This window comes from Bos indicus x Bos taurus, chromosome 6, assembly GCF_003369695.1.
Source record: "Bos indicus x Bos taurus breed Angus x Brahman F1 hybrid chromosome 6, Bos_hybrid_MaternalHap_v2.0, whole genome shotgun sequence".
NCBI lineage: Eukaryota > Metazoa > Chordata > Mammalia > Artiodactyla > Bovidae > Bos > Bos indicus x Bos taurus.
The window spans coordinates 70,675,645-70,747,432 of record NC_040081.1 but is presented as its reverse complement, the minus strand read 5'-3'; the positions used below and the strand labels follow the sequence as shown (position 1 = coordinate 70,747,432).

Here is a 71,788-nt window from a genome sequence, read left to right as displayed (position 1 = left end):
TCTATTATTGCTATACTGTACTACAGCTACTAATCCTATTATGATGCCAGCCATCACTACTCCAGTCTTTCATCTTTTTCTGTCCACCTTTTCTCCTTTAATTCACAAAGATTGTCAATAATTTAATGTAACCATAAAATTCCACTGAAATTTGTGAAATATTTCCTAAATATCAGATCAGATGAGATCAGTCACTCAGTCGTGTCCGACTCTTTGTGACCCCATGAATCGCAGCACGCCAGGCCTCCCTGTCCATCACCAACTCCCGGAGTTCACTCAGACTCACGTCCATCGAGTCAGTGATGCCATCCAGCCATCTCATCCTCTGTCGTCCCCTTCTCCTCTTGCCCCCAATGCCTCCCAGCATCAGAGTCTTTTCCAATGAGTCAACTCTTCGCATGAGGTGGCCAAAGTACTGGAGTTTCAGCCTTAGCATCAGTCCTTCCAAAGAAATCCCAGGGCTGATCTCTTTCAGAATGGACTGGTTGGATCTCCTTGCAGTCCAAGGGACTCAAGAGTCTTCTCCAACACCACAGTTCAAAAGCATCAATTCTTTGGTGCTCAGCTTTCTTCACAGTCCAACTCTCACATCCATACATGACCACTGGAAAAACCATAGCCTTGACTAGACAGACCTTTGTTAGCAAAGTAATGTCTCTGCTTTTGAATATGCTATCTAGGTTGGTCATAACTTTCCTTCCAAGGAGTAAGTGTCTTTTAATTTCATGGCTGCAGTCACCAGGAATCTATAATTTTCCTTGATTTTGGAATTTAAATCATGAGGCTAGATGTCTTGGGAAGGTCACCATGTTTGGAGTCCAATGCCTTGGATTTTCTAGTTCTATCACTTACTAGCTTAGTGACCTTGGGAAAGTTGCCACATTTTTCTGGACTTTCTGTTTCTTCAGCTGTGAAATGGAGGTGGTGAATGAATGAGATGATTTCTAAGTTTTCTTCTGGAAGAAGCTTGGGAAGACTTAGACCCTGAAACCAAGATATATGAAAAAAACACTGTAATTTTTATACTATCAGTTGAACTTAACTGTTAATTTACCAAGACAAATTTAAAAATAATCTACTATAAATGAAAAGCTTAGGTAACAATTGAACAAAATAGTCTATATAAAATTTATAAACAGGATTAAAGATAAGGATCAGTCAGTTCAGTCACTCAGTTGTGTCTGACTTTTTGCGATCCCATGAATCACAGCTTGCCAGGCTTCCCTGTCCATCACCAACTCCTAGAGTTTACCCAAACTCATGTCCAGGGTCGGTGATGCCATCCAACCATCTTATCCTCTGTCGTCCCCTTCTCCTACTGCCCCCAATCCCTCCCAGCATCAGGGTCTTTTCCAATGAGTCAACTCTTTGCATGAGGTGGCCAAAGTATTGGAGTTTCAGCTTCAGCATCAGTCCTTCCAATGAACACCCAGGACTGATCTCCTTTAGGATGGACTGGTTGGATCTCCTTGCAGTCCAAGGGACTCTCAAGAGTCTTCTCCAACACCACAGTTCAAAAGCATCAATTCTTTGGTGCTCAGCTTTCTTCACAGTCCAACTTTCACATCCATACATGACCACAGGAAAAACCACAGCCTTGACTATACGGACCTTTGTTGGCAAAGTAATGTCTCTGCTTTTTAATATGCTATCTAGGTTGGTCATGACTTTCCTTCCAAGGAGTAAGCGTCTTTTAATTTCATGGCTGCAGTCACCATCTGCAATGATTTTGGAGCCCAGAAAAATAAAGTCTGACACTGTTTCCATTGTTTCCCCATCTCTTTCCCATGAAGTGATGGGACCTGATGCCATGATCTTCGTTTTCTGAATGTTGAGCTTTAAGCCAACTTTTTCACTCTCCTCTTTCACTTTCATCAAGAGGCTTTTGAGTTCTTCTTCACTTTCTGCCATAAGGGTGGTGTCATCCGCATGTCTGAGGTTATTGATATTTCTCCCAGCAATCTTTATTCCAGCTTATGCTTCATCCAGTCCAGCATGTCTCACTATGTACTCTGCATATAAGTTAAATAAGCAGGGTGACAATATACAGCCTTGATGTACTTCTTTTTCTATTTGGAACCAGTCTATTGTTCCATGTCCAGTTCTAACTGTTGCTTCCTGATCGCATACAGATTTCTCAAGAGGCAGATCAGGTGATCTGGTATTCCCATCTCTTTCAGAATTTTCCACAGTTTATTCTGATCCACCCAGTCTTTGGCATAGTCAATAAAGCAGAAATAGATGTTTTTCTGGAACTCTCTTGCTTTTTCCATGATCCAGCGGATGTTGGCAATTTGATCTCTGGTTCCTCTGCCTTTTCTAAAACCAGCTTGAACATCTGGAAGTTCACGGTTCATGTATTGCTGAAGCCTGGCTTGGAGAATTTTGAGCATTACTTTACTAGCATGTAAGATCAGTGCAACTGTGTGGTAGTTTGAGCATTCTTTGGTATTGCCTTTCTTTGGGATTGGAATGAAAACTGATCTTTCCCAGTTCTGTGGCCACTGCTGAGTTTTCCAAATTTGCTGGCATATTGAGTGCAGCACTTTCACAGCATCATCTTTTAGGATTTGAAACAGCTCCACTGGAATTCCATCACCTCCACTAGCTTTGTTCATAGTGAGGCTTTCTAAGGCCCACTTGACTTCACATTCCAGGATACTGGACTATAAAATTTCAATGGCAAGGCCAATGCATTAATATGTATCCTTGTATCTCCAGAGGCTAGCAAAAGACCTGGTACATGGTTAATATTCAAAGTTTGCCAAAACAGAACAAACAAAATTTAGAGTCATTGAAGCTTTGATCTAAATAATATTCTACTTGGATTGGACTCAGGGTTTAAACTGTGAGAAAATTGGAATTGCTTAAATCTGAGGCTTTATATTAAAGGAGAAGTTCTTTTGTGGTTGTTGGGTCAACATCATCATTATCACCCGGGAACTTGTTAGAAATGTAGATTTGGGGGCTCTCCCCCACATCTATTGCATGAAAAGTTCTGAGGATAGAGTCTAACCACCTGTGTTTTTGTTGTTGGTTTTTAATTAGACTCTAAGATTCACCACAAAATTGGGCAGAAAATACAGAGAGTTGCTATAAAGAGTTGGACACAACTGAGCGACTGATCTGATCTGATCTGATCCAGCCTACTCCCCTATCAATAGCCCCCACCAGAGTGGTACATGAATTATAGTCAATGAAACTGCATTGACACATCATTACCACCCAAGGTCCCTAGTTTACATTAGTCTCATTCTTGGTGCTGTACAGTCCATGGTTTTTGACAAATGTATGACATGGATCCACCATGCCAGTATCACAAGAATAGTTTCACTGCCTTAAACAATCTGTGTTTTAAGAAGCCCTCTAGGTGATTCTCATGTACATTAGATTTTGAAACCATTGAGTTACAGAATAGAATTTTTCAAAGCTAAATGGGAGAAACAGCCAAGAAATTAAGACTTTTAAATCCTACGTCTAAACTGAAGCTGTAATTGATTTATCCTACTCTCCTCTTAGTGCACATTTGGGTGTTCATGATCAGTGCAGTCTTTAAAAGGACCTGGAAACTCTCAGTGTCTGAGCTTCTGCTTCACTTTTTGCTGAAACTGTGGGGCACCCTTTTGTCTAGCATAGTCATTGGAAAGTAGGGGAGAGCTGTGGAAAGGACACATTTATTTCTAAGAGAAAATATTTTATTATCGAAAATTTCAAACATATACAGAGGAGCAAAGTTTAGTAAATCCTTACATACCCATTGCTAAGCTTCAGTAATTATCAACTCCTGGCCTACCTTACTTCATCCATATTCACATTCATCCCTCCCTTCCTTCCAAATTACTTTTAAGCAAATCCAAGATAATGGTATCATTTCACCTGTAAATATATATGGTCCAGGAAAATAGAAGAGAAGGGAACACTTTTCAACTAATTTTATGAAGCTACTATTACCATGATTAAAAAAACAAAAAAAAATACTCAGAAACTGTCATTACAAGCAAAGTAAATTATAGACAAATATCCCTCCTAAAATTGGGTTTTAAGCATCCTTATTATCAAACCAAATCTAGCAAAATATGGAAAAGGTAACACATCATGTCCAAGTGAATGCAAGGAACTGCATTTTTATCCAAGGAATGCAAGTTTGGGTCAACATTCAAAAAAATCCATAAATGCGATTTACCAGAATAACCATAGGATTGTCTCAACAGATTCAGAAAAAGCATTTGACAGCATTCAGCATTCATATTAACTTCTAATAAATTAGGACTAGAAGGAAACGTCTTCAGCCTGATGAAAGGAATCTATGCAAAACTTACAATTTCACAGTAATGTGACTGTGCTTTCTGCTTGCTTTCTTCTCAAGCATGGACTTGAGGCAAGGATGTCTACCCTCATCACTTCTATTTGACAGTATATTGGAGATTCTAGCCTATATGAGAAGCCAACAAATTAAAAGCATACAGATTAAAAAGGAAAAAAACAAAATTGTTTTTACTCACAGAAATATTATCTACTAGGAAAAAGAAAATCCCAAAGAATCTACCAAAAAGCTACTTAGAACTTCTGTGTGAGTCTAGCAAGGGCAGAGTTTACTAGGACAATACAATTAATTGTATTTTTATATAATGGTGAAAACCGATTGGAAGTTAGAACTTAAAATGGCATCAGTGAACATGAAAAGCTTTGGGGAAAATCTGTTAAAATATGGTCAAGATTTGAATGCTGAAAACGATGCAACACTAATAGAAATTATAGCCAAATCCTTAATGATCCCCAGTGACCCCTGTCTACTGTATTTAATCCCTGTATTAATGGCCTCAGACTGTGAATAGGGTTGAACTGCTTAATAGAATATTGTGGACGTGATCATGTATGACTTTCAGTTCCAGGTCACGGTAGACTCTGGGGCTTCCACCTTGCTATCTTGGATCACTTGCTCTAGGAAAGCCAGCCTCCTTGTCTGAGGACACAAGTAGCCCTATGGAGACTCCCAACTTTCAGTGAGGATCTGACTCCTTCGCTGTAGTCATGTGAGTTTTTTTTTATCCCCAGTCAAGCCTTCACATGACTGCATCCCAGGCCGACATCTTGCCTGTAACCTTATGAGCGACCTGAAACTGGAACAACTGAGCTAAATTGCTCCCACGCTCCAGAACCACAGAAACTCTGCAACAATAAATGCCTATTGTTTGAAGCCATTAGCCTTTGGAATAATTGGTTATGTGGTAACAGAAAACTAGCATAGCTTTTGGTACCTGGAAGTGAGGTGTTGCCACAACAAACATTTAAAAATGTGGGAGTGGCTTTCAAATGCGGCAGCTGGAAGAGGCTGTCAGGATTTTGAGAAGCTTGTTAGTGAAAACCTAAGGGATATTGAAGAGATGATCTTGTGATTTTCATCCTTCATTCTGTCAATATGGTGTATCACATTAATTGATTTTCATATGTTGAGCCATCCATGCATCTGAGGGATAAATCCCACTTGGTTCTGGTGTATGATCCTTTTGATGTGCTGTTGAGTTGAGTTTCCTAGTATTTTGTTGAGGATTTGTGTATCAATGTTCATCAGGGATATGGTCCTTCAGTTTTCTTTTTTTTGTCTGACTTTGGTATCAGGGTTAGGCTGACTTCACAAAAGAAGTTTGGAAATGTTCCCTCCTCTACATCTTTTGGGGAAAAGTTTAGTGTTAATGCTGCTGTAAGTGTTTGGCAGAATTAAGTTTAAGTTATGCAAGATGAATAAATTCTAGAGATCTGCGGTACAACATGGTGCCTGTAGATAATAGTACTATATTTTATTATGAAGAGGATAGAGCTCATGTTAAGTGTTCTTACCACAATAACATTTTTAAAGTAGAATAAAATTTAAAAAAGAAAACTGGGGTTGAGCACAGTTAAAATTGCTCACGTAGCAGAGCTGAGATTATAATCTTGGTTCATCTGGCGCCAAAGCTCCCACTCCTCCACTACATCATTGTACTTCCCCTTCAAACAAATATGGGAAACTGCAAGAGGGAAATATCTTTAGAACAAGCCCTTTGAAACTAAATACAGTATGTTACTCCATAGGAAATCGATGAAAAGAAACAATGGCAGCCTTTACACATAAGGTATTATTATATATATTATATATATGTTCATGAAAAATCACCTATTGTATTTTAAGGAGTCTCCCCCCTTCACAGTTATGGGAGATGTATTTTGAAGGATTTCCCCCTTTTCAGTCATGAGGATCATTATTTAGGAGCTTATTATGAGGAAAGGACCTAGGCTGAAGAATTGAACAGGGATCAAAACTTGCAATCAGTCAATGTAAAAGTTTTAAAAAGTAATATGGACCAAACCTAGTATCTTGAAACTTCTCTACAAAAAAAATTTTTTAACTGTTACAATATGTATGTGTGGGAGGAATTATATATGTAAAAAATAATATTGAAGTTGCTAGCAAAAGCATGATGACATTTGAGAAGCCTGCTGGTGAGGGCTAGAAGGAAAATATCACTGAACACTGGAGGCAGCAAGTTTAGCAGAAAGACCGAAGGTATTCGGGATTATTCAGTCAAACAGTTGAGTTTCTAAGAAACTTGGGGCCGTTGTCCCCCAGCCTTGTCAGCAGAAGCCCAAGGTAGAGAGACACTTGCCTCAAAGAGATTTATGGTTGTGGACTTTGACTCATGGAGTCAAGAAGAGTTGTAGGAGAACTACAAAGTTTTAAGGAGGGTTATAGTAACAGAAATGTTACCAACTTAGGCAGATATCCATTTACTGTTCAAATTTCCTCATTGTCTCACAATTCTAATTTCTCTCTATTTTAGGACACTGGTTTGTGAAGCCAGAAAGATGTAGATGTATACTTTTTATTTATTTATTCACTTTATTATTATTATTTTTGGCTGCACTGGGTCTCTGTTGCTGCACAGGCTTTTCTGTAGTTGTGAACAGCAGGGGCTACTCTCCAGTTGCAGTGCATGGGTTTCTCATTGCGGTGGCTTCTCTTGTTGCGGAGCATGGACTCTAGGGTGCGTGGGCTTTAGCAGTTGTGGTTCTCAGGCTCTAGAGCACAGGTTTAATAGTTGTGGTGCATGGGCTTAGTTGCTCCGCAGCATGTGGGATCTTCCCGGACGAGGGATCAAACTCATGTCTCTTGCATTGGCAGGAAGATTCTTTACCACTGAGCTACCAGGAAGGCCCATAAAGATAGAGATTTAAATCCTGGCTCTTCCATTTACTATTGGTGTGGGCTGTCAAAGATACCTAAAATTTCTGAGTCTCATAGGATTGTTTTGAAGAGAAAATGAGATAATGTGTAAGAAACATTTTGTATAGCAGGTACTTAATACATTTGAGCTCTTAATTATTATCGATAAGTTAGGGCTTTTCTGAGATCAAGCTCCTGCTTTGGCACCTCCATGAAACCCACGAGGAAGCAGGGAGTATTCCAGGAGAATTGCTCCATGCTCTCTAAGCAGGAGAGAGAAGTGCAAGCACTTCTGTTCACATCCTCTTATCCACATGGGCAAATGAGATGCTAACAAAGACACTTATAAATTACAGAGGATGAGGATTGCCTTTAAGAGCTTTCTGAGAACTCAACACTTGTTGTGTTTATTGTTATTTAAATTATGATTCTAAATTATCAATGAAAATACTAAAAAACACAAAAGAGGATAGAGTAATACATGTAACTGCTTCTATCTACCATTCCCATCCTTGTCCTCAGGAGTTATTATTTTTAAGTTTCATATGTGTCCTTCATCAGTTTTCTTTTCTGCATATATGAGTAAAAAGTACTCTGTGATTCCTGAAGATCATTTAAGTTCTCCATATTTTTTATTGAATAACCTCTGTTAAACTCAGAGGTTATTCAAGTTTTCAGTCTGTTTTCTGTATGCAAACACACACATACATTTTCCAACTTTTTGAGTTTGTTAAGAATAATTTTGTTCTCCTAAAGCACAAGCTGGAATCAAGATTGCAGGGAAAATTATCAATAACCTCAGATATGGAGATAACACCTCCCTTATGGCAGAAAGGGAAGAGGAACTAAAGAGGCTTTTGATCAAAGTGAAAGAGGCGAGTGAAAAAGCTGGCTTAAAACTCAACATTCAAAAACCTAAGACCATGGCATCTGGTCCCATCATTTCATGACAAATAGATGGGGAAACAATGGAAACAGTGGCTGACTTTATTTTGGGGGGCTCCAAAATCACTGCAGATGGTGACTGCAGCCATGAAATTAAAAGATGCTTGCTCCTTGGAAGAAAAGCCATGACCAACCTAGATAGCATATTAAAAAGCAGAGACATTACTTTGCCAACAAAGATCCATATAGTCAAAGCTATGGTTTTTCCAGTAGTCATGTATGGATGTGAGAGTTGGACTATAAAGAAAGCTGAGTGCCGAAGAATTGATGCTTTTGAACTGTGGTGTTGGAGAAGACTCTTGAGAATCCCTTGGACTGCAAGGAGATCCAACCAGTCCATTCTAAAGGAGATCAGTCCTGAATATTCATTGGAAGGATTGATGTTGCAGCTGAAACTCCAATACTTTGGCCACCTGATGCGAAGAGCTGACTCATTGGAAAAGACCCTGATGCTGGGAAAGATTGAAGGCGGGAGAAGAAGGGGATGACAGAGAATGAGATGGTTGGATGGCATCACCGACTTGATGGACATGAGTTTGAGCAAGCTCTGGGAGTTGGTGATGGACAGGGAACCCTGGTGTGCTGCAGTCCATGGGGTCGCAAAGAGTCAGACACAACTGAGTGAGTGAACTGAACTGAACTGAAAGCTCCTGAAGAATCTGAGAGATGTTTGTAGTCCAGTGCCCTCATTTTAGACCCTGAAGAATTCTTGTAACTGGTTATCAGAGCTAGTGCTCCATAGTACTCCAGTTCTTTGGAATCTAACTTTTGATTTTAGGAGTTAAAGAAGAGTGAAAAATGACATCACAAACTGCATTGTGTTCAACAGTGTTTCTAGATCAGAGAAAGTGATTTAGATAATTCATCTTTCTTGAAACTCCATTTTGGTGTCTTCCTCCTTTACAACCTCCCCCAAGCAGTTCTTTGTCTCAGAATACCACTTATCAAAAAACATAACTCAGAAAGAATGGAAGAATTGCCTCAATAAACATAAAAATCTTATCTTCTGTTTAAAGCTATTATTCTTTGTATCAAAATGAATGGTGGTTACCATACTGTTGACTTCAGACTCTTTTACTTCCTTGATATTTTCTTCAGCAGTAGATAAGAACATTTCAAGCTCTAAATACTGAATTCTAATTTGAAATACTCTATTAAGGAGGATTTAAGGTCTCTTTATGTTGTAAATGCTCTTACTTTTGGAAGATGCACCAAATCTGGAATCATGGCAAATACATTCAAAGGTACTGCCATCTCACATTAGATTTTTTTGGTTGAAAAATATTTAAAAGTCTTAATAATTTTGAGTTTGCTAAGAATAATTTCATTCTTATGAGTTATACTGTTAAAATTTCTCACAAATTTTTGTACCCTTTGGAAAGCTCACTATGACTGTAGTATCCAGTGCATGAAATAGTCCTGGAGCTATAATGTGCTAATTTCAAAGTTTTGGGGTCTTTTCTGTTCTCATGAACAAGAGTTTAACATGATGTTTCTCTACTCTGGTTACATATTAGAATCACATTAAAACATACAAAAAATCGGTTGGTCAGGTTTTATTCCCAGAGATTCTGACTGAACTGATGTAAGATGATTCTAGGTACTGGTAGTTTTTCAAAGCTCCCCAGACCCAGGATATTCTAATGTGTAGTCAGGATTGAGAACCACTGTTTTGTTGTTAATAAATGAATTTTCTAATAAATAAAAATGTAATTTAAATAATGTAATTTAAAAACAAATGTAAGAACTATACAATAAAGCCTCTAATAAAAAACATGAACTGTATATGTAGTTCAATTACTTTTAAAAAGTCTAAAATTCTGGTGTTTACATATATATGTCATAATTCCCTTGCTATGAAAAAGGAAATGAATAATTTGCTGAATGAATAGGGATTGCCCAGAAGTCTGCCATCTGTACTCAAGGAGCAGACCTCTGGTACTAAAGTGGGTTTCTGGGTACAGAGTGTGAGGTGAGACCTTATGGTGTTGACATCTTGGGAAGACTCTGTCGCTGTCACATGATAGAGAAGGTTCTGTGCTGCTGAGTGTGGTGATAGAGAATCTTTTCAATACTTCTTCAAGAGGGAACTAATCAAGACCTGTCTTGAGTGGCTAATGGCTGTTGACTGAAGACAGGAGACTGAGTTAAGTAATCTAATAAGGGCCCCTATAATTCTGAGTTCCATTTCATGGGAGGGACAGCATCAAGGAGTTAGTTGATAGGCAGTCTCATAAGAATTATTGTCAGAAGCAACTCCAAATATAACCCAACATCAGTTCCTTACGCTACATGATTATGAGGTAGCATGCTACCTACATGATTATGAGGTAGCACTACATGCTACATGATAATGAGAAAAATATTCGCTATTTGATATTGGAGATCAAGTCAGAAAGAAGAGTGTAAAGACTAGGAGGATAGTTTGGGGTCAACATACGAGATTGATTTTCAAATATATTATTCTAAAAGTTGAGGCAAGATATGGTTAGAACTTGATGGTCAGCTTAATATAAGAGTAAGTTACAAAGAACCAATATGTTAGGAAAGAAGAATTGGCAATATTGAGTGATGCTTGGAATGGGAGGGCTGAAAGACAAGAAATAGCTTTTTAGTGACTGTTTTATCAAGAGGTGTATTTTACTGAGAGATGAACTAGCACAAATCTGCGTTATTAACTTTTGAAAAAATATTTATTTATTTGGCAGCGTCAGGTCTGAGTTGCGTCTTGTGCAGTCTTTCCTTGCAGCGCACGGGTTCTCTAGTTGTGGCTTGCAGCCTTGGTAGTTACAGCCTGCTCCAGCTTAGTTGCTCCATGGCTTAGTTCTCCAGGTTCTTAGTTCTCAGTTCTCCAAACAGTGATCGAACTCAATTCCACTGCATTGCAAAGTAGATTCTTAACCACTGGACCATCCCATGAATCTGCTTTAGAGTACAGCTTTAGATTCATCCTGCCTTGGCTCATATCCTGGCTCCACCACATGCAAACTACGTGGCAATGGGCAAGTTACTTAACCTCTCTGAGTCTTAGTTTCCACATCTATGAAGTGAAGATAATAATAGTACCTACTTTGTAAGACACTAGTGACGATTAAGGGAGTCAACACATATAAAGTGTACACAAGAAGACCTGATTTAATAAATTTTAATTAGTTATATTTATGATGCATTTTGATGATAACATTGGAAGACAGTGGAATATTTCAGAGGAAGACTAAAAAAGCTTGTGTTCAATTAATTGGAAGGTTAGAGAAAATAGCTATGAAAACTACATTAAACTTGTCCTCAGTCTCACAATTAAATGAAAACAAATACGGACCCAATAAATATGATATAAAGCAGAGTATCATATGTGCTACAACAGATATAGAATAATGGAGTATGGAAAATATAATAATAATATATTATTATAAATAATAATTGGAGTATGGAGAATATAGTAGTTCTTGGTTGGTTGTCCCCTTAACATTCATATCCCCTTACTTTCTACAAAAACCTTTAGATTTTTCTTTGAGAAATAGTCCCTACCCCATTTCAGAGTTGTGGTTTTGATGTTATCAACCCCACTCTTAATTGCATGGGCTTCCCTGGTGTCTCAGATGGTAAAGAATCTGCCTGCAATGCAGGAGACCCAGGTTTGATTCCTGGATTGGGAAGATCCCCTGGAGAAGGGAATGGTTACCCAATCCAGTATTCTTGTCTGGAAAATTTCATAGACAGAGGAGCTTGGTGGGCTACAGTCCTTGGGGTTGCAAAGAATCAGACATGACCGAGTGACTAACACACTACCACTACCAGGCTCTGATTAACCTCACCCTATTGGCATCCTTCCTGGTCTGAATGTTTGTGACCTCCCCAAAGGGATTAATATTAAATGATTAATATTTTGAAGTCATAACCCCCAAAGATGATGTATGAGTAGATGGAGCCTTTGATAGGTGCTTAGGTCATGAGAGTAGAGCCCTCATGAATGGGATTGAAAGTGAAAGTGAAGTCGCTCAGTCGTGTCCGACTCTTTGCGACCCCGTAGACTGTAGCCTACCAGGGATTTTCCAGGCAAGACTACTGGAGTGGTTGCCATTTCCCTCTCCAAGAGATCTTCCCAACCCAGGGACTGAACCCAGGTCTCCCACATTGTAGGCAGAGGCTTTACCATCTGAGCCACCAGGCAAATCTAGTGTTCTTTTAAAAGAAACCTCACAGAACCCCCCAGCCTTTTCTGCCCTGTGAGGACACAGTGAGAAACCCCCAAAAGGGTCCTCACCCTTATCTCAGACCTCTAGCCTCCAGAATTGTAAGAAACAAATTTCTGTTGTTGGAATGCTCCCCAGCCTTTGGTGTCTTATTATAGAAATCCAAATGGACTAAGACACTGCCTCCTTGTAAGTGCTATAGGGATGAGCAAATGAGATGCAAAAGATTTTTGCTGAAGACAAAGAGTCTTTCTCATTTTTTTTTTCTCAAGAGATCCTGGCAAAGAATTTTTTGTGTATACTGTGGTATGGAGATGTACAGCTATTTTCTTTTAACAGTAAGGAGAGCCTGATGACAGAATTGAGCAAATTATACAGAAAAATAGCAGGATGACACACTGAGATTCTAGATAAAATTATCTGAAGTCAGCCCATAACTTATAGCAACATGATCTGATACATTTAATCCAGATTGAGTTGGTTTATTTCTTTTTTTTTTAATTTTATTTTTAAACTTTACGTAATTGTATTAGTTTTGCCAAATATCAAAATGAATCCATCACAGGTATACATGTGCTATTGCTCACAATCCAAGGGGGCTTCCCTGGTGGCTCAGCCATAAAGAACCCGCCTGCTAGAGAAGACATGGGTTCGATCCCTGGGTGAAGAAGATCCCCTGGAGGAGGAAAAGGCAACTGACTCTAGTATCATTGCCTGGGAAATCTCAGGGACAGAGGGACCCGGTAGACTACATCCACGGGGATGCAAAGAGTTGGACACGACTTAGCGACTCATCAACAATGTACATACAATCCAAGGACTTCTGACTATTGCAGGTAGGGATCGAATAATTTAGTTGGATGGGGGTGCAGCAGTAGGAGTTGAGGAGACTTCTTAGTGCCTGGTTTTGAAGGGAGGCCAGCCTCCTATAGGCAGACTTTGAAACAAAGTATATTCTAAGCAAAGAGAACTAACATTGGGCAAAAGCCTGGAGACCAGAGAGTATATTGCATTTCTTTGTAAGTGATCAGTGGACTCTGTATTGCTGGATATAGAGTATGTCTATGGTATACTAGAAGATAAGCTGGAAAAACAGGAAGCAGACAAAGAATGAAGCTTTGAGCACCAGGCTTAGTATTTGGGACTTTATGTTGAATGCAAGTGCCAACAGTCAAAGATAAAGGACAGATGAACCTGGTGTTTTAGGAAGATAACTTTGGCAGCAGAGTGATGGATGGATTGGAAAATTCCAGAACAAAGGCAAATGGTCATGAATCAGGGCAGTTTGTGAAGCAAAATAGGGGTTAGATATGAGAGATATAAAGAAAGTAGACAAGATTGGTTTGGGTGGAAGAAAAAAGGCAGGGGGGTAGCAAGGCTGAAGGTATGGAGTACAAGCATTTAGATGGACTCTGCGCTTGAGAAGCCTGCACGAGGCAGTGCAGGAGTGCAGAGACAAGTGTTCAGTTTTGTATACTTTGAATTTAAAAGACTGGTGGGACATACACGTGGATATATCCAGGACAGATTGGAATTAGAGTCTGGAGCTAGAGTAGATGTCAGAGTTGGAAAGCACAACTTTGCATGTTATCCCCATAAAGAAGAGAGTTGAAAGCACAAGGGAAAATGAGATTCCTGAGAAATTCACGGGAGAGGAAAAGGGATGACAGCCAAGAATGATTTGGGGATTCCCTATGTCTAGAGTCGGAGAAGGCAATGGCACCCCACTCCAGTACTCTTGCCTGGAAAATCCCATGGACGGAGGAGCCTGGTGGGCTGCAGTCCATTGGGTCACTAAGAGTCGGACACGACTGAGCAACTTCATTTTCACTTTTCATTTTACTGCATTGGAGAAAGAAATGGCAACCCACTCCAGTGTTCTTGCCTGGAGAATCCCAGGGACGGGGGAGCCTGGTGGGCTGCCGTCTATGGGGTCGCACAGAGTCGGACACGACTGAAGCGACTTAGCAGCAGCAGCAGTAGCAGTATGTCTAGAGTTGAGCAAGGGCTTCCCTCGTATCTCAGTCGGTAAAGAATCTGCCAGCAGTGCAGGAGACCCGGATTCAATCCCTGGTTTGGGAAGATCCCCTGAAGAAGGAAATGGCAACCCACCCCAGTAACCTTGCCTAAAAAATCCCATGGACAAAGGAGCCAGCTGGGCTGCAGTCCATGGGGTCGCAAAGAGTCAGGCATGACTGAGCAACTAACACTTCACTTCAGAGTTGAGCAAAGGAGCTTAAGCTGATGAAAGGCATGGGCTGGAGAGGTAGGCACATACAGTGTAATGAGGCTCAAGCAAACACAGAGCTTCAAGATGGGCTTGACAATGAATAGATGTGCTCGAGGTGCTGCTGCTGCTGCTAAGTTGCTTCAGTCGTGTCCGACTCTGTGCGACCCCAGAGATGGCAGCCCATCAGGCTCCCCCATCCCTGGGAATCTCCAGGCAAGAATATTGGAGTGGGTCACCATTTCCTTCTCCAATGCATGATAGTGAAAAGTGAAAGTGAAGTCGCTCAGTTGTGTCCGACTCTTTGCGCCCCATGGACTGTAGCCTACCAGGCAGCTGGGCAGAGTCAAGTCTGAGAAGAAGCTACTGTGTTTGAGAAGAGAAGATGAGGGGTGGCCTTTCTCTTTCCAGAAGTTTTAGATGAGGAAAGGTTAAAGTAACCAACAACCAAGTAGCCTTAGGGAGACTCAAGGTCACAGTCCTTATTCCTTAGGATAAGGAAATGTAAGTGTTTTTGTATACAATCCAAAGATCATTTTGTCTAATATTTTCGATGTGTTGCTTTGTTACTAGACTCATTTTCTCCACATCTGGAACTTCTATTTATATTATGTGGTCAGATGCGTGAAATGACTCCCTTATGGCCTTTCATCTGCCTATAACCAGCCTGACCAATTTGGGGATGATTATCAGTTAGATCTGAAGTTATACTTTTTATTTTATTTAAAACTTTCCCTCTGTGTGAGGTGTTCCTTGCTGAGTTGTTCCACTTGGTTTTATTACGTATACCAAACAGTGACATGTGAGAAATGAATGTTCAGAAACACACGGAAAGAAAATTTTTATTTGTGCCTCAAGGGATTCCTCACCAGTGTTTTGGAAACTCTGGGGACTAAATTTATATACAAAGAACGTAAAACTTTTCTGCTTTCATTGATTAGCTCTCATTGCTGGTGAAGCAACATTACTGGGAAACGCTGTCTTTATTCTGTAGAAATGTGAAAAGCACTGAAAACTAATACAACTAACCTGGAAGTGGGTATATTCTTCCTGTGAGGGATGAGTGACTTATAATTATTCTCTAGGAGACAAAGCAATTGTTTTTGCGCTATTTAGTTCTTTGAAAGCTTGATAAGCTTTTAAGGGGAGATGGCATTAATTCACTGGAAAATGGTTACAATCTGCAAAGGGCACAGACATGAGATTTGGGGCACACATTTTTTGTATAGCACATGCAAATCTTATAATGCTTTTTTTGTTACTCAAAAAACAAAACTCCAATATTCACTGATTAATAAATTGAGAACTTTTTCACTCTGTGTCTGTTGATGTTGTGTAGTTCTATTTATTCCAGGAAGTTGCTTTCTGTAAAGGTAATTGTGATGGATACCCAAGAGACACATAATTCTGAGGAGGGAAAAAAGTGAAGAAACAAAGAAGAGCAGAAAACAAAATAATAAAAATAGTTTGAGCTTCATCAGTGTATTAAGGAAGGATACACAGAGATTGTGCTAGGCATCGAAAATGCAAAATAGATTTGACTTGATTCCTGCTTTTGAGGGAGAAACATTCACATGAACATAGTCATATTATCATACATTGTGTAAGTGCTATGTGTATATAAGAAAAAGAAAGTAATTTCTTAGCTCTGTGCATAACAAAATAGTCCAAACTAACTTGTTCTAGGGTAAAGTATAAATTCAGTATAGCTTTGGATATATTTATATTTTTATATGACTATTTTATAAATGTGAATTTAAGAATGATTTGTAAGGTACATTTTATATAGCTAGCACATATAATTTGAACCCCACAGTATTTTTGACAATAGCTCTATTTAATCGGACATAACATGATAAGTATGTAATGTACAGGGTACATTTTATTAAATAAGCATCAACATCATGCATTTCATCATCCTTATTATTCCTTAATAACCATCCTGCTAAACTCAGCTACCTGCTCAGGTAAGATTTAATCTCCGCCTATTTCTTTGGGGAAGATCTCAGTTGAAGAAGGCAGTTGAATAAAGAACTAAACCATTACTTGGGAAGGTCATTTGAACTGGGTATTGAAGGACAAATAGAAGTCCTGGAGACTAAAGAAGCCCTCCAAAACCATGGTAGAGAACAAATGCTCCAAATGCACAAGTAATTATGTATACAGGAGTACCTGCTTTTACCTGAAGGGTAAAGTGAAGATCCAGTTGGGATGGGGTTTCTGGAATGGGAGGTGGAGAGATCTAGTGATGTGTCCTTATTCTGCCTTGACCGTTCACCCAGAGTGATTCTCCTAGTCACCCTTGGCCTTCCATCCACCCAGCAAAACGGAAACCATCATAATGGAGAGGCTGAGGAAGCCAATGACACCTACTGACTCAGCCTCATCCCCTGAAGGAGACCAGTCCTTCAAGAAACTGTATGTATTTGGAAGAGTGCTTCTTGTATATTTACTGCCTCTCTGCTTTGAAGTCCTGATTCTACCACTTATAGTTGTGGGACTTTGGAAAATTTCTTAAACATGCAAATCTCTTGCCCCTACTCCCATATGAAAATAATTATCGTATCTTCTCCACTGAGTTATTGTAAACATTACAATAAGATAATTCAAGGAAAATACCTAGCACATATAAAGTGCTCCAAAAATTCACTTACTGTTATTATTTTTATTTTTAAAAAGCAACGAGTCTCTTGGCCTTTAGCCAATCATTAACTAATTGTAAGAAAACTATGCATGGATTGTTTGCAGAGAGATGAAACAACTTCTTTTCTGTTTTGGAAAACTTTGAGGAAGGCAAAGGAACATTTATTTAAGGATGGTGATTTTTTGTCACTTCTTCACTGAGAATTGCTAACAGTGCCTGCTGCCTTCATGGGATGTTGCAGCAATGAAGTGAGAGATGCAGTGAAGCATTCACAACAGTACCTGCTCACAGAGTGTACTCAGTGAATGTTGGCTGCTATTATTATTTTCTAACATCCTCTGGTGCCATGTGGATTTTCAGTTGATTATTTAAATTCTCTGCATGCTTTCCACTTTTTAAAATTGTTACATTGATCCTTGTGTGATATAACAAGAAACTATATGGGTGAGCTTGGGGAAGGCACATAGGCGTGCATATTTATAGTAATTGAGATTTTTCCTATGCAGGTGGCAAGTAGTGAAGTCTGTTTCATAAATATATTGCAAACTCCCCAAAAGGATAGGGGACTTTATGAATGAAACCAAACACTGATAGAAATATCCAAGGCAAGCCTGGCTTTGTGGTGAAAATCTTCTTTTTCTTGAACATACAAATATGTTTTAAATTTAAGTTAAAAATAAGTCACACAGAGAGTAAAATACACATGGGTGTGTAAGGAAGATGGATAAGGAGAGATAAAGGGTGCTCGTGATCTCCCAGTGCATAAGTGTCATGAGTACAATGGGCTGTGAAGTGCAGCCAACATCTGGCAAGGTAGTCAGGGCTCTGGTAGGTTAGAGCAAAAACAAATATTGGAAACAAATTAAGTGAAGTAAACAGGGGAAAGTGACATGCAAATATGTAATCAACAAATGGCGATAGCTGAAAAATATAACAGCTGCTAGAAGAGAGAGCTGATCTTGATTTATATATTTTATTTGTACAAGTCACACGTTCTCATTTTGACAAAATGTTGTAGAAATATATGAATTAAAAAGTGCAAGTTCCCATCCATCTGCTTCTCTGCTCCAACCTTTTCCCAGAGGTAAAGTCAAGATAACTGACTGTGGAAAAGTCAGTGGTATTATACAAGACCAGGCAGCACTTTGATTATAGTTAATTAAAACATTTTTTTTTAATCGTGGGAAATTTAAAATGTGTAAATGTAGAGAGAATAGTAAAATGAACCCTTTTTTACTCATCATCCAGCTTCCACAGTTATTAATCTTTTGCTAGCCTTCATACTTTTTAAGACATCAAGTCCAAAATACTGGTGGTGATGGAACCAACGTTGGCCCCATGGAATGTAACTGATGCATTATGCTTTGGTGATATGAACCATTTATATTCTTTGTGCACAAAGCCCAGTGAAACAGCTGGACATGCAGAGCACACTGTGATTAAGTTAAATTTGGGTGGAGCTAGTGTGAGGACTGCTCATTTCTGTTCATGTTGTCTATATTTTTACCTTCTATACCCTAGTTCCTCATGTAGTATCTGGCACATAGTAGGGGATGAGAAATTGTTGTTGAAGAAATGAGCCTGATTTGCCATTCAGATCTTAGCAACATGAAAGAAACTGGGCATTGTAGTGTAATTAATCTTTGCAGAATGCTTTCTAATGGGCATTGGTGCTTATTATGTGCTAGGTGCTTGTACCTACCAGTTGTTAAGTCATGCTTTATGTACAGTAACTTATTCAATTCCTGCAAAAACCCTTGGCAAAAGATACTATTATCATCTTTTAGTTTCTGATATGCAACCAGTAAGTTGGTCAAGATCATGTGGATAGTAAGAGGTAGACCTGGGAGGTAAGCCGGTAGCCTGTGTGTACTTAGCACCACTCTTGGTTCCTAAAGATGTCTGAATACCATTTATGGGAAGCTGAACACACTTGCATACTTGGAAAGGTAGTGATCTTACCTGTACTGCCTGATTAACTCACAAATCACTCCTTTGCAGCGGTGCCAGATAATGGGAGGGTATTGCACGTGGAACAGACTTAAAAAAGAAAAAAACACACTTTGTCATTTTTCATGAACACAAGGCACTTCTTTGTGCTGTGTGGGAGGGAATGTGGTAGACTGATTTCATTGAGATCCTGCCAAATTCTGGTCTTGTGGCCATCAAAGACGCATCATTTCCTCTAAGACTTCTAAGGGGGCTATTACCACGGGCCTGCAGGTTCTGGTTTGCATTCAGAGGAGACACTATCTTCTTAAGTGAGACGTGGAAAAGGAAGTGTCACGAATTGTAAATAAAGTTGAGAGAGAAGAATTGTTTGGAGATGGAGAAAAATTGCCTGCTCCAAACCAGGTTCCATCTCCCTCCCCCTTATCCAACTTTGCCAGAGTGCATCCTGTTTTCCTTGCTAAGTTTACTTGCAGGAAGAGAAGAGTTTCTTTTAAGTATACCCCTGGCCCTGACAAATAGCTCCTAGATTAAATATTAGTGTATTTATATAGTGCAACACCATGCCACTATTAAAAAGAACAAGATGGAGCCCTAAGACTTGATGTAGAATGATCTCCAAGTGTTTTTTTTTTTTTTTAAGTGAAAAAAGCCAACACTCAAATGGTATTTATACCAAGGCTACCCTTTGGAAGGAGGATCATGATATACCTTTATTTGCTTGGAAAAATAGGAAAGGTAAAAATGTTTGCCTCTGGGACTTCCCTGGTGGCTCTGTGGTAATGAGTCCGCCTACCAATGCAGGAGACAAGGGTTCAATCCTTGGGCCAAGAAGATCCCACATGCCTGGAGCAACTAAGCCTGTATGCCACAACTTCTGATCCTGTGTTCTAGAGCCAGGGAGCCACAGCTGCTGAGCCCGCATGCCACAGCTACTGCAACCTTTGTGTCCTAGAGCCTGTGCTCTGCAACAAGGGAAGCCACTGCAATGAGGAACCTGCACACTGCAACTAGAGAGCAGTCTTTCTACGCTCTGCTCACCGCAACTAGAGGAAGCCCACACTCAGTAGCCAAGATCCAGTGCTGCCAAAAATAAATAAATAAATATTTTAAAAATATGCTTGCCTCTGCTGGAGGAAAGACTTTTCATTCTAAAACTTTCCATACGGTTTCCATATGGTTAAAAAATAATTTTAACCATATACATGCATTACATTTCGAAGTTAAAGTATTTCAATTGTCAACCTGGCAAAGTAGAAGAGTAGATACAGTAAGGGCTTCCCTGGTGGCTCAGACAGTTGGATCCCTGGGTTGGAAGATCCCATGGAGGAGGGCATGGCAACCCACTCCAGTATTCTTGCCTGGAGAATCCCATGGACTGAGGAGCCTGGAGGGCTACAGTCCCTGGTGTCGCAAAGAGTGGGACATGACTGAGCAACTAAGCACAACACAGCACAGATATAGTCAGCTTAAAAAAAAAAAGAAGAAAAGGAAGACTTTACATTGATTGTGTATTTCAAGGAGGAGGAGTTTGGATTAGATGTAGAAATGAAATATTTCTAGCTCTCCATCTTCCTGAAAGATGGTCCTTTAAGTTTTCATTTAAAAGCACCAGGGAAGTGAGAAGTTGCTGTGCAGCACTGGGAGCCCAGTCTAGCTCTCTTTGATGACCTGGAGGGATGTGATGGGGGGAGGGGAGGGAGACTAGGGAGGGAGGCAATGTATGTATATTCACCACTGATTTGCACTGTTGTATGGCAGAAACCAACACAATATTGTAAAAAAAAATTTTTTAATAGAAAAAATAGGAAAAATAAAAAAGCTCCTGGAAAGTAAGAGATGGATCTAGAAGATCCTACTTAATGAAGTTAGAGGACATGTGCTGTCACTTCCCAGGTTTGGGGAGAAATGGAGAGAAAATAATACATGTGGTTAGAAAGGAATCCGAGTTCTCCTCTAACAGAGCCACCAAGAGTCTACACCTGCCGAGAAAGTCGAGAGGTTTGGCACAGACCGTTCCGGGTGCCCAGGGTCGGGAGCTTTGCTTCATTGCCCCTCCAGTGAAGCCCGCCGCTGCAGGCCTCCTTCCCCTCCGCCTAAGGGGATCCTGTCTGGAAGCTGTGCTCTTGAGAAGGCCCAGGAAGCGTCACGCTAGGGACTCCTGGTCAGGCCACACGGTGGACAAAAGCTCCTTTTCAAGGAGACACTCACACACGAACAAGGTACGCCAGAGCCCTGGGTACCTCCAGCTCCTGGGAGGCCCGAGATAGGTTTTCGGTGAAAGGTAGGTACAGGGGGAGGGTCTCAGATTTAAATGCTTTAGGGGGCGAGACAGGTAACTTGAGAACGTTCGAAGCCATCAGGTATAAGAGGAAACAGTGGGAACTTTGGAGAACTGGGCAAGTGAATATTCGGACTAAAGGCATTCAGATTCAGATTTTTAAACTACAACTGTGCTGGCCAAGCAAAACACTCGAGTCTGGCTGGAGTCACCTCCAGGTTGCGATCCTGCGTTCGCTTCGGCTCAGTATCCGATTCTCCCGGGTTGCTTCAACCTGCCGCTGAGCCTCGGCCCGTCCCCCAGTCACTTCGGGCGCGCGCGGAGCCAAGACTGTCCCAAACTTTGGCGCGCCTCCTGACGGCGCAGTGTCCCTCGCCGGTCTCCCGGTGTTGCTCCCCAATATCTCGGGGGTTTGGAGGAGGCAGTGACCAACTAAATCTTGGAGTACCTCAGAACCCGTTGCGGGCTACATTTTCTTTCTGCCAGATATGGGGTTGTTGCACCCGGGACGTTCTCCCTTGGGCCACTCTGGGCCAGACGCAGTTGTGGGCAAGTGGGGGAGATGCAGAGATGGAGTGGGCGTGGGAAAGCACCGGATCCACGCACCGAACCCGGCTGAGAGGCGGGGCTGGTCTCGAAGGGAAGCCCCGCCCTGCATAGCCCCGCCCCCGCGCTCTAGAGTTTCGGCTCTGGCTCTCACCCAGCACTGAGTCCCAGGACTCCGAGAAAGCCGGAGGTGTATGGTTGCGTTTCCTCTGCCCGCGCGAGGCATCACTTGCGCGCCACGGAAAGCCAGGAGCTGTCCGGCAGCCGGGATCATTCTTTCCCACTGGCACCGCAGGCGCTCCTGCAGCCGCGGCCGGAGCTGGGGCACCCTCGCCCTGAGCGCCCCGAAGCCCTGCGCGGCTGCGCACGGTCCATCTCCGCGCCTTTTTGGCGGAGCAGGACCAGAAAGAGAACGGGCGCCTGATTTCTGGGCTTTGCGCCCGGCGCGAGGTGCGGGATGGAGAGCAAGGCGCTGCTGGCCCTTGCTCTGTGGCTCTGCGTGGAGACCCGGGCTGCCTCTGTGGGTAAGGAGCCCACTCCCTAGAGAGAAAACGGAGAGATCGGGTGCGGGCGGAGAGATAGGGATGAGGAGAAGACCTGGAAGCTGGACCTAATCGGGACTGATAAAGCTGGAGAGGTGAAAGTGACTTGACACTTTGTGTTCTTTCTTTTACCAAAGAGGGAACTGAACTAGCCCAAGTTTACCCAGAAAGTTGGTAGTCTCTTGAGCCTAGTTCCATTTCCACGACTCTGTTTTCCGACGGGGACCTGGGCTGGAGAGTGTCCTGCAGAAGCCGATACACCCTCCGGCTCTTGGGAGGCGGGAGTGGGAAGGCGCCCCGGGCTGGCAGGCAGGAGGTGCCCCCGCAGGCGGGAACAGGCGGTGAAACCTTGTCCGGTTGCGCGCATCCTTGCCCGAGCGCGGGGAAGGAAGCCCTCTGGGAGCCGGGAGCCAGCTTGGCCGGAGGGCACCGTGCGCTCAGCTCTGCCTCTGTAGTAGTCGAAGCGGGACCCCTGTCTGATGGTCGGATATTCCTTTTTGGTTCGAGCTCATCTATATACACCCACTGTATGAAGTGGGGTCCAGAGGAGAGCGAAACGTTTTCTTCTTCCTGGTGCAGGACAGCACTCTCTTCGAGGAGAGAAAGGGGAATGGGGCCTTGGACCCGAGGCTGTGACAGCTTCCGAAAGTGTCTCCAAGTAATAGACACCTTATTGTAAAACAGTTTTAGTTTAACATCTTTCAGAACGCTTTGGTCTTTTGGGTAAGCACACGGTCAGAAGTTCACGTTCTGAAAACTCTGAGCGATTTGGTACCTAGATTGGGTGCCACTCGTCACTCTCCTTGCCGTCTAAAATTTCTGTCCTTCAAGATTAGGAACACACATGCCCTTGTTGCAAGAAATTTCCTTTCTCTCTCTCCCTTCTCCCCCTTTCCCTCTACCCCGCCTTTCTCTCTCATCTCTCTGTAGCCAGTTTGCTGGTTTCCAGATTTCCACTCTTCCGAGGGCCAGAAGGAAGAGGGTGAAAAAGCAAAAAAAAAAAAAGGCATAATTCAGGGGAAACTTCTTATAAAATTAAAATTCCTTATAAATTAAAGAATCACCTGTCTTTTTTTTTTTTTTTTTTTAAGGACACTCACATGCATATACAGTAACAGGGTTATCTGTCTGTAGTTACTGAATTTTCCTAATAATGACTTGGTTCATCCATGCCAGCTCTACCAGGGACACTCATTTGTCCCTGACAAGATCTCTCTCTGTCTCCCTTTAGGGGTAGAGAGTGAAGTTCTGGAACTTGCGGTTTGTTCTGTATTTCCCAAAGATGTGAGTTGCTTTTAAGCCCAGGGTGTTCCATAGCACAGCAGTAGGAACTGTAATCTGGTTGCCCTGAATATGATGATGAGGTTGCCCTTTTGGAGTGTGTGACATGCTTAATTGGATCGGGCTATAATTGATGCCATCAGATTTTAGAGACAGAGGCACTGTTGTTTCTCCTTCCTGTCTTTGAGCTGGAAGGGTAATAGTGCACAAATGAATTAATTTTGGTTATGGGATTTGAACATAGAAGAGCTTTTTATTGAGTAGCAGTGTATGTACTTCTTAGAGTTATTTCTTGAGAACTTTCTGAAAAGCAGAACTCAAACTTGCCAATGAAAATGAATGAAGCTTATTGGAGCAAAAAGAAATTGAGCGTTGGTCTACATGTATGAATTTGAAGTTATCATTATTGATAGCCTTGTAGAATAGTTTTTTGTTGGAGATACATCTCTAGAGTAGTATGATGTTGTTTTCGTTCCCTATGAATGGATAACTTTTTTTTTTTTTTTAACATAGGAAAGAGTGTCCAAAGTGTGTGATAATCTGTGGAGGTGATTTACCAGAGATTTTCAGGAATGTTTTATTTTGGTGATGGTGGGAGCATAGCTTATTTAGAGCTTAGTCTTTACTACCATTTTTTTCTCTTGTGAATATGCACAAATAATGGATTGTTTCTCATTTGGGTCATCATGTGAATTGTATTAAGTTACTGTTTTTGACACGTTTCTCAACTGAGCATGTCTCAGTCACACTTGATATCTGTGCTCATCCAAATGAATTGTTTTCGTTTTCCTTTCCTTAAATGCAGGAGGGCTCGATTATTGGAAGACTTTTCTTTAGCTTCTAAACATTTTGCTTTACTGTTTGTCTACTTTGAGGGTGGTTATTTCCTTCATGTTGAAAAGTGCTCTGCTGAATAACTGAGCATTACCCCCCAGACCACAGCTATCCAAGAGTGGCCCATCAACCATTTTTGCCTGCCTCACCTGAAATGCTTGTTAAAAGGCAGATTTGTAGGCCTAGTCATATTGTGATACATGCTAAGGTTTAAGACTGCTGTCCCCGAAACATGTCAGGTCCAATGCCTATTAGCTTCTGAGATTTATTGATAGAACAATTTCCAGTTTTTAAAATAAAATTTGATATTAAGCAACAAATCTACTAACAATGTATTTTGCACATCTGAATGAGTGTGTGAGAACACGTGTGATCAGTTGTTTGTTTTGCCTGCAGATGTTCACGCTGGGGTCCACAGAGTCAGTGCTCTGCACATTTACACTAAATATTTGCTCATACTTGTTTATTCATACATTTTCATATTTGCTAATACTCTTTTATTTGCTCAACAATGTGAATCCCAGTTTAGGCCTATAGAGTCATTTGTTCTTAGTGGATGTGAGTTAAGGGTCTTATGAAACTTGGGTGCTTACCTAGCATCAATCACTTTTTAAGGTGGTGTTTTGAAAATCTGGATATCAATTAAGACCCTAGCATGGTGGACAGTTTTTCTTTCTCTGATGGTTTTTTAACACCTGGTAGCTCTTTGCATTTAGTTGGCAGAGATCTCAGTTTTCTTGCTGTGGAGTGACCCATGGCAAGGAAACTGTGTGGTATATTTAGGTAGACACTTTTCCTGTGTTCCACGCTTGGTGTCAGAACAAGCTCAACACTTTGATCAATAAGTTGAGATTCCCCACTTGCAATTCATTAGCATTATCCTTTTTAAAGTCCTGTTCTCTGAGGAAAAGCACATGCATATTATATGACATTGGAAAATGTTTCTTTTCTCAATTCCTCTCACCTAGTTTTAATGTACGATCGTTCAACCTTGGCAGTTCAGTTACCAGAGTAAGTGCATTAGAAAATTGATAAAGGAAAATAAGGTCATGGACATTTCCCACCAAAGTACATCGATGAACTATGTAGAAGTTGCTCTACGTAGTACTCAGTAATCAGCGGTTTGATCAACTAATGTGCGTCCTATGTTTTATAAAAAATGTCAGCGGGTCCTTTCCCAAAGGAGTGAGGTCATCAGATGAAGGTTCATTTGGTTTCAATGTCCCATATCCTTTTGTAAGACCTTGAAGTTGGCAGTGCAGGAAAACAGGAACTCCACCCTCGCTCCATGAATTGCAGAACTGTTGTGTTGGTTTATGACCATCTGCCCATTCTTCCTGTTATGACACAGTTTATGAACTTTTACTGGGAATGGTGAAAAGTAAATTCACAAGTTTTACACAATGAACTGCTGAAGAGGACTTTTAAAGTATAGAGTGTGTAATGTTTATGGAAGGTGTTTCCTATTGGCCCTGACTCAGTGGTAATTGCATTCATTTATTTAATTTGTTTCTAGGTTTTTCTAGTGTTTCCCTTGATCCCCCCAGGCTCAGCATCCAAAAAGACATACTTAGAGTTATGGCTAACACAACGCTTCAGATTACTTGCAGGTAAGGATTCCTTTTAGATTCAGATTTCCTGTGTCAAATATCTTATTGTTTATTAAAGAAAAAATAATTTTCATACAGCAGAATTATAATAGAATCATTGTAATTGTTTATAAGTAGTGAGGTTTCTAAGAACTAAGGTAATAATGAAAACATGAGAAAGGTCTTCTCCCCGAAATTCTGTGCAATTTTACTGATATTTTTTTCCCCTACAGTCCTTTACCAGCACACATACAACCTGCTAACCATTATTGGTAGCACCTAGCATGTGGTATGTTATATATACTCTATCAATGTTGAATAAATAAATGTTATCAAGGATGTACCCCAAGAGTTAAAGAAGTTTGGGGACATATTTGTTATTCTCAGCATGGCTTTTGGACATCTGTTTAACATTTTTCAAGAACTTTATTTTATGATAAAATTCTGACTGTAGTAGCAATTTAATATTCAGTCATTAATATTACTGAGTGAATCTCATGCTCTGGCTTGAGGTTCTGACATGTCTGTCACTCACCAGCTAGCAAGAAGTCATGCTCTTGATTCTTGCTCACTGGGGAAATAGGTCGTCTTGACAAGAAAAAGAGGCTTTAAAATTTTGCCTTCCAGCCCCTACCGCAGGAAGAAAAGGAAGAGACCTTAGGGTTTAATGTAGTGATTATGCTTGTCAGACCCAGAGGCTTCTTGGGACCAGTGTGGCTTTGGTATGAAATGATGGGTGGAGGCAACCTTGCCCTCTGAGAAGAGTGCTGAGGGTCCACAAAGAACCTTGGGGCGCTTGTTGCCATTGTTTCTGCGTGATGAATGCGAAGTGTTCAGCACAGTGACACCTATCTATTTTAGCTTGCCGAGTGTAAAGGATACTCTAGTCCCCTTATCAAGGGTAGGTCACCAATACCCAGCCCTTGGGGAAGAAACATAGGAAGAGGTGCTGTTGGCTTAGCTTTCCTATTTCAAGATGCATTTCTCCATAGATTTTCCTCTTAACCACCCTTGACAAGATAGGTTATTTAAACCCCCTGAGATTCTGTACTCCTTTTATGTCGTGAAAAAAATGATAGAGTATGTTAAAAGTAACTTCATTAATGTCGCTGCAACTTGATGTCAAGTTCGCTGAAGAAGGGTCAGTAATGTTACATTTGTCTTCACGTTGACCGTCTTCTTTGGGGCTTTGCAGAGAAATTCTTCAGTGAAAGCAGTCTGTGTTTTAATGCTGTCCTTTCAACGTCCTGTGAGGCCCTTAGACAGTTGCATTGCCTTCTACCCTAACCTCACCTCTTACTCTCCCGACTGCCCATTCTTCTGTAGCTACTCTGGATTCCTTGCCATTCTCCTAACACTCCAGATAGGAATCCACCCCAGGGCCTTGATATCGCTGTTCCCTTTGCCTGAAGCTCTGTCCCCCTCAATATACATACGGCCCACTTCACCAAGTTGCCTCCCTCCAGAACTAGCTCTTCACTTGTTTCTTTGCATCTTCTAAATTTTCTTCATAGGACTTATCACTACCTTTTATACAATATATTTTATTCACTTTTTGAACACTTCACCTTCATTGAAGTTTATTTACTTTTTTTTTTTGCCTGTGTCTTCCAGTTAGACTGAGGTTCCATGAAGGCATTGATTTTAGTTTGGTTTGTTCGCTGCTGTATTCTCAGTCTTTACCAATGTTTGGCACATAGCACATGCTTAATAAATATTTGTTGAATGAATGAATGAGTTAATTTCTGAAATTAAGACTCTGCCTTTTTGTCATATTGTCCATAATATCCTGTAATCACAGGTAAAAAGGCTGTGAATCTGTCTGTTGAGGAGTTTGTATAATTTGGAGAACTAAACCTTCTATTTTCTTAGAAACAGCCTCATAGGCATTTCACTTAAATACTTGCTTGGAATGAATTTTTCAGGGGTCAGAGGGACTTGCAGTGGCTCTGGCCCAACAATCAGAGCAGCTCTGAGAAAAGAGTGGAGGTCACAGACTGCAGTGATGGCGTCTTCTGTAAGATGCTCACAATTTCAGAAGTGATTGGAAATGATACTGGAGCCTACAAGTGCTTCTACCAGGACACTGACATGGGCTCCGTTCTTTATGTGTATGTTCAAGGTGAGTGGTTAAATGCAGTTCGCTTCTCCTGTTGGTTTACCAGTTACAAAGCACAATAGGTGCACAGAAGAATTGAGGACAACAAAGGCTCGCTCTGAAGGCTGTCGGCCAACAGGAATCCACAGAATTCCTCACTCCTAAGCCCTCCTCTGAGGACAAGATTCAGTGATTTGTTCTGCAGCTTGGGCCCTGTTACACCTCTTTTACCCAATTAGTTCGGTTCTGATCTTTGTTTCTAAGGGAAGTCTGTGTTTGCAGCTGGCAATGGAGATTTATAAGAAGCCTTCTGATGTTTGAGGAAAAAAACCCTGAAATCCTTGAAAAGGAAGATTCAGGAATGAATTATGGAGCAGTTTCTGTGGGGAGATAGGTTATCTACAGCAGATTCAGAGATTTCCCCAAGAATGCACAGGGAATCAGCCAAGGGCTCTGGAGCTTTTTTGTTCATAAGAGCTTTTTTCCCCCCCTCTTACACTTTATGAAAAACAAGTTTCCATACACTCACGCAAATGAAGACACTGACTCAAAGAGCCTTTTGAAGACAGGATTTCTTTCCTTTGCTTGTGTGGTCTGAGATATTGGATGATGTGCCCTGTTATCCTAGAGCTTGCAATTTGGAATTTACACTGTGGAGGCCAGCTTACCATCCACATAGGGTGCAATACATGTCACGTGTATTTAGTATTTATTTATTTATTTATATAAATTTATGTTTTTTAATTGGAGGTTATTTACTTTACAATATTGTATTTGTTTTGCCATACATCAACACAAATCCACCACAGGTATACACATGTATTTAGTATTTATAATCTGAATTATTCTTTCCTTTGTGTTTCAAAAGTCTTATATTAACTTAATTTTCCTAGGAAAACTGACTTAACTAGTGAGATACCAATCATGTAACTTTGGTGGGTGTTAACTGGATAGTATAGTATTTTGCTTAGATATACTGAATATTTTTCTTTTCAGTAAAGATGAGCTAAATTTTGTTTATACATTTGTATACCTCTATACATCCCAGAGAATCTGAGGCAGATGAGGATGGCTTAGACTTTTTTCCAGAAGCATCTTTTACAGATCAGGGATTTCATCAGCTTTGGGAAGCACGCTTGCATATTGCCATCTACATTTCAGTAATGCAATATGGTCAGTGCAGTGGAGGACCGTCAAATAATGTATGTCACTCCTGGATTGCACAATATTTGAGAATTACTTTTGTGCAGGGTAAGCACAACCCAGGATAGATTCTGTGTCCTCCTCCCTTCTGCAGAAGTTGAAAGAGACAAGGCTCAGATCTTTGAGAATTTCTGGCTCCTTTTGATCTGGCAGTCTTGGGAGATCAGGCTTTCTCAGAAGATTGCAAGGATTTCCTGCTTTCGGGCTGTCTGGAAATACTACTGGGATGAACCTCTCCCATAATATCTCGTTATTTCCTTCTTCCCAAGTCAGGAAACCTGGAGACATGCGAAAATTCATTTCATGATTTCCAGTAAATATTTTATTTTGAGAGGATGGGTGGTTGTTTGGGTTTCTTTTGTTTATTTCCTTTTTGGGGGGTACTGAAATAGAATTGATTTACTGAATAGCTTTAGTCTTACGTCAAGGGGTTAATTTAGCTTCCAAACACTTGCTCTATAAGCAAGCTATGTAATATTTCATAGCATGTAGCTGAAAGATAGGTAATACTAAGAAGTAGCCATCTCCTGCACTGTTTATTTGTACACTGCCTGTCTTTGAGAATACCATCAAATTCTACTTCCTGTCTAAGCCTAGTGTTCTAGGAGGTGAGTTGTCCAAGATTTTGGTCATGAAGTTTAACAATGGAAAAGAAAACATTGAAGTATTCCCTGTGGATAGTCCTTTAATATCCCCTCTGGTCCCCACCTTACTTCCTTAGTCTTCTGACCCCATTCCCTCCAGCAATGATGGAGCCAGGAAGTGGGTCTTGGCCTCGTAAGATAATGGCTGTGGCATGTGGTGGCCTGGATTGGCTGCCTTTCTGTGTTTTCCAGCTGGGAAGGAAATCAAACTTCTGCTGTTGCAGGGAATTAGCTGCTTTTACCCTTTTGGTTTAATTAACTCTTTCTTCACTTGGACCAGTGACCTTGAAGAGCTGTGAAAATGCTTGGTCAGGTGTGTTGGGGGTATTGGTATGACCCATTATCTCTCAGAGATTTCAAGCATGATTTTACCCCAACTCTGTCTCTGGGGAAAGGAGTGGTTTCCCAGCACCATATTAACATCATATGATCAATGTTTGAACAGCATTAAAATCTCTTTTGTTTTTTTCTCAGTCTTTGCCATGATGTTTTTTCATGTTTTGGTCACTGAAAATATTAATGACTACCGAATCTTAAGCTAAATGCAGTGACTATTAAACATTACTTTATACAGAATCTTATATTTACTCTTCACAATTTTAAAATACATAAGCTTTCTCTTGAATTGAATTAAAAATGGTCAGTTATTTCTTTATTTTAAAGATCCTTTGCAAGCCATTAATCTGCTTTCATGACACATTATTTGCTTAAAGAGAAAGAATGTGAATTTTAAAAAATATTAATAAAATTCGATAGGCAAACTATACAGATTTAACTTTAAATTTACTTTAAAATTTATGTATATGAGAGATGTATAATGTATATGAAAATGTTTATGAAAATAAAGACATGCGCTCTTTCACTTTGAGAACTATAGTGATCAATCTGCCAGATTTCTACCAGATGACCTACCTCCAGATTCCCTTGCCTAGTGAGAAATATCTTTCCCAGTCATTCACTTCTCTGGTTAGGGTTTATGAACCTGAAAGATGACCAGCTTTTCTAGTAAATGCCATTAATGAATGAAATTACATTCTCATCTAGATTACAGGTCTCCGTTTATTGCTTCTGTTAGCGACCAGCATGAAGTTGTGTACATCACTGAGAACAAAAACAAAACTGTGGTGATTCCGTGTTTGGGGACTGTTTCAGACCTCAATGTGTCACTCTGTGCAGTAAGTTACATCTTCTTCCATCATCTCTTACCTTTAATTTTTAGCTAATATTAAGATGGTTAGCCTGTTTATATTGTAATTATATATATTATATATTGTATATATTATATAACATTAAAATCAACATGAATTTTAAAGGAAACTTTAGAAAGGGTCAATATGACAATAAATAAAACCAATTTGTAATCTTAAGATGAATTCTTTAGTGTTCATGGTTTTCACTTTTGGATAACGCAATTAAATATTTGATATTTCTTTTTCTACCCAGAGGTATCCAGAAAAAAGATTTGTTCCTGATGGTAACAGAATTTCCTGGGACAGCCAGAAAGGCTTCAGTATTCCCAGCTATATGATCAGTTATGCTGGCGTGGTCTTCTGCGAAGCAAAAATCAATGATGAAAGTTACCAGTCTATTATGTACATAATTGTGGTTATAGGTAAGAGGACAATTCCTTTTTAATCTTTAATATTAGATAATAAAAACTGGCTTTTATATTAAGATCCTGGAAGACAAAAGATATTGAGAAATATATTAATTCAAGATTTAGTGTTAAGCAGTTCATTACATCCCCTCTTTCTCCATCCAATAAACCTATGTGCTGCTGCTGCTAAGTCGCTTCAGTCGTGTTCGACTCTGTGTGACCCCATGGACGGCTGCCCACCAGGCTCCCCGGTCCCTGGGATTCTCCAGGCAAGAACACTGGAGTGGGTTGCCATTTCCTTCTCCAAACCTGTGTGCAATTGAGGTTTTTCTCCTTTCTTATCAGGAGCAAGGATAAATAAGAGTTCTATTATAGGAGTATATTTTATGAAAAATTCAATGTTCCAAGCATTGCTTGGCATCAGTTCTTTTAAGTATACCTATTTTATGGGAAGTTCAGTAACTTTCTAAAGCTGGCCCCAGTGACTACTGACTTCTCATATTTTACTGCTTTTCTGTCCACTGGGCTACAACACATTGGAAATCCCTTTAGAGCTGCTTTGTGAATCTCTGTAGGCCATTTTTCCTGGGAGTTCCCAAGGTTTGGGGAGGCCCTCAGGGGAAAATGATGTGATAAATTTTGAAGTTGCTTCATTTCTGAAAAATGTGAGCCAAGTTATAGATTTGGTTTCCCTCTCACTTTCTCTTTTTCCAATTTACTTGCTCCAGGGTACAAGATTTATGATGTGGTTCTGAGCCCCCCTCACGGAGTCGAGCTGTCTGTTGGAGAGAAGCTCATCTTAAACTGTACGGCAAGAACTGAGCTAAATGTGGGGATCGACTTCCACTGGGAATACCCTTCTTTGAAGGTAACACTAACAACTCAAAGCCAGACCTCCAAATACTTTGATAATAAGCTCCACCGAAGTTTGATTGAGAGAGACAGGGACCTCTTTAGCCAGATAAAGTTGAAGGGCCTTAGCTCACACTAACACACACACGCATATACATACATTTTAAAAGAACTACAGGACATATAGCACCCATAGAAAGAAAGAGGCAAAATCAAGAACTCTGTCCAAACTGTGAAGATTAGTTTTCTTTTGGTGATTACGTCTTTCCAGTTTGCATTACTCCTCCATTCTCCAAAGTCCTTGATCTATTTTCCCTTTAAGGAAATTTTTTGCAAGAAGTGGCATGAGACATTGTTCTCCATAGACTGTGGTCATATTTCCTTGTGTTTCTGCAGTTTATATTTCTCTCATTCCTGTTATGTGAGGTTTTAAAATTCCTAATTCAGTTGATTCTATTTATTTCTCCTGAAACCAAATGTAATTGTCATCTGCATAATGTTAAAAGTTCAGAAGTCTCTACTATTAGCATTAAATAGTGTTCACCAAGGGCCAAGACTTTTGTCCATATCTAGAAGCTATTGGGGAATGTTATGCTGGCCTTTGAAAGTTCAGTAACCTCTTTTTCAGCATCAGCATAAAAAACTTATAAACCGGGACCTAAAAACCCAGTCTGGGACTGAAATGAAGAAGTTTTTGAGCACCTTGACTATAGATGGTGTAACCCGGAGTGACCAGGGGTGGTATATCTGTGCAGCTTCCAGTGGGCTGATGACCAAGAAGAACAGCACGTTTGTCCGGGTACATGGTAAGCGAAGATTGCCTTCGGAATTATGCTCTGCCTTGAAAAGTGAGATAATTCAAATACGTTTAGGTCAGCTAGTGAATCCTATTTTGTTCATTCAGAAGATGTTTTTGAGCTCTTTTTGGGACCTCAGGGTCAAGAACATAGCTTAGGTTCAGAGCCCAGCTTTAGAGCTGAAATGAGCTGATGTAGTTAGTGCTCACTAAATATTACTTGTTGTTGCTGCTATTCTTATTATCACTATAATAAGCAGAGGGCTTTTATCTAAGATCATTTTACAAGTTTTGCTCAATTACAAGCCTGAGAGGCTTCCTTGAATTGCAAGCATAAGCCTTGCAATTGATGAAAGCTATATTTAGTTAGTTTCTGTGGGACTTTGAGAAAATAACTTAATTTCCCATTTATTCTCTTTCACTCACATAAATGTCTCAGTTTAGATGATAATTTATATGGCATCTAACTTACAGGCCTTCATAAGAGTTTGGATTTTATAGTATGGGAATGCAAGATGGGTTTTGAGCAGAGAGAGACATGCTCTGGCTTATGTTTTTTATAGGATTACTATATAAGTTTTTTTTCCTAATGTGAAATACTTTAGAGAAGTAAGGGCAGAAGTAGAGATGGGCTAATTGCAGTCATCCAGGTGAGAGATGGATGGGTGGCCTGGACAAGGTTGGTGGAAGTAGAGGTGGTGAGAAGTGAACTGATTCTGAATATAACTTTGAAGATAGAGCCAATAGCATCTGCCTGTTGATTCCCTGCCTGTGGAATGTACAGAAAAGAATTAGAAGATGACCTCTGAGTTTTTAGTGTGAGCAACTGAGTGAATGATAGTTTTCTTAACCGAGATAAAGAAGGTAAGGAGGGGAGTAAGATTTGGGTACCCAGGGTTTGGTGGCTTCATTTGGTGGCTTCATTAAACATCCAAGTGAAAACTTTAATATATTAGCCTAGATTCCAGAGAAGCTGGGGCAGGAGATGTAAATTTAGGAGGAATGTAATTGACAAGAGGCGGTGTCGATAGAGAGAAGAGGTCTGAGGCCCGAGTCCTGGTGCACATGGAGTTATGTATAGGGTGTGAAGGGACCAGAGGAGAAGGAGCACCCAAGGGCTCCTGGGGGACATAGAGAAAGTTTCACAGAGAAGCAAATGCTTGGACTGAGTGAGATTGGAGTGCTCAATAGGCTTGCAGAGCAGACTGGGGGAGAGACAAAAGCTAGAGACCAGCGGTGAGAGAGAAGCTGGAATGGGACCTGTAGGAGTGTGGGAACCGCAGCGACTCAGAGCCATAGTTTTTAACTCTTCACTGGAAACTCTTCTTAGAAATGGCCATTTCTAAGAAGTTGCCATCTATGAGAAAAAATTATCTTTATTTTCTTCCAGAAAAGCCTTTTGTTGCTTTCGGTAGTGGCATGGAATCCTTGGTGGAAGCCACCGTGGGGGAACGTGTGAGAGTCCCTGTCAAGTACCTTGGTTACCCTCCTCCAGAAATAAAATGGTAACGACTGGAAATAAATGCAGAGCCTTGTGCCACATGAAAGCAAAGCCTCAGATTGGACTAATTCCTGGAATTTTTTCCCCATAGGTATAAAAATGGAAGACCCATTGAGTCCAATCACACAGTTAAAGTGGGACATGTGCTGACTATTATGGAAGTGAGTGAGAAAGATACAGGAAATTACACTGTCATTCTTACCAATCCCATTTCAAAGGAGAAACAGAGCCACATGGTATCTCTGGTGGTGAATGGTAAGTCCGTTCAGTTTTCCTTCTCTGCCCCCGTTCTATTACAAATAATTTGATGATGTCCTCCTGAGCAGCTGGGCACCTCTGCCTCACTGGCATCATGAGTAGGCTCCTGTGTATAAAAATGATCCAGAACAGTGTGGCTTGAAACGAGGTGGCAGCAGTGTGCTTTGGACACGTTTGCTTATGAGGCCAGATGATCGAACCTTGGTCAAATGTGAGACTAAAGTAGGTGGTTTAGCCCACGGCTAAATACTGTGGAATAAAAGTGCCAGCAGGGACAGTCCTCAGGCTCAATTGCAGTACCTTTGAATTGTGCTTCTGGCATGCAAAAGTTGAAGATTCTTCTTGAATTTTGTGGGAAAGTTTTAGTTTGATTCGGGGTTGATGTATCAGTGATGCACAAGTAGCTCCAATGCAGAAAGCTTTTCTAGGTCGACATTGCTTGGACATGTTTTAATCTTTTTTTCAACAGAAGTCTGGGACCTGACTCTGAGGCTGTAAAGGGGAGATATTAAATTTTGGATTTAAGGATAATTTGAACTTTATTTTTCCAACCTGAAAGATGCTTATTTATAATAAGTCTTCTGGGTGGGAGAAGAAGGTCATCAGGGTTAAGCCAATGCAAGAGATGCTAAGTTGATGGACACTGTGTATTGCCATCTTCCAGTGGGAGAGGGCAGACAGACAGAGTAGCCGAGGTCTAACAAACATTTGACTAGTGCACCCCTCCCCCGTACATCCATTAATATCTTGCTCCAGACACAGGTTGGGAAATACCTGTCTGTTGTAATTCTTTATGCTTTCTACTGGCATAGCAGATTAAAACTTCAGAACCTTCTCATGTGATATTAAAGTGCTTCCTTATATATCCTGCCATGCTCTGTATGTCTACTGAGCTTGGCTTCATTTCTTTTCTGGGACATCAGCTTCAAGGAGTATTTTAAAGAAAACAGGTTCCAGAAATGTCATTTAGGAGCCAGTTGGATATAGGGGTTTGGGAGAGGAGAGAAGCTGAGAAGCTGGTAGGAAGGGTGGGAAGAAGGAAATGAACAAGAAATAAAGATGTAAGAATGGACAGTGAATAACCATCTCATTTATCCAGGAAGTCATTCCACATTTGATTCACCCCAGCATTTACCCTCCTCTCTAAAACAAGCATTAAAAAGAAGTCAAGTTTTGAAAGTATAATCTTGGGCCTTAAGTTGGAAGTGATGAGAAGATAGTTTCACATTAATGACTTTGGAGCCAAAAACAGAAAAAAGGGAAAGAAGGAGGTCAGGCAGGGAAGGAATGGAGGGAGGAAGGCAAGAAGATAAGAAAGGACAGGAGAGAGGAAGGAAGGCAGGAAGGTGAAGAAGGAGGGAGAGATGAAGAGGGAGGCAGGGTAGGTGCCCTTGTCAAGTCATTTCACTTTTAAATTTTTCTCATGTGTAAAGTGGAGAACAATAATAGTGGCTGTGAGGATTAAGTGAATAAATTGGTGTAAAGCACTTAGAACAATGCTCAGCACATAATACATCTGCTTACAGTATTGTTCACAACTACAGTATTTTCTTTCTGGAGGCTTGCCCAGTCTTGTGAAATTGGAAGGGCGAGGAGAGCTCTCCCGCTGATGCAGATGAGAAAAGCGAGTCATAGGGCAGTGAGACTGGCACAAAGTCACCCAACTTACTAGTTTATTATTATTATCATGAGTATCACTAGAAGTCAGGTGTCCTGTTTCCAAGTCTAAATGTTCTTTGAAAAAGCAAATGGGGGCAAAAATCCTATGCTTGGCAAAACATAGGCTTTGGGTGCTGAAAACTGCAACTTTCCACTCCTCCAAGCTGACTGACAGTTCAAAAGTCGTCTTTCCCATCTCCAGTCCCACCTCAGATTGGTGAGAAATCTCTGCTGTCTCCCGTGGACTCTTACCAGTACGGCACTTCCCAAACGCTGACGTGCACGGTCTACGCCGTTCCTCCCCCAAGTCACATTCGCTGGTACTGGCAGCTGGAGACGGAGTGCACCTACCAGCCCACGTGAGTAGGACCACGCCCTTTGCCCCTGCTGTTTTGCACTTAAAAAAAAAATTTATTTGTTTTATTCTTTAGATTCCATGTGTAAGTGATAACAGACAGTGTTTGTTTTTGTCTGGCTGACCTCACTTACTATGATAATCTCTGGATCCATCCGTGTTGCTGCAAATGGCATCATTTCATTCTTTTATATGGCAGAGTAGTACTCTGTTGCAAATATGTACCACAACTTCTTTATCCACTCCTCTGTTGGTGGACATAGCCATGCTATGATATGATTCTATTCTAAGCCAAGGAGGCTATCTCTAAGGTTATTCCTTAAGCAGTACTCTTCATCTCCTTCCATCTTTCTCTGTGCTATGTCCTTAGGAGATGTCATTCCTTGGGGTATCCTCCTTTGAGATTAGCTCTCTCTAATTAGCCCTTATGTCTGCCTCTCTGAATGCAGTTTCTTTGCCACTTTGTTAATTGCCAGGCCTTGGTTTTTCTTCCTATGCCAGTCAGCTGGTGAATACCCCAATCTCCTTATCTGTGAGAAGGTCCATCTCAGAGGAAGTGCTGATGCTTGCAAGGGAGTGATATACCTCAGAGTCTCAGGCCCGGCTTATCAGGTCCTAACACACAAGTCCAGACATCCTTAGGAAAAACAGCAACAACAAGTCACCCACCACCACCCTAAGCAGTGCACTTCCTGTTGTTGTTTTCGAGATGGCCTCTCTAGTTTCTTCCTCAGATGCTGACCGTTTCCTACACAGGCTACAGTCCCAGGGAAATTACTTTAAGAAGCCCAATGGCTTCTTAGTTTCCTTGCCTTCCTTTGAACTAAATTAACTTGAATTGTCTTGTCGATCCGATTTATGAATGGAGGTTTGTTCCCAGAATAGCTGCTTCCCTCCTGTATCCTGAATGAATCTACCTAGAACCTTTTCCTCCATTGCCGAGGCCTATTTTTAATTGGCGCCAAGTCTTGTAACTCGGCGGAGTGCATTCGAAGTTATTTCTAAGAACGTAATAACCAAAGTCTGACTCCTTTCCTTGATATTGATTTAAATTAAAGGAAAATTAAGTCATGACATCACCTGTTACCTCTGTCTTACAGCCTCACTGCCTTAACGACAAACCCATACACTTGTAAGGAATGGAGAAACGTGGAGGACTTCCAGGGGGGAAACAAAATCGAAGTCAACAAAAATCAGATTGCCCTAATTGAAGGAAGAAACAAAGTGAGTTTTAAGTTTTTAAATTTGAAAATCTGTCTCTCTTTTAAGGACGGATGGACTGGAAGCAGGGTAAAATAATAGGTGAAGAATATTGGAGATTGACTGTCAGATAAGTGGAATGATAAAATACTAGCATATTAAGCCAGTTTGAAAACACCATTGACTTTTAGAAGCACTATTGACTTGCTATTACTGTATCAGAGAAACATAAAATACATATGCCATTAACTGTACATCAGCTGTATGGTAATTCTGATTTTATAAACATGAAAGTGAGAAAAGGTATGTAATGTTGTATTAAAACATTTAAAACTTTATGGTTCCAAAGCTCATTTTGTAGAATGTGTGAGTAGCATCAGCATAATTATAATTGCACGGATTTGAGTGCAGTCAGTACTAGAGTATGAATGGAGTAGGCAGGTCGCAGCAGTGGCGGGGAGGATACTGAGTTTTGGTCTGAGTGCATGTGCATAAACATAGGCTCCATTGTTTATGGCCTGGGATTTATTTTTTTCACAGACTGTAAGTACTCTTGTTATCCAAGCGGCCAATGTGTCTGCTTTGTATAAATGTGAAGCAGTGAACAAAGCTGGAAGAGGAGAGAGGGTTATCTCCTTCCATGTGACCAGTAAGTGCTCTCCAGGGGCTGGGCTGGCTGATAGATACTCTGTTGTCCTGACTGCTCCCATGAGGGGCAGTGGGTTTAGGTAGGGAACGTGGGTGGATAATCGATGCTTTTGTTCATAGATGAGAACTCCTCAGGTAGCTCCTGGACTCATGGGAAGTCAGTGCATTTGACCTCACAGGAGAGAGAACAGCTGACTTTGACCCTCAAGTCCTGCGCCATGGTTTTTGTGTCTGTCATCAGTCTTAGCACAGTGCTTGGCTTAGCGAGATTCAATCAATATTTATGGGCTGGCTGTTGAACATTTGACAAGTTGGGTCTTGGGGAGACAGTTGTAATGACATTGGAGCAGTGCCATCCCAATGCTGCCGATTTTGTCTGTTCATCTTAATTTACGGTTTGGCTTTAGCTGACTGGGATAAAATATTGCGGTCTGGGCCAATTCATGGTAATAAACATAGCTTTCCTGTCGGAGGGTGTTACATATCAATGAGGAATTAAGTTTGTAAATCTCATATTATAATTATCCTCTTTCAATTTGCATTTTTTAATCTTAAAACCACACTTAGACTCCAAGTGGAGATTTTATAAAAACCTGAGGAATTCATTTACATTTCCAAATAATGTGTTTTAGCAAAACACTACGTTTTGAAACCACATTGTCCAGTTTGGTTGTCTCCTTGTATCTGTTGTCTGGGAATGCCAGGGCTTCACTTTTCTTGGTGCTTCATTGCAGACTGAAGGCAACACGAAAGCAGTAGCAGAAAGCCCAAGGTAAATCACTATCTTCTAACCATGGGTTTTACATTTCAGGGGGTCCTGAAATCACACTGCAACCTGGCATCCAGCCCACCGAGCAGGAGAATGTGTCTCTGTCGTGCTCTGCGGACAGAACTATGTTTGAGAACCTCACGTGGTACAAACTCGGCCCACAGGCCCTGCCCATCCACATGGGCGATTTACCCACACCTGTCTGCAAGAACTTGGATGCTCTTTGGAAAATGAATGCCACCATGAACTCTAACGGCACAAATGACATCTTGATCTTGGAGCTGCAGAATGCATCCTTGCAGGACCAAGGAGACTATGTCTGCTTTGCTCAGGACAGGAAGACTAAGAAAAGACATTGTGTGGCCAGGCAGCTCACAGTCCTAGGTAGGGCAGTCACTCTGGACCATCCAGAGGCAGTTGGGTTGCCTTCAATGTAATGCTTTCAGGGCCCATGAGAAGATTGTCTTCTATGTGCTTATATATTAGACAGATGAGCTCATATCTGACTCACCAAAACTCCTCAAGGCAGAAGGAAGCTAATCATGCTGAAGTGATGTATTGAAAAGAGAAAATAATCCTATTCTTTCCAACCCTGATGGTGGGATCACTCACTGCTGTCTTCAGGGGATTACCCTAAACCAGGGACATTTCTGCCTCATTCTTGGGCATTCATTTTTTTAAATAGACGTGTATGTGTGAATGCCCACCATGAGCTTGGAGGGTTCTGGAAGGTCACAGTGGTGACTCGGTGGGTAGGATGAGAACACAGACAGCCTGTCGTAGTCCAGTAAATGCTCTGTGTCCATGAAGACTGGGATTGTTTTCTGCTTTACTCCTTGCTGAGCTCTAAACATAGAACATAGTGGCGCATACTGCTTGATAAGACATTTGCTGCCTGGAGAGTGTGGTGATGGGTTGTTTAAAACCTGTGAGAGCCCCTGGGAGGGCGAACTCAGTGTGCGTACCTCTGTGGTACAGCTCAAAGTCATGAGTTGATCATTCTAATGAGCAAAAGGCTTTGTAAGTTCCACATGAAGCCACTCTCTACACCTCCTCTAACATTTCACCTTGCACAAAATCTGTGCAGCCTCTGTCTCTGGGGAAATCAGGCAAATTTAGAGAGTTTCTTTGTGCCCTCTCTTCTCATTTTCTCATCTCCTTAGTGTCCCTTCCTAGTTCCTAGGATGCATATGTTCTGTTTTTTTAAGGAGAACTGCCCAGATAAGTTAATTTAGACTGCAGTTTCAGACGAATAACATTTCAAAGGCCTTGGCATATTTTCAGGCGGGAACTAGGATCGATTTTGCTAGTGTTAAGACTCTGGTGTCAAAAGAAGAGGTTTTTTGAGTGTAGTCATCCCAAGGCTCTTCAGATCACAGCCCATATATGAACATGGTTTTTCTGTTCATCTTGGTGACTGGTCTTGTTTCAAGCTAATGAAAAACTTCAGGAAGAGATGTAAAGGAGGCTTCCGGCTTGCCATGCCCAGGAAACACTTGCTCACGGTGGGCTGGTTTGCTTCCCTAAGGACTCCCAGGTTGCTTTCCAAAAATTATTCTTGGAAATAGACTAGAGTCTATTTGCTTAAGCCCTAGTGCAGTTCACTGTTGAGGTACTGTCGTTTTGCCAAATGTTGAAGTGGATTCTTTCAACAAAATTCCTTTTGATATTCAGTTAGTTTGGACAAATTATTTCCATAGCATTTTGCTGATTTGTAGGAAAGGTTAAATCTAAAGTTGTCCTGTACATTTAAACAAGTACCCATGGGCTTCATTTAAAAATAAAAATCTTTGACTTTTGTTAGAGTATTATTATTTTGTCTATGTTTTAGTGGAAATAGTGCTGAACTAACCTTTTGGCCAGCTAGATTCTGAACTCAGCTGTTAACTTAGTTACAGGGACTTGGACAAGTTGTTTAACCCATTTCATCTTCAAAATAAGACTATTACTCCCATCACAGAGTTGACAGTGAGCAACAGAAGTAGGACAAATGAGTTTTGTAAAAAACACCAAATACGTATAAGGTGTTCTTTGTTGAATTGCACTGAAGTTATATACTTTCCAAGAGAAACAACATGGCAGAATTCTTGGGTATCAGTGGCTAGAATTTATCTATCTATCTATCTGTTTGATAGGAGGGAAGTCAATAAGAATGACAACTTTAATTTTGTGTTGACTACCAGGTCACATCACTAGTATGAATGTTCAGAGATGCAGTAATCTGTCTGAACTGACTTGTTTCATTTAACTTTGCTCAGTGAACAACATTCCTGTTGTCCACCTCTGTGTATTTTCAGCTTAGTAAATTAATAGTTTACTAAATGGTTTAATAGTTTACTGATATGAAAACCATTTCAAAAGTCATAACTAAATGTCCTGTGATTTGTGTGTGTGTGTGTGTGTGTGTGTTGTGTGTGTACACAGAGCGCATGGCACCCATGATCACAGGAAACCTGGAGAATCAGACGACAAGTATTGGTGAAACCATCGAAGTTTCCTGCACAGCATCTGGGAATCCCTCTCCACAGATTACGTGGTTTAAAGATAATGAGACGCTTGTGGAGGACTCAGGTGAACAGAGCATGTCTATCTCACCTTGGCTGCATAATTTTCCTATAGATATTACCTAAAGTCCATATTATATCTTTTAAAAAAATTAGTTACTTACTCATTTATTTTTATTAAGGTATAGTTGATGTACAATATTATTTAAGTTTCAGGTGGACAACATAGTGATTCTCAACTTTTCAAAATGATTACTCTGTTTATCATTATTGCATAATATGGGCTATATTCCCTGCACTATGCAATATATCCTCGTAGCTTATTTATTTTATACATAGCAGTTTGTTCCTCTTAATCCCGTACCCTATGGTATCTTCCCCTACCCGCTCCCCTCTTCCCACTGGTCATCACTGGTTTGTTCTCTGTGAGTCTGCTTCTTATTTGTTATATTCACTAGCTTGTTTTATTTTTTAGATTCCACATAGAAGGGTCATATAGTATAACATCTATGTTGTTAATTGATTTGTTTTAGGCAGAACAAAAAGCAGTATTAGTGTCCGTGGTCTGACTCATTTTGTAGACTCAGAGCTCAAGTATCCAGAGCCTGCTGAATTCTCATGGAAGCCACGGGTACTGAGATAGCAGTTGACCCTGACTCCTTGGAGTCAGACACTAGCCCAAGATAAAGGGAAATATGTATATTAATTTTTTTTTCCTGGAAAGCTCCACCAGACCACATCATAAAATAAAAACCCTCCTGTATAGCATGGCTTCCCAGATGACTCAATGGTAAAGAATCCGTCTGTCAATTTAGGAGACATGGGTTCAAACCCTGAGTTGGAAAGATCCCCTGGAGAAGGAAATGGCAATCCTCTCCAGTAATTCTTGTCTGGGAAACCCCATGGACAGAGGAGCCTGGCTGGCTACAGTCCATGGGGCTGCAAAATAATCAGGCACACCCCAGCATCTAAACAACAGTTGTACAGCACAGGGAACTCTATACAATGCTCTGTGGTGACTTAAATGTGAAGGAAATCCAAAAAAAGAGCAGATATATGTATGCATATAGCTGATTCACTTTGCTGTACAGTAGAAACGAACACAACATTATAAAGCAACTATATTCAAATAAAAATTTAAGAATAAAACAAAAACTGCATTTTCTCCCTTTCTCAGGCATTGTGCTAAAAGATGGGAACCGAAACCTAACTATCCGCAGGGTGAGGAAGGAGGATGAAGGCCTGTACACCTGCCAGGCATGCAGTGTTCTTGGGTGTGCAAAAGTGGAGGCATTTTTCATAGTAGAAGGTCAGTGGGAATTCATAGACAATCAGATTGCTTTTAAAAATTAGCTTGTATCTGTACTCAAGTACTTTGGGTAGGAGGATTATGGCTGGTTTTTAATATCCTTTGTACTTTGTAAGTTTTCTACTATAAATATATATTTATTTTAACCAGAAAACATAATTAATGTTATTTTAATTCTGCTTGCATCACATTTCTATCTCTGCAGTTCTCATTGCAGAAAAAATTCTTAGCCTGGCAGGTAGAATGTCTTTCTTTCCTTGATTCTTTCTTCATATGTCTGGCTCAATTAACTAGTTATGAAAATTAAGCCCCTATATTTATTGGGTAGAATTACTGCCTAGTCATGAAAATCAGTGCTATCTAGAGAGTCACAGAGGTTCATAGTTTTTATTGGACTGGAGATACTTAAGATTCAATTGTGAACAATGGACCATTGCTTCTCTGAAATGGAAAATTTGGGGTTCTTATCTAAATGAATATGCAGGAATGATGTGAAATCTAGCATTTTTCTCAGATGGGAAAGGTAATTTGTGACAGAATATTTTATCTTCAAAAGTGTGTCCCTATCTTAAAAAAAAAATAAGCCACGAACAGGACAATGAAACTGTATTATGTGGGTGAAGGAATGGTATGCAGGGGGAAAGGAGAGGAGTGTTGATAGATGGAGGAATTGACAGATTTCTCTGAACTCATCCTAATTTGTCTCTCAGGGTCTAGATTTTAGTCCCTTTAATCTGTCTAATCTATGATGCCAAGTGTTACATCTCAATACTTTGACTTCGTTTTGAATCTGTAGGCTTACTGCCATTTTATAACCTGCACTTGCAAATAAAGATTTCGAGTGGCATGGCAGTTGGTCACATTCAAACTGCTTTATGCTTTAGGGCAAATCCTAAGGGAGATTTCCAGTTCTCTCCCATGCCCTGCCTCAGCTCTGTTAGCTTTCTGCAGCTGGTTTCAAGGAGGCCTAACTAGGTAACATTGGCACTGAGATTATGTTTACTTTTCACCAGCAGAGAATATTAAGAAAGGATGAGGTACGTATTTAATGCTCCTGCTGGTTTCCCAAATGTTCATATGGGAGTATTAATGCTCCAACTTATATAGACAGTTGTATCTTTGCACCTCCTACTCTGAACAAACAGATGTTTCAATCTCTGTGTATAAACAAAGAAATCTTTCAGTAAGACCACCAGAAAAACAAAGTCTGCTTGCTTCCAAGCGGACTTGATGCTTGTCTCTCAACTGTAACTCTTATTTTGCTAACTAATGAATTACTTGTCTTCCTGTCTTCTTGAGGCTGCCTGAGCCGCGCTCACAGCTTGTGGCCCAGTCTGATTCACATTGCACTCCTCCAACAGGCAGGTGACCCTAAGTGATAATTGCTTCCTTATCACCACTTTGCTAATCACTCTAGTTGAAAGTCTCCTCTGGGCTTAATTTTCCCCCCTCAGAGCTGTCCTCTGGAGTCCTGAGCATCTGCAGCTTCCTTGCTGACCTTCAGCTTTTTCTCTTCTCTGTCCTTTCATGAGTGATTGTGCACTCATGCACTCACTTAAGCTCTCTCTCTTTCCTCACTGAGGCTGCTACCACATGAGGATGGGGTAATGTAATGTTAGCTGATGTTAAACAGACCTTATTCAACTCTTGACCATTCCAGCAACTTGTTGTGTGCCCTTGATGAAATAGCTTAATTCTCTCTGAGCGTCTTCTCCATCTGAAAACTGAGGGTTATTGAGAAGACTTAAGTGGCATGACATATTTAAAGTGATGTGCACCTGGTTAGTAGGTGCATGGTCACCAATAGTTCTCTGGCCAAAGGAATACATTTATTTCCCTGCTTGTTTTCTTAAACAGTCCTCCTCAAACTCCATACAGATCAAAATATAGACTATCAGCACAAAATCATACATTTTCTCCAAATACGATACTTTTCTTTTCTATAGAACATGATCTGTTTTCTTTCCATCAAAGTCTGCTCTTCTTACAAACACCTTGTTTCCTTTTTAAGATATTAATATTTCTCTCCTTAATTACTTTAGAATTTTAGTGTTGGAAGTTTTCATGAGCAATGTTTTGCAAACTGTAAATTATCCATTAAGAATATTATAAGCTCCATCCAAGTTAGAGATTGTGACTATTAATGCCTAGGATTTTTCTGAGTTCATAAGATTGAAATTTTGCTTTAGTGATTGAACTTTGTTGTTTTATGTCAAAAGGTATGAGTTTCCAGTTGTTGATGTTCATTCATTTGTGTATTGCCAGGTGCCCAGGAAAAGACAAACTTGGAAGTCATTATTCTAGTAGGCACTGCAGTGATTGCTATGTTCTTCTGGCTACTTCTTGTCATCGTTCTACGGACCGTTAAGCGGGTAACAGAATAATTTTCCTTCTGTCCCATTCACATTGGTTTTCATGATTAATGAAAGCTGACTGGAGTTCTTTGAGTTGATTCTTTCCATTGTTATTGGCTCAATAGGCACAATTTTATTTCTATACAATAACATTCTTACCCACTTACTTTTGGCTGGACCACTGGGCTTTAATTGATAGAAGCAACTGCAGAAGAAATGGGCTTGGACTGTCTAGTGTAATTAAGATTTGAGAATTAAACTCTGAGCTCATTTGCGGGTTGAGGGGACACTGGGAACAGAATTATACTAGGACAGCCCTCACACTCCATGAGCCATTTAGAAAATGAGACACCAAGAATGGGGCTTCTATAAAACAACAATAACAAGCACACAAAACAACAGCCAAACAACAGAGTGTGTGTGACCGGGAAGAGTAATGCTTTCCAGGCCAATGGAGGGGAACTGAAGACGGGCTACTTATCCATCGTCATGGATCCAGACGAGCTCCCCTTGGACGAGCACTGTGAACGCCTGCCTTACGATGCCAGCAAATGGGAATTCCCCAGAGACCGGCTGAAACTAGGTGTGTTTTCAATCGATATTGATTTGCTATTGGGTTTACCAGGCCGTCTCATCCTCGTTTAGGCTGATGACAGATCTAGTCTATTCAAATGTTCGATTCTGGTTTAGAAAATTCATTTCATCTCTTGAATTCAAGTGATCATCCATTTAGTCACTGAGAAGTATGCTGCTTGTATAATTGCTCAGAGCAGGACATTTGGAGAGTGAAGATAATGAGGAACTGGGAGAAGCCCAGTGAAGTGAAAGTCTCAGTTGTGTCTGACTCTTTGCCCTCCACATGGACTGTAGCCTGCTAGGCAACTCTGTCCATGGAATTCTCCAGGCCAGAATACTGGAGTGGGTATCCATTTGCTTCTCCAGGGGAAATTCTCAACGCAGGATCGAACCCAGGTCTCCCACATTGCAGGCAGATTCTTTACCATCAGAGCCACCAGGGAAGAGGGAGGTATTAAATTACTAAGCCAGGATGAGGGGGTCAACAGGACCGTCCCTGAAACTAGGATGTATGGTCATCCCATCAAGTCAGAATCTCTGCCTGTGGTTTCGATAGTGATAAAGTCGACGTCTGTTTTGTTGTTGACTCTAGGTAAGCCTCTTGGTCGTGGTGCCTTTGGACAAGTGATTGAAGCCGATGCCTTTGGAATTGACAAGACAGCAACCTGCAAGACAGTGGCTGTCAAAATGTTGAAAGGTAAAAGCAAAACTATGTGGTGATATGTCCCTCCATCTGTTTCATCCCATCCTTTAAACATGATGAAAGGCTTGTATCAGTGGCTTTGTGGCTAGATGGCCCCACTAGCCAAACTTGCAGCCAGACTCTATAATGCCTTTGGGCAAACTGGATAAAAAGTTCCTCTCATGCCAGGGTCCATGGCCTGGTGGGCAAAGTTGGGATAGATTTCAGCTACCCTACTGCCCCACCTTGCCTGAGAGCCCTCATACAAGAAACAGCTTTTACAACTATATATATATTTAGTTGTTGGGCCATAGGAAAATAAAAGCTTGGTCACTTCAAAATTGTTTCTTAGTGTACTGTGGTGCATTAGCAAGATAACTATAGACAATCAAGAAGCAGAAAAAGAAATTTGATCTAAGAAGTAAAAATACTAGCCATGTTCCCTAGAATTGGAGTATATAAACGATAATATGCAAAAGAATGGTTGTGTTGGGGTAAAAAGGATTATGGGTGACATTTTAAGAATTAAAAGTTTAATAAACGGTTGTTAGGGGCTTCCCTGGTAGCTTAGAGGTAAAGGATCCACCTGCTAATGCAGGAGACACGGGTTTGATTCCTGGGTCAGGAAGGTCCCCTGGAGAAGGAAATGGGAATCCAATCCAGTATTCTTGCCTGGGAAATCCCATGGACAGAGGAGCCTGGCGGGCTACAGTCCATGGGATCGCAAAAGAGTTGGACATGACTTAGCAACTAAAAAATAAGAGCAAACAACTGTTAAGCCTAATAGTAATGGTATTCTGGTCTTCCCATTTTAATTGGGGGAGGTCATGCCTATAAAGCTCTGTGCTATAATTGTGATGTGCTTTCACTAATGGAGACAGTGCTGCTGATCCTTTGCCAATAGGTCTTGTGCATCTTGAAGCCATCTCTCTCCTTTTGCCTCTTCTCCCTTGTGGACAAGGGAGTGTGTAATTTTGAGGTGGCTCATCAGGGTCTGAGGTGTGGACCAGGTCTGTGAATCACAGTGAAGTGTACCCATCTGGACAGGATCAAACTCACAGTCTTAGCCTCATCAGCCTCATGTGCCAACTGGCTTTGCCAGCTGGCCCTTGTTAAGTTTCCTGCTCGGCACAGATTGATGGGAACTTCAGCAGAGCCCATAACACATGAGGATATTTAATACATGATGTTGCTTCCTTATGAGGAAGCACTGAAATAATCAGGCCCTAAGAAGCATGGTAAACCTGATATGTGAAAATCCACTTTTGTAAAAGAAGAAAATCTGGGCATGATTTCATTTGCAGATGTATTTCTCCACTTTGCAAGAAGACCTCACAATGGCTTCCTTCTAATATCAAGCATTTAAAGAATCTGATCTAGAATTATAAAATATAACTTATATTTGTCTTTTAATGTAGCTCATCTGTAAATTGGCTCGTAGTTATATTATCCCTGGAGGGAAAGTTGCACAGATGCATGCAGTGTGGCATTCACCCTCCTAAGGTAATGCCCTCATGTTCGATTGCCTTCTTCGTTCTGTATCTGTAGAAGGAGCAACACACGGTGAACACCGAGCCCTCATGTCCGAACTCAAGATCCTTATTCATATTGGCCACCATCTCAACGTGGTCAATCTTCTTGGTGCCTGTACCAAGCCAGGGGGTAAGTGTCTGTGGATAGCTCTGGTTGTGGGATTTCAGCATATACTTTTCTGCTGGTATTTGAGGGAACCACCCAACTCCCATGGCCTTGGTTTCCTTAAATTAGGAAACTTTGGCAGATTCCTAGATATAAATATATTTCATGGAGATTTAATGGGAACTATAGATTATTCTAGAACTTCCTATGAATTAAAAAATGCCATATCACTATAATAAAGTTTGCTTCCTATGTAAAAGGTGTTCAGAGGAGAAAAGTAAACTTCTTCCCAAATTTGAGAGCAAAGGAATTTAAGAGTAGTTCCCCCTAAAATGAAATCAGCTCACATGGTTGTATGGAAAAGCAAGTGGGTGGATTTTCTTCTGAAATTTTGACTAATCTTTTATGGAAAGGCCTGTTAGAAAAAGAAAAAAATTACAATGGAAGGGAATGGCAAGCAGCTGGTTTCTATGATCCTGCTTCCAGTGAAAGGTTGTAGCCTTGTCTGTGATGTTTTCTGACTCATTGATGTATTAAACACTTGGTGAGAAACATGAGTGAAAATACATTTTCCTTGGCATGCTGTGCTGTCTGCAGGGCCACTCATGGTGATTGTGGAGTTCTGCAAGTTTGGAAACCTGTCAACTTACTTAAGAAGCAAGAGAAATGAATTTGTCCCCTACAAGGTATGTCATTTTCTACCTCACCTGTGGCCACATCGTAAAGCAGAGGAAAACTCAAAATGGTACAGATGAATTGTTTTGGTAAAATTCTGCGAGGAACTTGTGAGGAATCTTTTCATGTTACTTTCTTGGCTGTTGTATTTTTCTCTTTTACCTTCTGGAGGACACATCTCGTGTTTTGTTTTTGGGAGTGTAATCTACTGACCCATTACAGGTGATGCTGAGTAGGGGAAGGTGGGTGATTAAAGAAAAAGAATGAGAAGGGGAGAACAGCTCAGGATTATTCTGTCTCTTCCTTGGCCATATTTGGCCCTATTGAGTATCAATCTCACTGTCAAAATGCCCTAATGTTGGGAGCGTGTCTGAGGGAAACTGGAAGCAAGGCCTTTATCTCTAAGTTAAAAAGGAACCAGGCTTTATGGAAGAAAATATATTATTTAGCACACCTGCCCAAAATTTCAGCCCAGAGATTTCATGATCCTGAAATTGATGTCCCTCATCTTCTTCTAATAGTTACAATTGCTTCTATAGTTTATATCTTAGAGATTTTCTGGTATTCAAGGAGTTTGTTCATCTGTTTCTTTATAGACCAAAGGGGCACAATTCCGGCAAGGGAAAGAATACGTTGGGGAGATCACCATGGATCCTAAACGCCGCTTAGACAGCATCACCAGCAGCCAGAGCTCAGCCAGCTCTGGGTTTGTTGAGGAGAAGTCCCTCAGTGACGTGGAGGAGGAGGAAGGTACCTGCCATTGCTTCCTCCATGCCCAATACATGCTCTGTGGGAACAGACCAGGTGACGGGATGTGACAAAGAATTTTGTCCTGGAAAAGTCTTACCTAGTATTTGGAAGAGACCTAAATTTCTAGAAGGCTTCCATTCAGTTTCTCCAAAAGTGAAGGGCAGAAGGTCTAAAGAAGCAGTGGGCTAGGTTGTGAGTAGAGCATGGCTAGCCTGAGAAACCTTGGTGTTCCTGGAGAGCTAAGCAATTGGCAACACTCAAACCATTGCTCTTCAAGAGTTGGTTCAACATGTATCAGCAGGAGAAGCTCAGTGTGAAGGAGACTCCCTAGTGGTTGATCAGCCTCCCCATTGTCCACAGGGGTTCAGCCCCACCTTGTTTGCTGTAGCGGCACAACAGAAGTCCTTCAGTTAATCATACCCAACCTTTTCCAAGGCAGTGTAGGCCTTGGAAAAGGCCTCTATTGTCTCTACCCCATCCCAAGTGGCTTATCAAGTCTTCCATACTTCTTCAGAGGAGTCTTGGAAAATACCTGTTTCCTTATCCACTTATGCTTCCACTGATATTTTGGTGCTCTTTATGAGTGGGGTTGTGCTCCCAGCCTAACTTCCAGAACCTCTTCATCTTCAGGATACCCTGTATATCTGCTTCCCTCAGAAGGAGCAGAGACAGCCCCGTGGAGGAAGAGATGGGGCTTCTTGACATCTGGCTCTTCTTGAGGCATAAGCATAGAAGAGTTCTGTTATGAAATAGTGGAAGAAACCCACTTCTGTTCCCTTTGACATGAGGCCACAGAACATAAAACTAACCTCTTTCCCAGAGAAGCCAAGCAGGCGGTGTGAGGTAGAACGTGGTCTAGAAAAGCATGGTGGGGTTGTCTAGAGCTCATATAACCCAGCGCACACTGAGTGCAGCAGTCTCTGCCCCATCTTCTCTCTCACAAAATGGTGGCCAGTAAGCGGGAAACCCAAGAGCTTGAGGGAACCATTGGAGTAGAGGGGGTGTTGGCCTGGAATTTTGCCTTCGTTTTTTTAGAAAAGGAAGAAGTTTCACTAATTTTTCATGGACAGGTCTCCAGCCCTAAGCATAGAAAGTCACTGAGAAAAAGATTCAAGTGTTTTTATTACTTACAAGGCTAGTATTACATCTGAGTTTTCATTTACTCTGGTATTTGTCTCCAAGAGAGAAGCCATGTCTTATCTTATCTGACCAAAGTTAAGAGATCATGTTGAAACACCCAGTAATGTCTTAGTGTTTATTTGTACCACTTGCCCGGAAGTAAATACCATGAGTTTACATAAGTTTATCTTTCTTTCGATGTTCCTGTCATCTCTGGTTCATATCCTTGAAGGAAAAGAAGTATCCTCACAGGCCTGATTTAATGTGTTTACAGCATTTTCTCAGCTTGAAAGTGAGAGAAATAAATATATTTTTGGTATTTTTAGTTATCCGTTGTAGATTATAATTTGACCTTTGGCCTTTATCCTAGGACAAAGCTTGTAGAGAAAAGATTCAATGACCCTGGAGATTGTTGTTTTATTTTTAGAGTTCTTGATATGAAACTATTGTTTATCCCTCTGGGTACATGAAAAAAACAAGTTTAAAACAGCAAATTTGTAAAAGCCCTCTTTTACCTCCCTGTTATCTATGCCAGTTTCACCTCCATTTTGCCTCCTGGATTTGTTCACCCAATTTGGCTAAAATGGAAAAAACCAATATTTTGCTAAAAGGTTTGATGAGGGCTAATAATATACCATGATTCAGCATACTTACAGAAGAGAGAAGCATTTTTTGTTTGTTTCTATTTCCTGAAATTTAACTCCCAATTTTTAAAATGAAGATTACTCTATTAAGCTTAGAAACAAATACTCTCTGACTGAAATACCAATCTCTGTGCTCCTGTATCTTCTGACAGTTTCTGAAGATCTGTACAAGAACTTCCTGACCTTGGAGCATCTCATTTGTTACAGCTTCCAAGTGGCTAAGGGCATGGAGTTTTTGGCATCACGGAAGGTGAGACAGAGTATCTCTTTACATTACAAATTTGGAAATGAGATGTCCAGTGCCAGCCATTCGTGTTTTTCTGGAACTGTAGTTCATTCACCACTCCTGGGACTGTTAAGAGAGTCTATTGGGGAGGTTCCATTTCTACTCATTAAAGAGATATTATGAGCTCATGAAATTAATTCATGTGATAAATAGCTTCCAAGTGTCAGCAGTCTTCTAGGCCAGGGGTCCCCACCCTCTGGGATCTAATACCTAATGATCTGAGGTGGAGCTGATATAATAGAAATAAAGTGCCCAATAAATGTAATGCTCTTGAATCATCCCCAAACCGTCCCCCACTCCCAGTCCATGGAAAAATTGTCTTCCCCGAAAGTGATCCCTGGTGTCAGAAAGTTTGGGGACCACTGTTCTAAGCACTAAGGACACCATGTGGGCGAGTAAGCAGACTGTCTACCTGCATGGAGATTATGTTCCAGTGGGTGGAACAAACAATAGAAACAAGTGGTTTAGATGGGAGCAGGTACTGTGTAGAAAAATAAGCAAGAAAGAGTTATAGTCTGTAGGAGCTGTATGTTTGTATGTACAACTGCCTCTCTCTGTACACTGATTTTAAACTGAGTGTTTCCCATGGCTTGAGGGAAACATGGAATTTGAGCAATGGCCTGGAAGAGGTGAGGGGCTGAGCCTTGCAGATATCTTGGCGTAAGAGAGCCTATTTTTCATTTCTTTTACATTCATCACCATCCATCAAAAAGTATTTGTTAGTAGTATAATTAGAAACCAGGAAGGACAGCCTTTAGAGAGCGCAATTGAAAGAGCTAAAATTAGAAAAATAGGCTGAACAAAGGCTGAGGTGGGTACGTGACAAGTCACAAACATTCCAAAGGTTGTAAACATTGTGGAGGGAGTGAGGTTGAAGTCACCACCCTGGCAAGAGTAAAGTGGCTGGTTTTACATGGAACAAGACAAATTCAAATCAAGTTTCAGGAAAAATGATCATTTGACAGAATGCAATTGCTGCAGCCTACTTGGAGAAGAAGGACTTAACATTTTTATTTTGTTGTTTGTTTCTAAATTAGAGTGAAATCCCTCAGCCGTGTCTTTTTTCTGGAGTTTAAAGCTTGTCACAGCTTTCAGAGCCTCAGGATCCCAGAGGTTTCTGCCTGGGAACTCTTGTCTTCTTGCTCCCAAGGAGAAGGGAGAGAAGTGGAATCTTAGAGGATTTTCCCAAAGAGAAAGGCTTTCTGCCCTTCCTGACGATTTTATTTTATTATGTTTTAAAGGTCAGAGCCTGCCAGTTAGTTAGGGCTCCTTTCACAGGGAAGGGAATGGAGGAGAGGATCCTTTCATTACCCTGCATATACCAGCTGATTCTTGAATAACACCTGGTTGCTTCAAAAAAGGAAGCTCTTTGGTAGGGCTTGGAGAAGGAAGTAGGAAGGACTGTGTTTTTTGGAGTCTCCTGGTTTGCTTAATCATACTATACAAAGTGCTTTGTAAAAAACTTCTTTGAAATTTGTATAGAATTTTTTTCTCCATTTACAGTTATTACAAAATACTGGCTATACTCCCCGTGTTATACAATATATCCCTGTGCCTTGCTTGTTCAGAGGAAAAGTGCTATAGAGATGCAAGGTGTGGGGTCCCTCATGCTTGGCTCACACATCACTGTTCCACAGACCTAAGAGTGTCTCATCTGAGCCTTCCATTCATTTCTAAATGTTCCCCAAGGCTCTTGTTCCGTCACAGATCTGTCCAGTGGAGATAGAACTGCTTAGTGTAGGAAGTTACATGAAGTTAGGCGATGCAGAGAAGAGAGAAACTGAGGGACAGAACAGAGTAGAAAGAAAGCCAAGGAGAACTGGCTTTTCCTTTTGTGTGCATCAGAGAATCTCCTTGATGGGCAAGAGGCTGAGAGTGCCTTCACTGGCCTCTGTGATAAGCCAGCACTTTGAAAACAGGGTGAGCCCCACTCAGAATTGTTTCTCAGAGCTGGTCCAGCTTCGGTTACATATGAAATGGAGAAACCAACAAAGGGCACCAAACCAAGGAGAGCCCCTTGTTTCTGACTTCCGTGCATTCATTCATTCGAGGGCCTCCTTAGAATAACACATTTTAACCCGATATGGTGCCAGGCAAAAGGGATGTGTGGATGTGACCAGAAACACATTCTTAATTGTGCCCAAGAGAAGTCTATTTATGACTCCATCATTATGCTATAACTTAATTATTTAGTTTCAGAGTCCGAGGCTGTTTATGAAATAAGCAGATGTGTGTCTTAGTGAACCTCACAGACTTCTTTTTTCCCGAAGTGTTGATAAAAGATGTTAACCCAATGCTTGTTAATCAGTTGGTTTTCTGATGTGGGTTTTTTTTTTTTTTTTTTCTAAAGCATGAGGTCACAACAGATGTAGAAGAGATCAGCCAGGCTGAACTCTAATGCACACAATTCTTTTTGCAGTGTATCCACAGGGACCTGGCAGCGCGAAACATCCTCTTGTCGGAAAAGAACGTGGTTAAAATCTGTGACTTTGGCTTGGCCCGGGATATTTATAAAGACCCAGATTATGTCAGAAAAGGAGATGTAAGTTTCAAAGATGCACCCTGCGATCTATTAAGTTGCAGAATCCAAACTCTCCTGGGCCAGCCTGAGAAGCTGTGTGCAGGGATAATGGAAGTTTTTTCTTCAGGTTTTTGCCAAGTTGGGTTTTCATTCTTTGTCTTCTACCCTTACAGGCTCGCCTCCCTTTGAAGTGGATGGCCCCAGAAACGATTTTTGACCGAGTGTACACAATTCAGAGTGACGTGTGGTCTTTTGGTGTCCTGCTCTGGGAAATATTTTCCTTAGGTAAGTCCCTTCTCCTTGTTCCTCCATCCATGCTGCAAAGAAAATGATAAAAGTCAGTTACTCCTGTATCTCACCTTCATTGGATGAAACTTACTTGGAAGCTTTGGGTTATAAGAATCTTAAAAAAAGAGAGAGAAAGAAAGGGGGAAAAAGGTATACATGTGAAGAAGGTGTGAGTCAGGCTCATATATATGTGAATTAGACTCAGGGATTTCTGTAAGAGAAAATCTAATCAATTGTGTCCCATTCCTGTTTTCTTTCAGGTGCTTCTCCGTATCCTGGAGTCAAGATTGATGAGGAATTTTGTAGGCGACTGAAAGAAGGAACTAGAATGAGAGCCCCTGATTACACCACACCAGAAATGTAAGATTTTACACATATTTCTCTATCCTCCTTCTTTACTCACAAATATTCTCCCTGCCTAGAAGACTTTCCATTCTGTGTACCTCCTTTGTGACCCAGTGTGTGTCTTACTTCTCCCTTGAAGTCTTCCTTGATAATCTCAACCACAGAGTCATCCTTCTTGAAATGACAGCAGTTTATCTGTACGAACCAGTCAGTTTTTACTAGATGTTGATTTATGATGTTTCCTTTTCTGTACACACTTCATGTTCCAAGTGTAGGGCTCTATGTCTTACATAGTTTCATATCCCTATTTAGCATCTTGGCTCATGGTGGACTCTTTATAAATGTTTACTCATTCAAGTGCTTATTTTCAGCATCAGATCAGGAGGAAAGAGGCAGTTGATGACATCAGTGTTTTGCTTCCCTAGGTACCAGACCATGCTTGACTGCTGGCATGGGGATCCCAATCAGAGACCCACGTTTTCAGAGCTGGTGGAGCATCTGGGAAATCTGTTACAAGCTAACGCTCAACAGGTTTGTGACCTCCATGCAAGAAGCTTCTGCAGAGAGTACGTAGCTGTCCAGGGCCCTCTTGCTGCCTTCTCATGGCCACCACGCTGTCCTCTCAGCCACTGAATAAGGAGCCACATTCCAGATCTGAGCAGTAATGCTTTTCTAAAAGTCTTAGTTGCCTCTTTAAACAGATGAGATCCTAATTCATAACCTGGCAGCTGATCACATTTATTTTTACTGATGTATATTTTGGTGTCTTCGGGTACTCTTATGAAGTAAAAAAAAGCAAACAAAAACAACAAATAAAACCCCCAAATTGAAAAAAACAAAACCTCGTTGATTAAGTGAATATCAATAGTGGGTGAATATCAACAGTGGACAGAATTTCAAGGAATTTTAAATACATTCTTCAGACAAAAAAGATCTGAATCCTGCAAAATAAATGTTCTGTTTTTTTCCCCCTCCATGAAATCCCAGGCCCCCATAACTTCCATCAGAGGATTTTATTGTAGTCTTTACCCTTAGAAAGTTATTTACTCTCCAGTCAACACCTCTTACCACAGTGAATGGAAGCCAATTTCCTCCTGGTTTTCTTCTGAACAGCTGGGGGACAATGTGTCAAATCTGTCTTTATCAATAAACCTCCCAAACACTGAGAAGTATCAAATTGCCCTTTATTTCTTTCTCTCCATGAACTAATGTTAAGTTGCATAACCTTTTCTCAGAAGACCCATTTTCCTGCACATACATTGCTTTTCTTTAGACTGTCATCAGTTTTTCCGTTGCTTTGAAGTGTAGAGGCTAAAATTGGATGACATGCCCTTTAAAGGACCTGGCTGGTGTAGATAGGATTTTGTGAAGAAATGATTTCTAAGCCCTGCGGAGCTCTGCCTGTTCTGTTGCTCCAGCTGTAACTACAGCCTGCGTACTCCTCTGTGTTTTGCCCATCTCGTGTTTTGTTCGTTCCTAAAGTATACTCTCATATACACATCCCTTTCAAGTGCCCTTGTGTTTTTGACAAGCCATTTTTAAAGTTGTCTTAAAGTTTCACCTTCAGATATGAAAGCCACGTTCCCCATAAACAAGAAGCCCCCGTGGGCTTTGTTTTTCATGTAAAGGCTCTTGAAGGACTGAAGCCATAACAATAGCACTCTATGTTTATTGTTTCAGGATGGCAAAGACTACATTGTTCTTCCCATATCAGAGACTTTGAGCATGGAAGAGGATTCGGGACTCTCTCTGCCTACCTCACCTGTTTCCTGTATGGAGGAAGAGGAAGTATGTGACCCCAAATTCCATTATGACAACACAGCAGGAATCAGGTACGGTCTAAGGTCAACATCCCCTGGGGGGAAGGGGCTTCAAGGTCATCCTGGGGAGGCGGGTGGAGGAAGGACATTGTATGAAGTTGCTGCATTCACTTGCACGTTCACCCTTGGCCCTGAGAGGTCCTCCTTGGAGGGTGCCTGGGTAGGTGAATCTCTTCCCATCTGTGGTCCACATTGCGGCCGAAGCTCTTCCTTTCAGAATCCTAAGCCCTGCAGCTGCAAATAGCTGGAATGCCATAGTTTGTTAATCTCCAGAAAAAGAGACCGATTTTACAAAGACATCTGTATTTAAATTATCCCCATGTACTCTTTTATTAATGTGAATTAAACAGCTTAGGAAAGATTCAGGAAGGAAGAGTTCTGTGCGTTTATGAAAGCACACTTTTGCCTCTCTGGCTGGGATACAGTTGCCGTGGGGATGCGTCCTGAATTAGACCGGACAGCACATCTTCAGAAGCCCCTCCCAAGTCTGATTTTCAGCATTTTATTTGCATAATGGGACTTCTGGGCTTATTTAAAACACATGCACTGCAGTATTTTCCTGATTTGTAGAAGGGTTCTAAAGGCAGCTTTCTTTTTATTCTCTCCCAGCACCTGTGCATAAGGAAAGAGTTGATATGGTTTCTACAATATGATATTAAAATTGTCTTTTCCTAAGCCTGGGACTACTTCACTTCACTTTGTTCCCATTCCCACCCCTTTGGGTGTTTTCCTCCTGTAACCGCACCCCTGACCATATAGGCCCAGCCTTCCCCCTTGAGTGTGCACAGGCTGCAGGGAGCACCTTGAAGCTCAGGGTTGGGGGGGAATGGAGCTCTAGCCTGTGGCCAGCGTGCCAGATGGCAGGTGGGGAGTCACCCTGGTCAGTGTGCCCTGTGGACTTGCACAGGGAGGGCAGCAGGAGTGCTGCCATGGGAGAGAGGAAAGCTCAGAGTGGGTAGAAGCCAGCTAGTAAGCTGTCCATTCCATCTGTGTCAAGAACTTTTGGCATTTTTGAAAGAACGTTTTCTTACCAGGTTTTGCCAGAGTTAGGCAAAGTAGATACTATTATCTTTTGATGTAAGTGTTGAATATGAGACTCAGAGCAATTACCTGGAAGAATATGATATTGTGGTTAAAGATCCAGATTTTAAAGTCAGATAGAATTGGGTTTCCCTGGTGGCTCAGATGATAAAGAATCTGCCTACAGTGTAGGAGGTCTGGGTTCGATCCCTGGGTTGGGAAGATTCCCTGGAGGAACGCATGGCAACCCACTCCAATATTCTTGCCTGGAGAATCCCCATGGATAGAAGAGTCTGGAGGGCTACAGTCCAGGGGGTCACAAAGAGTCAGACACGACTGAGTGACTAACACTTTGACTTCATAACTGGGTTGGATTCCCAAGTCTGCTCTTTGCAGCTCTGATCTGGGGCAAATTTTCAGTGTGACCTAGGCCAGGACACTGGTGTTGTACAAAAATGATGACTTTGAGAATTACATGACATAATGAGTTTCTAACTGCTTGGTATCTGGAGAATACCCAATAAATAATAGCTATTGTGTGAGCTGCTTAAAACACATCCTGGGGATGAATCTTGTTCTTCCGATATCTAACTCAGGACTGTTTTCTCCCAAACCAAGGAAGGGGCCTCAAATAGAAGGAGGAATGAAATGAAAATCTGAAAATCCATAGTTCCACCCTCATATTTAAAAAGTCCTAGTTCAAGTTTAACTGGCCTTCTGGTGTGGTAATTATTCCTGCAACACTGTTGCCTTCTGCTTGATCAGAAAGCCATTTGATCATGAGCTGTGTTCCTTGGGTTTTCTGTGACGAGGTGGGGTGAGGACCCAGCCGGCAGCCTCTTGGCTCGCTTGGGCGCTTTGCATATGGTGCTGAGAGTTGATGAAGTCATGCATGTGTGATGGAAGTGCCAAATGCAATGCTGGATCTGAAGCAGGGCTGCTAACATTTATCCCCAGAAGCGTGGACAAATGTGACACCACACTCCCAGTGCAGGCCTGGCTGCTATTTGCTGTCTGTGCTTTTTGAATTGGTCTTTGCAGTCCAGTTTGTCTTTTATCCAGCCATAATTTGAAAAATAAAACGGAAATTGGAATCTCTCGTCTGCATCCCCACTCAATCCCCTCCACTTTTTTCCCTTTTCTAAAAATAAGACACCACACTCACATTTTAATCATTTAGGTTAAAAGAGAGGCAGAGTCCAGGCGTCTCCACACAGCACACTTCATTTTGATGCTCTCCTGTGGTTCTGCTTCCCTGAGGAGCAAGAGGAGAGGTTGGGGTCCCTTCAGGGGACTTGTTCCCTTATCTTCATGTTGCCAGTCAAGGAGGAGAGCAGAGGTGTCTTTCTCACTTTCTTCCTGCTTATAATTTTCAATTTCATTGTGTTATAAATAGAGCAGGACAGAGACATCCCTGTGGGAGCCAACCTCCTGATTTTTTGCCCCATTAACTATTTTAAAAAATATTTGTTCAGCATTTATTTAGAGAAGACGCTGAGAGGTGTGTAGGGGAGGGGTGAGGAGGCAGGACCACTAGTGTCTAGACTCTGCTTTGTCTCTAATTTCCCTATGAATCAGCTCCGGCCCCCAGTTTGCATGCTTCCTGCAAGAAAACACATCTTAATTGGGCTCATCTTCCTTACAGGGTAGTTTGGGGACCATCTGCAGTTGGTCCACTGTTTCCCCTGGGAGTTTCACCCCCCACTCCAAGCAGCTTATCAAAGACTTCTTTTCAGTTCTCTCCCAGAGAAAGGTTCTGGCACATACTTTTTTTTTTTTTTTTTTTCTCATTTTGGTTAATTGCTAGTGATGATTTAAATGCTCCTTGTAGATTGATGCCAGGGACAGCCTGCTGGCTAGATGCTCCTGGATTTGGCTCTGATATTAGACTGCTTGAAATGAACCTGTTCTTTCTTCACCTTTTGTCTGTCTCATAGCCCACATTCCCCCTCCTCCACTCCGTATCACTGCACGCTCAGTGCACACATGGGAGCGTGCAGGGCTGCATGCATATCAGGTGCTTAATAAAGAACTGAACAATCATATCCAGTGCCCTCTTCTCCCTTCTCCTTCCTAATGCTATTCCAAGGGCATCAATGTGGAGTGAGGTAAAAACAAACAAAAACAACCCTGCATGGCCTCTAAAAACCTAAGTTTGAGCTCCAGTTCTAGTTATTCCCCCCCTAAGCCATCACTTCCTCTTTTCCAAATAAGAAATAAGAAAAACCTATTGTGTAGATTTGTTAAGAACAGATGCAACAATGTATATGAAAATGCCTTGCCAACTGAGACTGGCTGAACAATGTTTGGAATTATTGGGCTCAGAAACCAAGAAAGTGGCCTTTCAAAGGAAGCTCACCAACTCTACTTGATGCTACAACCCAAATACCTCTGGAATCTGTCTACTTCTCCAGACCTGGAGGCATCACCTTTTGGTCAAGCTGCTCTTCCTTCTCCTAGATAAGTGGAACAGCTCCCTAATTGATCTCATGATTTTGGGTCTTACCTTCCTGAACCCAGAGTCATCTTTCTAAAAGGTGTATCTGACTTTGTCAATCTCATGCTTAAAATTCTTCAGTGGCTGCTCATTGCCCTCAGGATGATAATCCAGGTAGTCTAGTTATGTGATTTTGGACAAGTTCCTTAACCTTTCTATGTCTTAGTTCCACATCTGTAGTTGGGCTAAGGATACCCACCTAGAGAGGTACCATGGAGATGCCATGAGATAGTAGTTGAGGATCATTTGACACACTGCCTGGCACATGGGAGGGTTCCTGAATGAGTGAATGAATGAATGATTGACTATGGTACCAGTAAATTGGTAGAACTATCACTTTTGGGGACTGGATTTAGGAGAAGTAGGGTTTTCAATCTCCTTATTTTTAATACATTGTGTCCTCTTTCCCATGGGGTTTCCTGAGTGTGGATGTCACTGGTGAGCCTCATTCTCTCTTTGTAGAGGAAAAACCAGCCTCCTCGGGCAGGGGAGGAAGACTTGGTTTCCATTATCCTCCTTTGCCCAAATGAGTCCTCTCTTCACTTGGTCACAGAAAACACAAGGAATATGCAATATATCTGGAAGGCTCCTCAGGTGGGAAGTACAGTGGGGTTCAAGTGAAGAGTGAATTTGCTATCCCTTCCTATGAAAACAACTTTGCTTCTCTCCACTTGGGCTGATTTTCCCAAAACCACTCCCACTCACCCAAAGTCACATGGCAGGGAAAAAGCACCCCTAAGGAACAGGTGATGTGCTATCTGACATGTCCTGTCCTCTGGACTCCTGAAAGAAACTGGTAGTCTTTGAAATTCAAAGGAGGAAAACGAGCTTTGGTTGATGGATCATCACTGTTTCTAAGATCCTTTATCACCCACCACTGATCACCTCATTCATCCTCCAGATATCTTTGTGAGTGAGGGAAGGAAAGCTTTGGCCTGTACATCTTAAAGATGGGAAAACAGGGACATAGAAATATATTCGTGGCTTTCCCAAGTCTGTGTAATCCATGGTAAACTTGGAAATAGACGGAATATCTCATGATTCTCAAACTACAGCCCCAGCTCTGTGGGCCAAAAAATAGAAGATTGTGAGATTCAGCCCACCTCTACCCATTAAGCCTCTATTACATATAGCAGGAGAAGGTGCTTTCCAGAGTCTGCTGGGTTCAGCATCTTTTACTGAACCCAGTGAAATCTGGGAGTGTTTCCTCTGCCCATCTTTCGTGGAATGGTTGCTCTGTGGACGTTGTCTAGATAATTTGCCTAGTAGATGGCCAGAAAGATGTGAAACACTCGGCGATATGCTGAGAGCTTAGTGGAGGAATCGCAGGTAATCAAGAAGCCAAGTAGTAGGCAGACCACTGAGCCTTCAGTCCAGCCCTGGACCTCAGAAGCAAGATTCAAAGGAAAGGGGGCTCATCTAGGCCCCTCCGTTATATTATACTTTTAAATGGACTTAACAGGAAATTAAGCCTTCGGTGTGTGCTAGCAGAAATATTTGTTTTGTTTTTCTTTTTCCAGAGGATGTTTTGCAGGTCGCTATTAAACTTGTGGTTCAAAGATAATGAACTTAGGTATCACTTGTGGAATCTGCAGTCAACTATATACCACTACTAAAATATAAATATTTGTTTTTTTGCAGTCAGTATCTGCAGAACAGTAAGCGAAAGAGCCGGCCCGTCAGTGTAAAAACATTTGAAGATATCCCGTTGGAAGAACCAGAAGTAAAAGTCATCCCAGATGTAAGTACATCTTTTAAAAATAGTCTTAGAAATAATACCAAAGATGAAACATTAGCTAGATAAATATTAGCCTAAGCATTGGAGTCTTGGAGCCTCATTATGAGGCTTCCCTTGTGGGTATGTGTCTTGGGATCATTATAGCGATGGAACTTATTGGGCTGCCTTGTTTTTTCCATAAGTGAAGCCCCTAGTTAAGGCTCAAGACAATTGAGCTTCATGCCCAATTCCATTGAAGTGTAAATAATATTGTGGAAAGAGGGATAGAAACGGGTCTCCTTAGCTTCTTCCTAAATTCCTCTCTTCTTCCAGGCCTGGGTCTATTGTGGAAGCAGTTGCTTCCTCTCATAGCCGGTACAGTTTCTGGCTATAATACCTTTACCTCTCTCTGCAGAACATGAAAATGCTGTCTCAGAGATGGGTTAGGAAATCAGTTTGATTAAGTGATTGGTCAGTATATACACTCAATCAACTGTGCCATCTCATTGTCTCTTAAAAAGGACAGCCAGACGGACAGTGGTATGGTTCTTGCATCTGAAGAGCTGAAAACCCTGGAAGACAGAACCAAGTTAGCCCCATCTTTTAGGTAAGGTTCAGCCAACTAGAAAAGACAAATTTCAAAGGGAATTTTTGGAAGGAACTTAGGACTTTGAGCATAAGCGCAGAGTTTTCTTTTTTTTGTATCTTTATTGGTTAGGCAAATTTGCATCAACCTAACTAATAAAGAACAGAAACAAACACATTACCTGGCAAGTCTAAAAAGAATCTGAAATAAGAGGATTTGGTTGGTTTTTACCAGATTTTATGTATACTAAGGAATTTCTGAGCATATTTGCTTTGGTCAGTGGTTTGTGTGATATTGGCTAAGTGACAAAGAGGTCACTGGCTTGATCTTTAATAAAACTCTTGAGATAGTTAAAATCTTTGTGGACTCTACAGTGAAGAATTTTCAAACCTGAACAGAAATGGGTGCCCCTGTCTTTAAGTAAACCATTGTCTACTTGCTTTAAATACTATTGGCTGAATTATTGAGTATTTAATTGTGGGGAAAACAGTGAATTTGGTTTTGAATATAATATCTTCCACATGGTTCTATAGGAATTTGTAGTTGTTTTGAATAGACGTACCTGCCTTTACAGTTGGCTTCCTGTGTCTTCTCTGGTAGTTCAATCAGTAAAGAATTTGCTTACAGTGCAGGAGACCTGGGTTTGATCCCTGGGTCAGGAAGATACCCTGGAGAAGGAAATGGCAATCCACTCCAGTATTCTTGCCTAGAAAATCTCATGGACAGAAGAGCCTGGCAGGCTCTTTGGGGTTGCAAGAGCTGGACATGACTTAACGACTAAACCACCACCACCTGCTTTTAACTTAATAAATAAGAAACTCTGTATTTATAACAATAGTGGGATGTAGAATGGTTATTTATTTGCTGGAAGTTTCACTCAAGGTATGAATTGAGAAGATTTTGATCTACCTATAATCTAACTGTTGGATAAAATGGGAGCCCCCTTGCATTATTGAGTGATGCTCATGTTAAGAAAAAAAAATTAAAATGTGCCATTGTGCAATTTTATCATTTGTCCTAGGCCCATGATGAGAAATTGTGAGAGCCAATTATATGTTTTATTCACCGATTTAAAGTATTTTATTTGCTTAGCAATGACTATATACCATTCCATTGTCTGAGACACCAAGTCCGTTGTATTGAGGTTAGATTGAAAGAAAAGATGCATTTCTAGTTATTTGAAATAACTTTTAAACCATATATGAACACAGAGTTAATAAAATCCTTTTTTTTTTTTTTTTTTTGGTTTGTAACATGCATAGATTGATAAAACACCTAGTAAGGTGGGAAATCACTATACTTCAGAATGACTTAAGCTCCACACAGCCTACACCCAGCTATAAAAGGCCTTTTTAAGCTTTTTTCTAAGCTTTGACATGATTACCGTCTATCACAGTTCCACACCATTGAAAACATTTTCTGGTTGCTGCTGAGTGATCCAGTCCTCCATGCTTCCAAAGAATGTGGTTTTGATGAGTAAAAAGCAGTTTTTGACATGTCTAGCTTGATTGTACACACACACTTCAGGCTTACTAAAGTCTAAAGTTGCTCAAGAATTTTATTAACACCATACACGGGCCTTGTGATCCCCTACTTGGCAGTGTGTGACAAGTACCATTGGACTTTCAGAACATCCCAGTTTCCTCCCACATCATGAAAGAGTCCCTTTGGCTCCTATTCTTGTACACAAACTTGTCAGTCTGCAAGGCCATAAAAAGGTTCCATTGGTTGGAGCCTTTGCATAATCCAAAAGAACTGCCTTTCATCTCATCTCAGGCTTGAAAGACTTGGACCTGAATAAGAGGACTTATCTGAAACTCAGATTTCATCCTAGTACCTGAAAATAGACGTTGTCTGAGTAAACCTGCTATGTTGATTAACAAGTGGGAGGGATGGGCTGTGTCTGCAGGAAACTGACAGCCCACACGGGGTAGGGAATGGGGTTAGGATAAGATGCACAAGAACTGCCTTCTCTCTGCCAACTTATTTGGTTGCCATCTCTTCTGCAGTGGACTGCTGCCCAGCAAAAGCAAGGAGTCTGTGGCATCCGAAGGCTCAAACCAGACGAGCGGCTACCAGTCGGGATACCATTCTGACGACACGGACACCACTGTGTACTCTAGCGAGGAGGCTGAACTTTTAAAGCTGATGGAGATTGGGCCGCAGGTCGGCAGTGCAGCTCCGATTCTCCAGCCTGACTCTGGGACCACACTGAGCTCTCCTCCGATTTAAAAGGAGGCACCTGCATCCCCCAGTCCTGGAAATCACACGAGAGGTGCTGCTCCGATTTTCAAGTGTTGTTCTTTCCACCACCAGGAAGTAGCCACATTTGATTTTCATTTCAAAAAAAGGACCTCAGACTGCAGGGAGCCAGTCCCCTAAGCATTTCCTGAGATGCTTGTGACCCAAGAATGTGTTTGTGTCTTCTCCCCGTGTTGACCTTATTCCTTTTTTCATTCATTTAAAAAGCATGGTGGATGCACCCTACCCTGGGTTGCCCCAAGGGTTGCAGCAAAAGAAGTTCAAGAAATGACTTCACTCTCAGAGAAGTAGCGGTGCCCGGGGAGCGGACACCTCGTAAAACTAGAAGATAAACCAGGCAATGGAAGTGCTTTAGGTGTTGAAGATGGGAAAGACCTTTAGAGCTAAATCCATCTAGGAAGCTTTGCTTGTTGGAGCCACGTCTTACCTCTGGGGTTTGGATTGATGGAAAGGAAGACGCTGACTTGCTTTGGGAGCGCCCTGGAACCTGCGCATGCGTTGTGTTGGCTCTGGTGTGGAGGTGGTGGATGTAGGGTTGGTGAGGAAATGTAAAGGCTTCAGACAAGGTGACTGGTTTTAGAAGGTTGCGTGCTCTTCTCATTTGGGCTAAATGAGAGTTCCTTGTGCTGTTTCCGACTCCTAATGAGAGTTCCTTCCGTTCTCTTACGTGTCTCCTGGCCAAGCCCCAGGAAGGAAATGATGCAGCTCTGGCTTCTTGTCTCGAGACTGATCCTTTGCTCAGGATGCCACAGAAAAGGACACTCAGACGGAGGCTCTGTGTCACGTTGAGGATTTCTGACTGTGTGAACCAGCTTCTGGTTTCTTCTGGATGGACACCTACCTATCTGTCCTGATGTGATATGTCTGAGCCTGAACGCAGTAGATTCGGTGTGGAGCTGTGGTGTCAAAGCTTCAGGAAGGATTTTACTCTTATTCCTTCTCCCCTCTCCGTGTCTTTCCCCTTCCCTTCAGTATTTTCCTGACTGTCCCTTCCCCACCTCCCCACTCCCAGCCAGTCAGTATTCTAGTCATTTGACCTGTATGCCCTAGTAAAATATGATTTGGTTTGTTCACTCTCTGAGTAATTCTTAGCCAGATTTCAAAATTACCTTGTAGCTCAAGTTATAACAATACCTATTGTATTATTTAGACTTTTAACACGTAAAGCTCTTTCTACTGGTTCTGCCCTTATTCTTTTCTTTTTAAAAAAGAGGTATTTTCTGTTTGGTGCCATAGTATGAGAGGCTGGGAGCAATGACTATAAAACATGCTATGGCACATATATTTATAGTCTGTTTATGTAGAAACAAATGTAATATATTAAAACCTTATATTATATATAATGAACTTTGTACTATTCACATTTTGTATCAGTATTATGTAGCATAACAAAGGTCATAATGCTTTTAGCAATTGATGCCATTTTATTAAAAAAAAAAAGCGAAAAACTTGAAGGAATCCTTTGCAAGGTTGCATCACTATACCCATCATTTCTCTCACTTCTGAAATGGAGGAGGGAGATTCTGACAGCGTTTCCTGTGGCTGTTTTTTATTTTCGCTTGTTCTCTTATTCTTCTTATAAAGGATATTTTCATAAAATGCTTATATACTTTATAAACAAATGTATTATTAGTTTAAAAAAATACAATGGTATAATACTATCACAGCTGTCTTGAGGGTGAATATTTCTGGCTTGAGGTGTAATTGCTTCTTCCCCTCTTCTTCATAGCACAAATAATTCACACACACACAAACTCTTGTTAAATTCCGAGCACTTTTGAGATTCTTAAAACATGGACTGAGAGATATGTGATAAGTACTCTAACAGTATTTCTGGCTCTCTAGTAACCCCCATGCCTCTCAGAACAGCCAACCATGAAAATCAGGGACCAAGATATCTGAGAAAGGTGACCAGACCCAGCAGTGCAGGGAAGCATGGAGCATATTTATAGTTTTCAATAACGCTTTACTCTATCCTTATGGGGCTTCCCTGGTGGCTCAGGCAGTAAAAATCTGCCTGCAATGCAGGAGACATGGGGTTTGATCCCTGGGTCGGGAAGATCCCCTGGAGAAGGGAATGGCAACCCTCTCCAGTATTCTTGCCTGGAAATTCCATGGACAGAGAAGACTGGTGGACTACAGTCCATGGGGTCACAAAGAGTCGGACACTACAGAGTGACTAACACACACCATCCTTACAGTGTCAGAACCTCTGATCCAACATTGCCTATTGAGTGATTACTTTTGCTTGAATTCAGTGAGTAGAGTTATCTAAAGATTATTGGCACTGAAGAGTAGTCCTATTCTTTGTGGGATTTTTTTCATAAAAGATTTTGAAATGTTTATATAGTCAAAAAATATGCCTGTGTATATTTTTAAATGTCTTCTAAGTTTTTAAAATCATATTGAGGAAGATCTTTCCAATTCTAAAATAATGCACAATTCTAAATTGTCTTTTTTCTTTTATTACATTGAAATCCTTTGGGGATTTGGGAGTGAGGATGAGATGGTTAGGTAGCATCATTGACTCAATGAACATGAATTTGAGCAAGCTCCAGGAGACATGAAGGACAGGGGAGCCTGGCATGCTGCCATCCATGGGGTCACAAAGAGTTGGACCTGACTTAGCTACTGAACAGCAACGACGATGGACTGAGGTAGGGATCTAGCTTTGTTTTCTTCAAGCAGTTGTAGCAGCGTCATTTATTAAATATACCTCTTTTCCCCTGTGGTTGGGGAAATACACAGTGTACCATTTTTCATACCCTATCATTTCACTTAGACATTCTGTACAACTTTATCATGGAAAAGAGGGCAGTTCCAGGTTTGTGTGGCTCCTGGGCACTGCACTTACAGGTTGAGCCATTGGCTGGAGTTAGTGAGGCAGGGTCTTCTGAGAGATGAGAAACTGTAGGTCAGGTCTGGTCTTGTCTTTCCTATTGTTACAATGTTGTCCAGTAAATGAATGGAAGGAGAGTCTAGGCTATTCAAGATGGAGAAGACCTCACAGAAAAACAGAATGTTCTTCATTTTAAGAAAAAGAGATTTTGTTTCTCATAAGTGGCCCCTGGCACTGTTTCCAATGCCAGGGGTTTGGATTCAGTTGAAACTTCGCACTTCATAAAGAAATGCTTTCAGCAACTCAGACAGAATAATTCAGAGGGGAGGTTTAGCCCTCCCCTTCCTCCTTCTGTTTCCCATGCCCCTTGTTCTTAGCTCCTTTTCTCTCCTCATTTGCCCCTGTGTTGAAAAGAACCTTGTAGCTTTTAAAAGTGCTTCCTGCAGGGCCTTATTTTCAGAATTTTCACTGGAGATGTTTGGTGTGTTTTAGGTGAGGCCACGCTGTCTCCCCTTGGCTCCTGGCCGCTCTCATTTTCTCCCTTGACTTGCTTTGTTCTTCTCCCTCCTCTCAAACCCCCTGTCCTTTCACCTCCTGTTTCTCTCTTTCCGTTAAACTTCCTCTCCTCTCAACCTCCCACCTCCCCCTCCACCAGCAGTCCTTCTCCCCACACACACCACAGGAGAGAGGAGAGTGGTGGGAGGTTTAAGTTCATTACCCACAGAGTAGCTTTTCTTATCAATGCATATTCCTTTGTTTCAATGAAAGAAGAAAAGGAAAAACTAAAACCCACCACTTTGTAGTTAGCCCAGTTTTCCTGTCTCCCCTAGTATGCCTTAGAAGTCTCACTCAGATATTTATCACCCTGATTGTAAAATGTAGCAAACCCAGAAAGTGAATGCCTTTCAGAGAGAAGCTCTTTTTTAAAAACAAATTTCTCTGTTTTTTTTTAATTGGCATATAATCAGAGAGTAGCTCTTAATATACAACTTTTCACATTTGTGTGCCCTTGTCCCATAGGGGCAGTAGGCATATCATGCCCAGGCTTTCAGGTAAGGAGTGAGCACAGATTAAAGGGGCTTCCACTCTGTTTTTATAAAATTGTGTTTTCTACATGAGTCTCTCCCACAAAAGCGTTTAGACATAAGTGAAAATCTGGGCAGTCTTTGTGAAAGTAATTTTAGGCCTGATGTTTTGGGGGGGAAGTTACAGAATGCTCCCACGTAATAGAGGTTAAAAAGGTAAACAAAAGACATTTACTCTGGTTTTGATCAGAAGGGAAAGAAGAAGGGAAATCTGAAGTAGCAACTTGGAGAGAAATATAACAGTCAAGTTAGCTTGAAGTTCTGGAGCTAAGGTGGTAGGACATAACAGACTCAGCTGAGGTCTGACTCAGAGATAAGAAAGAGCTCTGAGTTAGACTTATTCTAAGGAAGACTATTGATAAGAGCAGGATTACAGTAAACTGTGACAGATATGTGACGAGTGAATGTTAATGAGTAGACATCAGATTGGATCTTAGGTTTTTTTTACACAACACAGTATATGACCTTTCTGTAATGTCTTGATTCTGTAGAACAGTATTACATTCAGCAGTTTCACTCATAGTTTTCGGTTTAAAAATAAAAGAATGAAAACACATGGTTTGATTTTTTTTTTTTTTTATGTTATGTTAGTCTCACATTTTGTTTATACTAAATACTTTAGAACCTATGACACCATACTTAGTAGGAACTGGCGACAGCATACCCCCATACTTGAATTGTTTGAAGGTCTCGACTTTTAGATGCGCTACAAAAAGAAAAAGGCGGGGAATGAGAAGCTGACCTCTGCTCCAGTTTGTCCCATTCTTTGTCCTCTCCCTTCTTCAAGGAGTAATATTTGGGGGGAATAAATCCAGGAAAGGGGGTTGAGTGCTTCAGTGGGAAGGATAGTAGCACTGACTGACTCTGATCCCATGTGCCTTTCACAGGATGTGGGGCAAGAAATGACTCATCAAGAACCCTCTGAGCCATTGTTAGGCAAAGAGATTTCATGGGAGCCTGGTGCTTTACATAGGGAATCTCGTTAAGCCAAAATGACTTATCATGACAAAGGGGATTGAAAACATTCCGTTCATTGCCACAGAAAGAGCAGAAATGGACTTATGAAAGCCCAGACCCAATGTTGAGAATTCAGGCTGGATGCACAGTGGGCAACAGCATTCCACATTCATTGCCTAAGCTAACGAGAAAACTGGCAGCCTGTAGTGCGAGAGCAGGCCTTCCAGAGAAATCAGGACCAAAGACTCAGCCTTTAATACTCAATTATAAGCAAGTAATATTGGTTTGTTTGTATTTAACTGTACTTTAAATATGCTACCTTGTGCCAGACACTCTTTTGAAAAGAGTTTATTAATATTAACCCATTTAATTAATAGAGACTCTAAAGCAAGATAGAGGCATCATAGTGTAGATCCGGCGACAAGCCCATGTAGAAGACAGTAAAGGAGCTCATTGATGGTTTCTACCAATGTTTGTTAGGCACTTACTATGTGCCAGGCACCTTAACAGTTAGTGGTCAGAACTGTCTTCTTAGCTGCTTGGGTTAAAAGTTAGCAGAACCCTGGAAAGGAGTAATTTCAATCTTATCCCAGAATTCTCTACATATTCTTAGGATATCCCTTTAACCAACTGAGCATATTTCTCATTATTGGCTCATTCTTCTTTCAGTCATTTTTGAACAAAGATCTGAGTTCAAGGACATTTCTAGGTATTACAATACATAGATTCTATTGTGGGGGAACTTAACCTGGGTCAGAATGCTCGTGGCAAAAATCAGGTAAGAAGCTCTTTGACAGCAGGTTGGGGGAATGAGGCTTTTCTTGGTCTGGTTCACCTCATGTTGAAAAATTTGCATTTCACTTATATAGCAAAAGGAGATTCTGATAATGCATTCAGAAGAATTCCATGTTGGCAGGCATTTTATGGCAATACAGAAGGAATCTTTTGTTTTGTCATAAGTAACATTGTTTGACCTTTATAGTACTCGTCCACATTTTAAACTTTTCCAGTTAGTGAACATTCGAAGTAGAGGAAGAGTAAATTCCATCACTGCCATTAGTTTTACTAGGAATTCTTCAGTAGGGATTGCTGTATACAATGACTTCCCTTTGGGTATTTCAAAATACTATCAGGTAAGGTGTAACATTTCATAAATATATCTGTTTTACAAATCAAAGTGTGCTCCTGTATAAACCAACTTGAGAATCTTTTAAGCAGCATATACCTGAAGTCAATAGAAACAGAATTTTCTTTTAGTTCAGTCACTGTGAATAGATCATGATATCTGTACCTTTCCCCCCACCTCTGCTGTCTAATATGGTTGGCAAATTGCCTTGAGGACCTGTCATGAAGACAGAAAAAAAGATCCTCATTCTTCCCTTATCACCTCATTTATCAGTAAATTTCAGTGTTCTGCCCAGCTTTCACTCTTGTAGTCTTCTGAACTGCAGGAGAGCTTATTGCTTCTCTGACTGATGAACAAGACAAGAAAATGTCATGC

General features: G+C 41.1%; 1 protein-coding gene across 2 annotated transcripts; it reads left to right on the top strand.

Annotated features, from left to right (window-relative positions):
• The first annotated feature begins 22,146 nt into the window (after window positions 1-22,146).
• On the top strand, window positions 22,147-67,067 carry KDR (kinase insert domain receptor). Of its 2 annotated transcripts, XM_027544522.1 has the most exons (30): window positions 22,147-22,511; window positions 26,161-26,254; window positions 28,159-28,355; window positions 31,223-31,353; window positions 31,622-31,790; window positions 32,504-32,643; window positions 33,256-33,433; window positions 34,814-34,928; window positions 35,016-35,179; window positions 37,044-37,200; window positions 38,297-38,420; window positions 38,937-39,045; window positions 39,856-40,197; window positions 42,238-42,384; window positions 43,495-43,626; window positions 45,892-45,998; window positions 46,428-46,563; window positions 47,149-47,253; window positions 48,787-48,900; window positions 49,474-49,562; window positions 50,148-50,301; window positions 52,217-52,314; window positions 54,770-54,892; window positions 55,045-55,156; window positions 55,420-55,519; window positions 55,930-56,035; window positions 57,185-57,336; window positions 62,483-62,582; window positions 63,080-63,165; window positions 65,154-67,067. In XM_027544522.1, the coding sequence occupies exons 1-30, from the start codon at window positions 22,445-22,447 to the stop codon at window positions 65,374-65,376; spliced, it is 4,071 nt and encodes a 1,356-aa protein (XP_027400323.1). In that variant the 5' UTR covers window positions 22,147-22,444; the 3' UTR covers window positions 65,377-67,067. The 2 variants fall into 2 exon arrangements, with proteins under 2 accessions (XP_027400323.1, XP_027400325.1); XM_027544524.1 differs by lacking the exon at window positions 63,080-63,165 and having other exon boundaries at window positions 22,153-22,511.
• Window positions 67,068-71,788: the final 4,721 nt, after the last annotated feature.

What these genes read in the sequence shown, in the direction of transcription:
- KDR (XM_027544522.1), top strand. Translation starts at nt 22,445, where the DNA reads ATGGAGAGCAAGGCGCTGCTGGCCCTTGCTCTGTGGCTCTGCGTGGAG. An exon ending in GGGAATACCCTTCTTTGAAG is followed by an intron (nt 32,644 to 33,255) that starts GTAACACTAACA and finishes CCTCTTTTTCAG; the next exon opens with CATCAGCATAAAAAACTTAT. An exon ending in AAGTAAAAGTCATCCCAGAT is followed by an intron (nt 62,583 to 63,079) that starts GTAAGTACATCT and finishes TCTCTTAAAAAG; the next exon opens with GACAGCCAGACGGACAGTGG.